The sequence below is a fragment of the Homo sapiens genome, chromosome 5 (genome assembly GCF_000001405.40).
Source record: "Homo sapiens chromosome 5, GRCh38.p14 Primary Assembly".
Classification (NCBI taxonomy): Eukaryota; Metazoa; Chordata; class Mammalia; order Primates; family Hominidae; genus Homo; species Homo sapiens.
Window position 1 is genome coordinate 93035765 of NC_000005.10, and position 60948 is coordinate 93096712.

Below are 60948 nucleotides of genomic sequence, written 5' to 3' on the forward strand. Positions count from 1 at the left end.
TCCTTAAATGCAGAAATTTTTATTAACCTTCTTGTCACTAACAAATGATACCAAGAGATGGACTGAAAATTGTTAAAAACATATAAAAGAAAAATGTAGGGCAGCTTTTAAAAAGGAACCACAATTGATTTAACATCATTACTGTGCTTGTTAATAATAAGGATGGTTAAAATTGTGAGCAGATTTCATTTTCTATAAGATGGTAGTTATAAATGCTCTGAAACAACATGCTCATTTTGAAAGATCTCCCAAAGAACTGCCCAGAAACACTAGGAATTATACTCTTGAAATTGAAATCTGTGAATAGTTTACAAATAGGCAATGAGTGAAAGTAACTGGGTTAGCTATTGTATACTGGGTGTGTTTCTATTTTAAAGTACTTCTGAGAAAAAATTATTTGGTGGCTTAGCTAGCACTCTAATTAGATCCAAAAGAGACAAGTAAAATGAAAAAAAGAATAATTTGGGGGGGTTCTTCTATTTTACTCTTGATGTTTTCATTTGACCTTTGGTATTTTTTCTGCACGGTATATTTTCTGCATGCTTATGTATTATGTAAACGAGGCCTAAATCTGAAATGTGACCAGCATAGTTGGGAGAGATGATGTATTCAACCACATCAGAAAAAAATGGCAGACTCTCCAGATCACCAGGTTTACAACAAATTCTTCCATACTAACACTTCCTTGATGTTGATGTTCAGTTAACATGATCTGATGGTTTATTATCATGCAGCAGAAGAAAATTGCAATAAATAAGAAATTTATTTTTAGTGATGTTAAGTTTTTCAGATAATAGCATCTATTATGATGACAGAAACCCTTATTGGGTTCATGAGCCAGACAGTAACAATGCTGTCACATTTTCCATTTTGTCTATGAAGACTGAGCTTGATGTCTTCAGGAACTGGAGTTTGAAGTTCTCCACCATTTTGCCAATGTTAAGATAGGTCAGTTTCAAAGTCCACAGTCTAATGTCTCTCATTGTTCCTGATGATTGCAATAGAGATGTCAGTACAATAGGGTCTGTACTAACATCACAACAGAATTTATGACCAAGTGGAAAGATACAGTTCTTACCTCTGGTGACTTTGTTTTCCAGGTCAGCATACCCATCCCATTCAGAATCAAAAACCCTATGTGAAGGTGTCTATGAAATTCACACTTTCCTCTGCCCAGGCCCTGATCCAATCTATTTACCTATGTGCTGCTATATCCAACACACATACAGTAAGTCTTGAGCATGAAGCTTTACTGATAAGGATAGAGTAATATCAGTCAAGTTTGGTTAGTTAGAACTTCCATTCTAAAATATCATATAGTACTCAATAAAATAATCTGTCAGAACAGGCCTCATCCAACCCTGTTAACTTTGATACCAGCTCAGTTTTTTAAATGTCACTAAACCAATCTCTCTCAGTTCCCCATGTAAGACTTCATATCTTTGCCCTTGGGATTCTCAGACTTCTGACACCGGTGGCATTTCTCCAGGCTCAGTAAGCTACCCCTTATTGCAAAAAAGTGAGTACAGTCCCCATGGAAACTTCACTGAGATCTGCAGGATTTACATAGGTAGTCTCAATCTCATCTTAAGACCTAAAGTAACTGCCAGCAGGAAAATGATGTGAGTTTATGAAATCCCTGATCCAACAGCATCTTAAGAAGGATTTTAAAAGATTGAGTGTGATTTACTTATTTTTTATCTCCTTTTACATCATAAGAGATTTTATTATTGCTATTATAGTAATAAACTGCTATTTTCCTCCTTTTCTTCTTTATGATGAAGACTTGACAAAGTTGTAAGGCTTACCTAGCACAGTGCTTGCATCAAGTAGGTATTTAATACATTTTAATTGACTTACCTTTGATTGCCCTTCTTTGAAGCTGAGTCAGCCATCAACCCCTTGGAGTACAGACTTTCAGGGGATCCTTGACAAAATACATGGCTCAGTGTTTTGACTGCAGTTTGGGTGTTTAATAAAGAAGGCCCAGGTAACAACCCTCGCTTTCTCCAGAATGTCTAAAAAACTCTCTTCAATAATCTTCTCAGATCCCAATACCTGTCCATTTTCATTTAGACACACAAGTATCATCACAGACCTTGTCAAAGGGTGGTTAGAAATCATGGTTACATGTTCCAGATCTGTCACTATTCATAAGGTCATTCCAAGGGATTGACTGGGTATCCACCAATGACATTCCAAGAGGCTCAGTGTCATCTGGCTGGGAGAAGGTTTGAGGTCCTAGATGCCTATGGTAACTCTAGCTCTTCAAGGGTTCACTCTGGATCCCCTATCTGCCTGGACTTATCTGAGCTTCTCTTCCCATCAAATTGACAACATGGATTTCCCATTAGCATCAGGCAGCTAATGGGAGCTTCTTCAAACTGCTCAGGATTGGAGTCTAGATTGCTCTCTTCTGAATGTCAGACACACACCTTCTCTGGGACTCCTTGAGTGAAAGAGTCCCAAGAAGATATCATTCAGATTTACCTAAGAGACACTGAAGAATTCTTAGATGCTTAACTCATGGTCTGTAATATGTAATAAGATTTTCAGATCCGTGGAACTAAAATGACTGGGTCCTGCCAGCCAGATAAGCCTACAAGTTTGTCATATCAGGCTCTGGATTTAAACTGATGTCAGGTAGCTCTAGGGGCTGAACTTGACCTTTCCTGGGCTGAAAATAGATATGGAAGGAAAGTTCCTTCTTCTAGCCTGGTGGGGCCCTAGGATAACAAGCCAGGGTTTCTCCAGTTTGAGGCAAATTGTTGGTTCTGTCTCACATGATCTAGAAGAAACAGATTAGCAAACTCTCCTTGGTGTCTCTTAATGCAACATAAAAGTCTCCCAGAGTTTGGAATTCATATTGTTATTCTTAAAAATAATGAATTTTACCAAAGAATAAATATGCCTGGGATACATAACAAACAGGTTTAAAACAACTTTACAGATAAACACGAAATGTTTGCCAACTCTTAAATTGTTTTTACTAGTAGTTCTCTCTCTAGGAAGGAGATAGTAAAATAAATTAAATTAATTTCCCTTTGTCTTTTGTTGATGGTTAATGTTATTTTTCAGTTTAAGAACTCAAATACAATGACGATAATGTGTAAAACCTAAAAAAGAAAAGAAAGAAAGAAAAAAAAAGGTAGCAAGAACTAGAGAACCAAAAAATACTTGTAGTTTAGTGGAGTTGCAACTAAGTGAATTCTCTTGAATTCATTATTCAGTGTAGATACCTCAATTGAAAGATTGAGTTGTACAGTTAATACAGTCATGTGTCACACAACAACATTTTGATCAATGACAGGCCACATATACTATGCTGGTCCCATAAGATTATAATGGAGGTGAACATTTTATATTTCCTAATGCCATTGTCGCCATCATAATGATGTAGCACAATGCATTACTCACATGTTTGTGGTGATAATGGTGGAAACAAACCTGCTGCACTGCTAGTCATATAAAAGTATAACATATACAATTATATATAGTGCATAATCCTTGATAATGATAATAAAGGCCTGTATTGCTGTTTTATATATTTACCATGCTATACTTTTTAATCATTATTTTAGAGTATACTCCTTCTATTTATTTTTTTTAAATAAGTTAACTGTAAAAAAGCCTCAGGCAGGTCTTTCAGGCGGTATTGCAGAAGAAGGCATCATTATCATAGGAGATGACAGCTCCATGCGTGTTATTGCCCCTGAAGACCTTCCAGTGAAACAAGATGCAGAGGTAGAAGACAGTGACATTGATGATTCTGACCCTGTGTAGGTCTAGGCTAATACATGTGTTTGTGTCTTAGTTTTTAACAAAAATGTTTAAAAAGTTAAAATTTATTAATTTCTAAAAATAGAAAAAGCTTATAGAATAAGAATATAAAGAAAAAATATTTTTGTATAGCTGTACAATGTGTTCATATTTTAAGGTGGTATTTAAAAAGAATCAAAAAGAAAACAATTAAAAACTTTATAAAGTAAAAAGAAATTAAAGCGAGGTTAATTTATTATTAAAGAAAGAAAAAATTTCTTTATAAATTTAGTGTAGCCTAAGTGTACAGTATTTGTAAAGTCTACAGTTGTGTACAGTAAAGTCCTAGGCCTTCACATTCACTCACCACTCACTCACTGACTCACCCAGAGCAACTTCCAGTCCTGCAAGCTCCATTCACAGTAAGTACCCTATACAGGTGCACTATTTTTTATCTTTTATGCTGTGTTTTTACCATACATTTTCTATGTTTACACACACAAATACTCACCATTGTGTTACAATGACCTACAGTATTCAATACAGTAACCTGTTGTACTGGTTTGTAGCCTAGAAGCAATAGGCTATGCAGTATAGCCTAGGTGTGTAGTAGGCTATAACATCTAGCTTTGTGTAAGTACACTCTATGATGTTTGCACAATGATAAGTCACCTAATAATGCATTTCTCAGAATATATCCCCAACATAAGCAATGCATGAATGTATCTCAACCTAAATCTCCATTTTACATATAAACATATAGTCACATGCTTCATATTTTCCTTTCTTTAGATCATAAAATGACTAAATGCTAATAACAACACAATTTGAGATATTCTAGCTTGGTGTCTCCCCATAAGATTAAAGTGTTTCAGGAATATTAATGATTTATTATATAAACTTCACTCTCCAAAAGGTCTTCCTGAATTAAAACAGCAAAAGAATTAATAATCTGTCGAACCATGCTTTATTCAGAAAATACGGTTTTGTCCGTTTTTAGCCATTGACAAATAGAGTATTATCAGGATAGATCAGCAGAGATGTTGAATGTTTTTGAAACTTTCTGTTTTAAATATTTGTTTACATTTTACCAAGAAAATTTACACTTTTCAATTTCTAGTGATTATGCATTCCTGCCATATAAGAACACTTCACAGGGACTGCGGAAATAGTCGTTAACAGCAACGGACTATTTTTGTGCTCCCACAGCAAGAAAGTCTTTTGCCACAATGATCAAAATCTTTTATTTCCACTCAAAACATGTCTCAATAAAACAAGCATTTGCTTTTGAAATTCCTTCTTAACCTATTTGAATTCTACCAGGTAAAATATTTATTTGAGAAAAATACTATTTCATAAGAAAAATATGTTCCAAACTAGATGCAATTGAAGATATTATGTCCACTTTTTTTTTTTTTTTTTTTTTTTTTTGAGATGGAATCCCGCTCTGTCGCCCAGGCTGGAGTGCAGTGGCACCATCTGGGCTCACTGCAAGCTCCGCCTCCTGGGTTCACGCCATTCTCCTGTCTCAGCCTCCCGAGTAGCTGGGACTACAGGCGCCCGCCACTACGCCCGGCTAAGTTTTTGTATTTTTAGTAGAGACGGTGTTTCACCATGTTAGCCAGGATGGTCTCGATCTCCTCACCTCGTGATCCGCCCGCCTCGGCCTCCCAAAGTGCTGGGATTACAGGCGTGAGCCACCGTGCTGGCCTATCTCTACTTTTTAAATGAAAATAGAATTTGTTACTTTAAAATATAAACTATTATTACTTATTGTTACTATTATTACTACTCTAGAAAGGAGAAAGACGAGGAAGAAGAAGAAGAAAGAAAAGAGAAAGTGAAAACTAAAAATAGAACTACAAGTCAATCCAGCAATCCCCACTACTGGGCATATATCCAAAGAAAAAGAAATCATTATATTAAAAAGGCATCTTCACCCATATATTTATCACAGTGCTGTTCACAGTAGCAAACTCACTGAATCAACCTAAGCATTCATCAATGAATGACTGGATAAAGAAAATGAGGTTTATATATAACGTGGGATACTACTCAGTCATAAAAAAGAATGAAATCATGTCTTTTGCAGCAACATGGATGGAACCAGAAACCATTATTCTAACTGAAAAATCTCAAAAAAGAAAGTCAAGTAACACATGTTCTCACAAGTAAAAGCTAAACAATGTGTACACATGGACATACAGAGTAGCATAATAGACATTGGAAACTCCAAAAAGTGGGACAGCGGGTGAGGGTTGAACACTATTCAGTGAAAAGATGACACTCATGTGGTTAATTTAATTAAATGACTACCTATACTGACCCAGTAAAGAGATGTATATATTATTAATAGAACAATGGAGTGCCCCGCTCTGTTCACATAATCTGTGCTACTATCTTCATAATTCATGTGGACTATCCTAGCTAAATTTAATGTTCAGCCATTCACAATCATTAAGACCTCTAGTGGTTATAACAGCCTTCTCTGCCATGCTGGCATCCAATTTGTATTTTCCCCCCAGACATAGTCAACATTCAAAGACACAGAAATTTCTTGTTTTAAAAAAATTACTTTATTCTACTTATTCTATTCTGCGGTAATAAAAAAAATTCTATGTTGCAAAATGTGGGTAATATTTTGCATTGTCTATTCCCAGGATAACTCTTTAAACTATGTTGTGGCTCCCGATTGTGCTGATACTCATTCCACAAACAAAACTTACACCTCAATAAACAGCAAGTCTGCATATTAGATGAGAAAAAGGATATGCGATAAAAAAAAAAACACAGTTTCTAAAAAAATTTTTAAAGCCCGCAGTGCAAATTGGAGAATGGAATTTTGCCCCCTATTCCAGAGGGTTACTCGTGTCACCAAGTTGTTTCTTATTTCCATGAATTGTTTTTTCAATTAAAATGGGGAAATAAAAGCAAAGAGTAAAGCAGAACTTGCTGCAGAAGATAGATGGCTCTTCTTTAATGACTTATAAAAGAAAAGCGGCACCCCAAGTTTTACTTTATGTAACATGGGGGAAAAAAAGCTAAGCAATACTATAGATTTTATTTGATATGCTCACTGTGCTAATTTTTGAAGTAGTATCATTTTACTATTACAATTATTGACACATTTCTAAGGAGCATGTCTATTAATTTTGAAAAGACTAAGTAAATGCAAATCCAGGTTCTTTTCTACTTTTTAAGTTGTTATTAAGAACAAATGTTCTTCAAGTGAACCCTCTGGTCAGTAAAAGGGGACATTTGCAACTAAAAGGACTAGTGTACAGTAAATAATGGCATTTTCTTCAGCCAAAGACATTTTCCATTCAAGATAACCTGAAATCTGCTACTTTATAGCAGGTATTCTATGAAATATTTCTCCCGAAAATTTAACTAAGTATATGTATCTTGGTGAAATTACAGGTGAATAACACCTGTTATGCTGTCATCAAAAAAAAAAAAAAAAACCCTGAAAGTCTAAGATTAACCATAATCAATATTCTGGTGAAGATTCTTTCAGATATCGATACATAGATAGATACAGATACACATACTAATATATTTTGTATGTTATATATACATTTATATTTGAAAAAATACAGATGTTCATATAATTATTTTTAATAAATAGGTTCATATTCTGTAGCTATTTTTAAACTCAATAATATGTCAAGGACATAATTTCATGCCAATAAATATAGATCTGTGTCTTCATTTTGAATAACTGTGTAGTAGTCCACTGAGTATATACCAATAACTTTACTTCATCATCTTCTCATTAATGAATTTTTAAGTTGTTTCAAATTTTTTGGTATTATTAACAATGTTGTGAAGAATATCCTTTATTTTACATCCTTTCATACCACTTTTTAGTGTATTTTCCTAAAACAAGAGAAATATATGGATTTTAAACATTTTGTCACACATTATCAAACTTACCTGCACAGAGGAAAACCTATTTACATTTCTTCCAATTTTCACTAGTTTTCTCATGCCTTAAAATATAGCAGATTGTGTCGATTTTCCCAATCAAATAAGTTAAAGGAAAAAAAAAAGATATCCTGTTGCTGTTTTTATTTCTACATCTTTGAGGCCATAGAGTCATTTCCATCGCTTCTTTTGCAAACTCTTCTATTGTGACATCATTTATTCCTGAATTGCAAATGTCTTTTTTTAATATGAAAGCTTTAACCTTTCATTTGTCACAGGTATGATGATTATTTTTCCCAAGTGGTAATGTACATTTTCAATTTTATTTGTAATGCATTTTGGTGATTAGATATTTTTGATTGTCAGATGGTCTTTTAGGGTTTCTGAACTACATGACATGTTACAAAATATTGACACATGCATTTCTCTAAAATCCTGTAACTTTCTATTTAACATTATATATAGTCCATCTGCTTTTAATGGGCTGCATCTATAAGACACTTCATTTCCATGGCAGTCACACATATGATGAACATTTTACTAATTTCAAAAGCAGATGGCACTATTCCAATTATTATTATCCCATTTGTTTGAATGTATTTTAAACAGATTGTTTATTTAAAATGTTATTTTGTGACTCTGAAGGCTTACTCATATATTGCTTTTCTTGTGATGTCCTGTGTATTTAATTTTACGCCCTTGAAAACATACATTTCAAATAGCAAGGTGGCCAAATTTTGCTAAGAAAGAACCCTCAGACTCTACTTCTTGTTGTACTATTATATACAATTTGTCTTCCTCAAATAATTAAAAAAAATATTGTCTTTCATGTATATCATCCCATTATCCTTCTTGTACTGAATATAGAATTTAAGATCCTTTGGGACGGGTGCAGTGGCTCACCCCTGTAATCCCAGCACTTAGGGAGGCTGAGGCGGGTGGATCACTTGAGGTCAGGAGATAGAGACCAGCCTGGCCACCAAGATGGCAAAACTCCGTCTCTACTAAAAAATACAAAAATTAGCCAGGTGTGGTGGCGCACGCCTTTAGTCCCAGCTACTTAGGAGGCTGAGGCACAAGAATCGCTTGAACCTGGGAGGCGGAGGTTGCAGTGAGCTGAGATGGCGCCACTGCACTCCAGCCTCCAGCCTGGGTGGCAGGGTGAGACCCTATCTCAAAAAAAAAAAAAAAAACCTACAATCTTAAAACAATGTGAAATTCACAATTATTATTTTATTACTAGGCTTCAGCGAAATCGTAAGATCATGGAGTCAGTCAAAAAATAAACATTTTAAGAAGCTTCTGGATCAGATTTTTGGTTACAAGAACTAAACAGTTCCAATTATATTTTCTCATGCTATGGAAAGGTAAACTTTTTTACATTATTTGAAAAGCTTGAAGTCCTAAATATTTAAAAAATTGATCTAATTCTGTGCGGTCTGTTTTGGGTGAAACAAAGACCAGGAGACTCTCTTTTCCTGTATCTTTAAACTAGTACATAACTTCTGTTTAAGGGTCTGGTGACAACAGTAATGGATAATTTACAACCTACAGGGCTTCTGGATTAAATAACAGAGGTTCTGTAAACCAACAGGCTTCAGACTTCAGTGAAAGCACCATAATTTGTTTATTGCCCTTTCTCAGTTCCTCAATTACAATTGATCTCTGCTAAACAGACTAGTGTTGCTAATTGTTGGGAAAGGGGGAATATAACTTAATCTTTATAGACATCTTCTAGCCAAGGATTTCTCCTTATAATTCAGTGCCATAATCTCACCTAAGCACAGATAAATGGAATCCATACACCTAACCATAACAAGTACTTTCAAAATTAATGTATAAACAATCAAAGTTGAAGTAGCTGTGCTTGGAACAGAAAAAAGAAATGGTGACTGATTGTATCTGATATAGAGCCAATGACAGACAAACAAGAGTACTTGATTAGAGCTCTTGTCTTGCCAGATCACTTATTTGAATTCTACTGATAGGAGTTTAATCAGCACTTAATCTCCTTATCATGTCTAGGGTGTTGATCAACTTTAAGTACTTAACATTATACAGAACCCCTACAGGCAGTTCCACTTCAAAGCCTGAAGTGCAATGGATAGGTGTCTCCTAATCTTATTTTTCTCCATTAAGGGTGTTGAAAAGAAATGCTGTCATCATCAACTAACCATGTTCTAATTTAGTCTGTTTAAGCTTCTGAATTGTTTGTTTTAGAAAAGTTTGACTTATTTATAGTAAATCTTCATTTTCTGAACCCACCATTTTAGAAATTGAAAATATACTATATATATATATATACGTATGTGGGTTTGTATAAAATATGTTCCAGTTTACAGTTTAACTTCTGAATTATTTTAGAAAGTCTTGCCTTATTTATGCTCAATTTTCTTGACCCAGTATATTGGAAATTAAAGAAATACATACACATATACATATATGTGTGTTTGTAGTTACTCTAATTTCTCACTTCAATATAACATCAGTAGAAGGTCCAAATGGACAAGTAGTACATTAAACACAAATTAAAAATATCCTTCAAATATTTTCAACATTATGTTACGGGTAAATTTCAATGACATTTTTTGTAGATCACTCCCTGACTTAGTGAGGATTCCACATTTCCACATTCAAGTTCCTCTTTTATTCCTTATAGTAGCCTAATGAGAGAGAACAGGTATATTGACTACATATTTGCTATACATTAAAACCATGTACTTCGGTATAAGGTGTCCTCCTGAGTATTATCTATCCATAAGGATTTTTTGCCAAAATTTAAGTATTTGTCATGTGAATTGTTTTCAGGTCTCCAGAACAGACTAAAGTTATTTATTTAAAAGAAAATTGAAGTAAAATTATTGAAATTGATAAACTAAGTAAAGCTACATAAACCAAATATTATGTATCTAGAAATGATAATTTTTACATTTGATGTTTAATATACTTTTATTAGTATTTCAGTTGCTTTAAGTGTTCAATTGTCTACTTAATTTTTTATGGCAGCATATATCCAAAACAATGCATAATATCTCTATTTGGTCTAATGCACTTCAGTTGGAAGACATTAAGAGAGGAAAGATATTTTACTATTTGGAAAGAGCAGGAAATTCAAAATTTCAACTCAATTCATGTTAATTATTTAGAAAAAAAATTTAGAACCAAATAAAATATCAATTATTTTGTTTTCTCAAATTATTTCATTATTTACATTTTTTTCAATCCAAAATACCATACATACTTTAGGATCTTTTTTTAAATTTTATCTTATCTGAAATAAGTTTACTCATTCCTAATTTTAAATACAAACATAGGCTAAGTTGAATGCTAACTATCCGGCCATCCAAAAGTGATTGATTGATTGATTGATTTTATTAGGATATTCTCATTTGAAATAGAGGCTTGAGACTAGCTGTACAAACAAAAGATAAAGAAGGCAAAGCAGTTTGAATGTTTCAATTTTCATAGAAGGATTTGCAGCAATTTTATTGGTTTGAAAATTTCCACAAACATTTATAAAAGTTACTTTATAGTATTTCACTTCAGAAAGAAGGGAACTGTGACAACTTCCCCATGCTGTCAAATACATGACATTTAAAAGATAAATTAATATTTGTAAATAAAATTAACCCTTTATAAAAGATATTTTAGAAGTCTGTTTCAATAATGTAATTAAAACAAATACATGATAGAAAACTTGATTTATGTGAATGATGTTCTACTAATCTTTGAATTACTAATAGCATTCATTAAGTTTAAATTTGGAAAGATCAGGCATCTCAAAAAATGGGTAACATTAAACTAAATAACAATGTTGGCTAAGTAGCACTGAGGCACAAACAGGGAAAAATAAAATAAAAGTCTATTATTTCTTAACTACGAATGCTTTCTAAAGTAACTCAGATGCTTCCATTTTATTTGAGTATTGCTTTTTGTTTCCTCTATTAAGTAGTGCTTAAAAACCACAACTTCACTCAATCAGTAAACAGGATCATTACTTCTAAGTGTTTCAGATTCTAAATCAAGGGTTTCATTTAATTTTCCTTGCAGAATAATGCATATAGATGAGGATGTCAAATTGCAAATAACCTGTATTAGAATAGCGTTTACAGTGCTTATGGTAAGTAATCAACATTATTGACTTAGCTTAGGGATTTTAAAATGCTGAAAAACACTAACAGAATAAATTGATTGGAAGAATAGAAAAGTACATCACTGTGTTAAAGATTTGAAATGAAAGTGAAACGCATTATATGATTTTCGTAGTTTAAGAGTACATGTGCATATATAGATATGCACGTAGATGGATAATGTGGGCATTATTGATTTAAATTCCCCATTGGGATTAAAGAGAGAATGCCTAGTTTTGTTTCAATGGTAATGTTGATATTCATTATCAATATGATAAAATACAAACTGGTGGCTCTGTAATACAGATTTAATGCCCCTGCTGAACTTTTTTCCATTAGTAGCTAATGGCTATTCCTGTTTACCTTCTATGACTCCAAATGCTCATTCCATCTTTTTTCTGTGATCATCACAGTTATACAGGAAATGATTTTGCTAAAAACAAAAATATTCTACTTTATTTTAAAAATGATAGAGCTTGCATCTGTAAACATGACTTTAATTTATGCCTTCTATGATGTGTCAGCATTCTGAAAAAGAATCTTGTTCTGCATTTATAAAATAGAAGTGAAAAATTTCATAACTTGGAATAGTTAGTAAGAAAAAGGCTTGTTGCACTTATTAAAGTAAAATATTTTTCCCTCAGAAGAGTTTATATTTTTTAACATATATGCATAAAGTGAGCATTTCATTTCCATTACTAAAAATCTTTTTATCATGATAAACAAATCTATTCATTAAATTGCCTTTCTCTTCTATATAGCAACAGCTTATTTTTAGAATGACTTTCAACTACTAAGTTGAATTTATTTTAAAGAAAGAAGAGTATAAAAACTTATTAATTTATTTTAATTAAACCCATTACAATAATCCCTGGAGAGAAAACAATTAAACATTGAATAAGAAACCATAAAAAATCAAGTTCATTTCCTCTTTGCATTTGAGTTCCCTTAGTCATCTCTTTTTCTCCAAATGAAGCCTTTAAGTATTGTAGGTTTTTTTTAACTGAAATAGCATAATTTTAAATGAGGTTATGATACTAATACTTAATATTATTGCACATCTACTATATACCAACACTATTCTAAGCACTTAATGTGCGCACTTAATTCTCCTAAACAAACTTATGAGATAGAAATTCATTATTTTTCTCATTTTACATTAAGGGAGATTCAAAGCATACTCTCAATAAGGTGAAAAGACAAACCACAGAATGGGAGAAAATATTTGCAAATCATATGTCACATATGCAAATTAAAACCACAATGAGATACCACTTCACAACTATGATAATGGCTATAATCAAAAAGACAGAAAATAGTAAGTGTTGGCCAGGATGTGGAGAAATTGAGACCCACATACACTGCTGGTAGAAGAAAATAGTGTAGTTTCTTTGGAAAAGAGTTCAAGACATCCTTAAAAGGTCAAACTGAGTTACCATGTGACTCAGCAATTCTACTCCGAGGTATACACACAAGAGAAGTGGAAACACATCTCCACACAAAAACTTATACAAATGTTCATATCAGCATTATTCATAATAATCCAAAAGTGGATAAAGCCCGTATGTCCATCAACTGATAAATGGATAAATAAATATAATGTATTCAACATGCAATAGAATATTATCTGACAATAAAAAGGGAAAAAGTGCTGATACATGCTACAACATGGATGAGCCTTGTAAATATTATGCCAAGTGAAAGAAGATAGACAGAAAAGACTACATATTATATAATTCCATTTATGTGAAATGTCCAAAATAGGCAAATCCTTACAGGCAGCAAGTCAAGCAATGGCTGCCTATGATTAAGGGGGTTGGAAGAAATAGAGGGTGACTGCTAATAGTCATGTTTTCTTCTTGAGGTGATTAAAATATTCTAAAAATGATTGTGGTTGTGCACAACTCTGTGAATATAGTGAAAACCATTGACTTATATACTTTAAATGGGCAAATTGTATGGTACATAAAAAATATCTCAATAAAGCTGATACATATATACACGTATATACGCACACATATATATGTGTGTTTCTTTTGAAAGATATTAAGGATGGTACTTGCCCTGAATGACTGTAAAGGGTAAACCTGGAATAAACATGCAGAGTCTGGCTCCAGGGCCTGTGCATGCAACTACTAAGCTTACTGATTCTGCTCAAGGTAGTTTTGCTCTTCAATGTGATAACTGATTTCACTGAATCAAATATCTTCTTTAAAAACCCACCATACAGCCTGGCTCCAAATAAAAGTTTTCTGAGTGAACGTAGATGGATACTTCTTTCCAATAAAACAATATGATGTATGGTGAGTAACGATGTTGAATAAGTCATTTCAAGATGCTAAGAAGGTTAATTTTGAATGTCCAGATTCTTGATAAATCAGCAAAACCTGCAAATGTGTTGTTAGGACATTTAGTTGCTAACAACAATGAAAAATTCTTCATAGCTACTTAGCGTTTACATTTTTTATTACCTTACTCCCCAAAGAGTTGCAGTTATCATCCAATCATGTTTTTTAATTTAGGGGATAAAAAGGACAAATGTCAAAATATATTTATTATGTTATTATACATTATTATCTCCATTTCCTTTAGGATTCTGTTGAAGACTTTTGGAAAATTCAGAATGGATTTATAGAACTTTAGAGCAAAGGAACCTAAGAGAACATCTAGTAAAATTGTTCAACTGAAGAAAATTTAACTTAAAGAGGTCAAATAATTTATAAAGGCACTAGATTCAACAGAGAATAAAACTAAAGTCATCATCAACATCTTCACAACAATAACAAAAGAAATAATCAGTGCTTATTAAAAAATATTATGGTCAAGGCAACACACTATACACTCCTTATCTCATTTGACTTTCCTTGCAACTCTCTGTAAGATAGGTACTATTATTGTTTCCATTGTATAGACAAGAAAACTAAAGACAAGGCAAGTAATTTGCCCAAATCATAGCCAGCAAATAATGAATTTGGGATTTAAACCCAAGCCTTTCTGATGTATTCTTAGACATCTTACTATACCTTAATCACAATCAATTCAGCAATCTGATCTTTTTTTATTAATTTAAAAAAAATTAAGGGAGCTTTTATCGGGAACACCATGACTAATTTGAATCATATAACAAAATTGAGTCATAAATAAATATTTGCTCATAAGATATTTATTATATTCATTTATTACATTAATATTTTATAAAATAAAATATAATTGAAGCATAAAATAAAATTTATCATAAAAAGAATTAATTAGCCAGAATTTGGATTTGAAGAGATATTGTGACAGATTGTAACCTTCAGCCCTAAACAATATATAATGGCAATAAACTGTTTTCTCATCCTAATGCATAAATAAGACAGATTTATACCAGAGAAATGCACTTGCAGTAAATAATGCACAGTTAATTTAATCCTTTTTTGAAGTTATTCGTGTAGCTTATAATAAAGCCTTGCCTCCAAAAATGATAGAATTAAATCAGTCACTTCGGAGACCCAAAGATATATTAGTCATCATTCACAGCATCAAGACCTCTGCAGCAGGAGACACAAGAGTGTTGATGTCTTTGTAACTGCATGTGCTGCTCACTTAGAATGAGCCCAGTCTAGTTACCCAAAATTCCCCTCTGCCTGTCATTCCTCTGCCTGGAATGACTTCTCTCTTCTCTATTCCACAGGACTACCAATGTGCAATCCTCTCTCCTTGAGATTTTCAACTTGGAGTTCTTGGAGTTACTTATGAACTCTAGCTCATAATTGGTTTTGCCCTGCCTCAATTTCAAAGGTAATTAGCTAGAATCAACATTACCCATGCTATAACTTATATACTCATCATATGTTACTGATCATACATTTTATTGACTTGAGGTTGTTTTCACATGTTTATTTTTCCTCCTGCCAAAGTAATCATACAGTTCCTATGAAGAAAGATTCTAAATTTCTATTGATTTTTCATCCAGGTTTTACTGTGAAAGTTACACATATACACTGGAAGAGGCCTACATGCTTTAATGTACATGACAGTGAACAAAAACAACAAAAAAAATTATTCTTTTTTTTTTTTTTATTGATTTCACATCCGCCACCCACACACCTCATAGAAGCTGTCTGCTGGGGTTCCATCAATTCCTGATGTGTCATTAGGCTGCAGATTCCTCTGCTTTAGGAACTGATCACAGCCACATGGATGAAAAGTCCATTCTAAATATAATAGAACCATGTTATATTATAAGTATATATAAGCATTAATAGCAGAGTATATTATAAGATAATGACATTTGCATCATTTTTTTCTTTAAGAAATGCAATCTTTTCACTTACATTAGTATTGATAAGGTTTTTATGTTGATTAACTATGATTCATAAATCTTCATTTGGGAATAAACAAGTTCTCCCCTTAAAGAGATAAGATATCTGGGTGGTAATATCCTTTATTTTTTCTTAAGACTCTTTAAGCTTTTAGATGAGATTCTGAAGTTCGCACAAATTATTCTGAGACAGTGAGCAACTTCTAGATCCATGCCATCTCTATCACACAAAACAGTGATCTAATCCTCCCATTCAATATATTTATAAGAAAAAATTCGTGTTTGCCCATTTGATCTTCCCTCACTTTATCCCTAGGAATATTAGGATTTCCATTCATTTCTGCTGGGACTGAAAAGCTTAGTTCTTCTGCAGGCTAGACCTGGGATATGCTCCATGAAGCAGCAACACAGAGCCTATTTCTCATTGCATGTTATTGCTGCTGCTGCAGATGCTCCAAAGGGCTGCACCTTGGGTGTCTTGCATTATTTTTATAGGTATTTATTTGGGTTCATTACCCCAGCAGCTAGAGCATACCTCTATCCATATTCTGCAGGGCTTCCCAGTAGACACAGCTTTGTGTGTCCACTGGTTTGAGCCTCCTGTTAATGATGATAGCCCCGTCCACTGGGGTGGTGGATGGGGCTCTTCCTGTAAGTTCTGTTCATACCATGTCAGGTAGCTAGTACTGTATAACACTCATTTGGGTTTTCTATTCTCCTACCTGCTATTCATCTTTATATATTTTGGTTAGTATCCTTAAATACCATAATTCCTAATCTGAAAAGTGTATGTACTATACAGAATTCTATTATAATAGACTAGGGTTAAATACCAACAGCAACAACAAAAACTTGTTTGAGAAGCTCAGAAGCTCCTGTGATTTCAATTAGATATAGACCAGAAAAGATTTGGTGTTCTTTCCTACAAACAAGTTTAGAAAAAATAAAAGAGGTGTTATGTAGCTTTTTTCCTCCAAGAATTTTTAATATTGCCTTATTGAAATATGAAAGTGTAAAATGTAAATGCATTATAGTTTCATCACTTGACTCTATGTATCACTCTGCATTTGAAATGCATTTTAACAGTTCTACAGGTTCACAGTACTTTATCCACAATCCTAAAACCCTAAAAGATCTGAAAACCAAATATTTTCAAACGGTAACTCCAAAACACATTTTGTGGCAAAATCCGACTCAAATCGACTTTTATCCACTTAGTGTAAATGGTCATATATTTTATTTTAGAAATATTTATAAGTTTTATTTCAGGATATTGTCCCAGTCCTCACTGGCAATGTGATGTACATGCACTGTACTATCTTTCTCAATGCTAAAAATTCTAAATTCTGAAAACATGTTTGGCCCCAATAGCTTTATATACAGGGTCATGGATCAATGGCTATCTAGCTGAATGCTAGTACTAACATAGGAACTATGCCTAAAGTGTATGTACGTATGTATATATCTACATATATAAATATACATACGCCGAAATAAACTCACAAAATTGGAATAAGGCAAGAATCAGAAGAAAAATTAAGAATATGTTAAACTTCAGCCTATATTCAACATTGTACTGTACAGAATAAAATTTAAAACACCATAAATGACCACAAATAGGGTATTGGCTGAATGTATTCAGGCACATCTGTAAAAGGGGTACAAGTAGCCATAAAAACGACACCACTACAGAGTATTTGATGACATAAAAAATGTTTATAGTACATTATTAACAGAAAAGCAGGTCATCAACAATTCAAATAAAATAAAACTTTTATAAACCTGTATACATACATATAAATTAATGTGAGCAAATAGACTAATGGTTATTTCCGGATGATGGGCTTTTCAATGGTTTTTATTTTCTACTCTTTGGTTTTTCTTTAATTTCTTTTTATCATAAAATTGTATTGCTTCTTTTTTAAAAGCTTTTGTTTTGTTTGATAAGAAAGCCTAAGAGAACATGAAAGAAATAATCTGGACAAATAGTTGAAAGAAAAGCAGATGATGACTAAGCCTCAAATGCTAAATAATCACATGCCTTTCCCTTGCTGTATATATGAAGAGCTGGTTCAGTGTTTGTTTGCTCTGGTGGGTAAAAGTTCATTTCATGAAAAGAGAATTACACAAAATCACAGAGAAATTTTAGCATTTATGGGCTGTGCTTTGTATACAAAGATGATGTTATTGACTCCTTGACACTGAGGAAACTTCAGTATTTCTTCATGGCTGCAATTACCCAATTTGGGAAATGAACCAGACACCAGAGCTTCATCTAGATGACAGTTTAGACATAAAGTGCTGTGGCTGCCATTTTCTTTTTTTTTTTTTAGTTCCAATTGCATGCAGCAAAGCAATAATGTACAGCCCTAAACTCCCATTCTCTTCAAATAGTATATGCTCTTTAAATAATTTTAAATTAAGAATGTAAATATTACTCCCACTCAGCAAACTATAAGTGGCATCATCTTTGTTGTTATAATACAATATGTTAATAAGTATATAAAATCCTTTTTGATCGAAGTGCTGCATAACAGAAAAAATTTTTACAATGAGAATAAGCATTAATCTGGGCATTTTGGGGAGTTCATATCACAGAACCTTGAAAGCCAGTCTAAATATTGATCTAAACTGCCCATACTATTCTCCAGGTCTTCAAGCCATACAATTCCATATTCAAGATGATTCTTTCTAGATTGGGGGCTAACGGTAATGGTTATAAAGTATTTTGTTAATGACTCAGCAAATATCTATTACATCTCCTTCATTTACATGACCTCTTTATTTTTAAAATCCAAAGAATATGTCATTTCTTGTCCTTGGAGAACTTATATATTCTACTTTGAAAAAACAAAAATTCCTAGATGTAAGTTAAATCATAACTCAAAAATTCAAAATAGTCTATGTCAAGAGATGGTATAAGCCTGCACACAATTAAAGGCTAAATATCTGCAGGTATTTTTAAGTCAGAATATTGTTTCCTGGGGTTGGAAATACATAATGCAAATCCATGAAGAGGGGAGGGCTTCAAACATGTCTTGAGGAGTTGTGAAATATGAGCAGAGAAGAGGAAGCACATTCCAGATGGGGCAATAGTATGAGGCAAGATGCAGAGAAGTCAAAAACAAGGACTATATAATAGCTAAGATTCCCTTGAGGCGGGGGGTTACTATGTGCATTGCACTGTCACATCATTTAATTCTCACAAAAACTCTATGAGATTGATACAAATATGAACCTGTTCATGACCACCCTGCCTAATAAGGACTCTCCACCATTCCCATTCTCCATCTCTATCTATTAGTCTGATACATTTTCTTCATGACACTTTCATTATCAAAAAATATATAATTCATTAATTTATTTACTTCTTTAATGCAAGCTGCCAGAGTGCTGGGACTTGTTTGCTACAATATCCCTAGTACCTGAAACAATTCCTAGATCAGAGTCACACACAGTATGTACTTATTAACAGTGTCATCCCTTTTATGAATGAAGACCCTAATGGGCAGTGAGGGGTTACATAACTAGTCCAATACCACATGATCAGAATTTGAACTCAGGACTCTTCTTGCTCCAAAAGCACATGTGATACTATCCCCCAATGAATCATTAGAAAACAATAAGTTGGTCCCTTTTGAAGAATATATAAATTTCCTTGGGTTTTTGTTTTATTTATTTATTGTTTATTGGCATCCTAATAACAGGAAATAAAATTACACTAGAAGTCTAGTGTCAGACTATAAAGGCCTTGATTTTCAGGTTAAGATTTCTGAATTTTATTATGAGAAGACATTCTACAATGTAAACAGAGTTAGGGAGAATTGATGTATCTGTCATCATGTTGGAGATGGGAATGAGGAAGCCTAAACCTAAAACCAGAGCCTTAAGAGATTGCTGAGAAGAGCGGCAAGTGTGTTGACATCTGGACTAGGATTTAGCAGTGTACAGGAAAGAGAGAAAAAATACAAGAAGAATTACAGAAAAAATTTAACTTTTCTTCTGCAATTCTCTGCCTGCAAAGTCTTTTGCCAATTCTCCCCTATGGGAATCTTAGTCTTCAAGACTGGCATAAATCTAGATTCTTCTGGGATTTCTCCTCCAACAATTCTAGGCACAAGTCCTTTGGAGCACTTTGCTCACATTCACCTAGTGTCACACCAGAGTACAATATGGTTAACAACAGAGGGAAAGAAAAAAGCTGCATTGGTCTTCTGAGAGCCTTGAGATCTGCAAGTAAGTCTTAGTCATCTGTTTATCTCCAGCAGGTACTACAGTATTGGAGGCTGTGATGGTTCATTTTATGCCTCACCTGCACTGAGTCACAGGATACCCGGATATCTGGTTAAATGCTTGTACTAGTCCGTTTTTACGCTGCTGATAAAGACATACCCAAGACTAGGCTATTTACAAAAGAAAGAGGTTTAATGGGCTTACAGTTCCACATGGCTGGGGAGGCCTCACAATCATGGCAGAAGGTACAAGGTACATCTCACATGGTGGCAGACAAGAGAAGAGAGCTTGTGCAGGGAAACTCCCCTATAAACCCATCAGATCTCGTGAGACTTATTCACTATCCTGAGAACAACACAGGAAAGAACTTTCCCCATGATTCAATTACCTCCCACAGGGTCCCTCCCACAACATGTGGGAATTCAAGATGAGGTTTGGATGAGGACACAGCCACACCATATCAACGCTATTTCTGGGTGTGCCTGTGAGGGGTTTCCAGAAGAGATTCACATTTGAATCAGTGGACTGAGTAAAGTAGATTGCCCTCCCCAATGTTGGTGGGCATGATCCAATCTGTCAAGAGCCTGAATAGAACAAAAAGGCAGATGAAGGAAGAATTCTCTGCTCTCTGCCTGATTGCTTGACCTGCAACATCATCTTCTTCTGCCCTCTGACTGGGACTTAGACCATTGGTACTTCTGGTTCTTGGGCCTTAGGAATTGGAATAGAACTCCCATCATCAGTTCTCTGAGTTTGAACTTGGACAAAAAGTACAAGAATGGCTTTCCTAGAGCTCCAGCTTTTAAATAACCATGGGACTTCCAAGCATTCATAATTGTATGAGCCAGTTTCTCGTAACAAATTACATATATATACACATAAACCTATATATATGTGTGTGTACATATATATGTATAAAACAATGTATAAAAATATTTACATTGGTTCTGTATCTTTGGAGAACCCTGACTAATATGTGTACTTTTGACACTAACATTTATTGCATAAGCAAAGCAGACACCCTGAGATTTTCAGGCCAGGTATTGGAAAGAGGTGGCCGTTCTGACAGAAATGGGCACTCCAAAACTGCACTGAAACAAAGGCTTGGGACTTATTGACAAATAGGAGTATCCAGAAGAGGAGCCAGGGAGGATGGAAAGTGTAACTGTACACACTAAATAAGGTGAAGTGACAGCCAGAGAGCCAAGTTGAAATGTTCAGCTAGAAGCAAGAGACAAGATCCTGAAGTTCTGAAGGTCAAGATCAAAGAGGTGAGATTTGAGTATTATTGACATAAAGACGAAAGTTGAAGACGTGAGAGTAGATAACAGCACCTAAATTCACAGCAGCTGTAACAAGACCAAAGACCTAAGAGCTAAATCATGGAATAGGTCCACACAGAGGAAGCAAGGGGAGATGGAATTACCCTGTGGAGAACCACAGAAGGAATAATAAAGCATAAACTTGTCATTTAATTTTATGCAAATTTATTTTACAAAGCTTCCCTTTTAATGCAATGTTGTATGTACTTCTTTTTATATTTAAAATTTAGCTTCTCTGGAGGTAAATGTCAGTAAGCATCCAGCTTCTCCTGCCCTCTCTGTCATGTTATCATCAAATTGTGACTATTTTGGCAAATAATTGTGTGTTGATTTATATTAGGATACAGTTTAAAGTTTTCCATCTGGTCAAACAAATATCATATAGTCACCAAAATGAGCCCAGAATACACTGATTTAAAAGATTGGGCAAGCTTCAATAATTTCTCTTGATTATCATTAACCATATGTATTTCATTTTTAAATTATTCTAACAGATACTCAGTATCAACAGACTGTAATTCCCCAGCAAGGTATAAAATAGGCATTAAAACTATTTCTAAACTATCATCTAGGATGATGTATAAAGCATTCCACATAATAGCAGACTAAGTATCATAAAATATTAGTCAAGTACTAACACAGTCATTAATACTCCTCTTTAACAAAAGGCAATTTCACAGCCTCATTTACCAACTGGAATATCCCACGTCTACTTCATAATTATGCTTTTTATTAATCTCTGTAAGTTTTAGTTAGTGTTTTTTGGCAATTTCTTAACACTAGTGCCCTGGATGTTGTTAAAATGGATTAATAGCTTTGTAAGTAATATATATTACATGTATATATTTAACTGTAGGTGATTTGACTTGTATTGTGGCAATCAGCTTTTTTAATACCCTATTATATGTTTAGGATTTATTTTAGTGCAACTAATTTTTAACCTCAATATTTTGCAACATCTCTTTATGATGTTAGTTTTATAAATAGAAGGATATAGTGAACTGGGGGTTGTGGTCAGCCCTAGCTCTTCTCACATTGTTTTGGCCTGAGGCAGGCCTGAGGATGGAATCATTTCAGATGGATTAGAACCCAGATAAATAACCATAAAAGTCTTGCAACATTATCTCCTCTTTAAAAATATACAGTTCCAACTCTTTTCAATGTGGATGGAGTATAAGAGTAAACAACTTCATTAGGCATGTTAAAGCACATTTTAGAGAAAGTACATTTGGCTGAGAATTATAAGCATCTTTCTGCATCAGCCTTTTTTGAATTTAAGGACAATCTTTCAATTAACTGAGCCTGCTGCTACATACTAAAATGTAGTTTGAGTTAACAGCAGTTTGATTGGACATTCAGAATTACAGCTCCTGGAAGTTCTTAAAAGGTCACCTACTCCTTCTCCCTGCACTTATGCAATTAAAATTGCACTTGAATATGGAATGAAAGGACAGAATGGGGAAAAGCAGATTTATTGAAGACAAACAATAGGACAAGCACAATTGGAACAGAGATGAATAAATCAAGGCCCTCATCTCAATGAGTTCACAGACTAACTTGGTTTATAGCCATATAAACAAATAACTGAAATAATGCATGTATAGTTTTGCACAGTGCCTGGCACATAAGTGCTCAGTAAATAATAGTCCTTATTTTATATCCCAATAAAATGCTCACCAAGTACAAGAAGTCATCAAGCTAATGCACAATAGTCCAAAAAAATGCTCACATTTTAGTCTGCAAGATTGCAAATCAAAATTTCATGTGTTCATTCATTCACTCATTCCTAAAAGGCATTAATACAGTATAGAGACTAAGAGTGTGCATTATTTGATTTCTGACCTACACTCTACCACTTAACCAGTTGTCCCTCATTAGTAAAACAGAGATGTGGCTACTTCACAAGATTGTTTTGAGGACTGATGAATTTACATGAATTAATACAAGCAAAGTGTCTGACTCTGAGAAAGCATTTAATAAATCTCAAGATTATTATTTTCCTCATATATGTATCAAACAGTTACAAGGCAAATACTAGGTGTTCTTTGGGGACCAAAAAGATTATGCCCTTTGCCCCAACCACATCTGCACCATTCTTCTCTCACTCCCTCTGTGGGTCACAGAAACCCTCTTTGTCTTCCTCGACTGCATCACAATTTGCTCCTCCAGCCCCTGTACCTTTATTTATATAGCTCCTTCTTCCTGGAAAACTCTTCTTTCCTATCTTTTCCTATACAACTCTCATTAATTTCTCATATTCAGGTCTACTATCCCTTTCTCTGGGAAACTTTTCCTGATTGCTTAGTTTAAACTTTGTTTCTTTGCCACCTGTTATCATAAAACTGAATTTCTTCACTGTACCTATCTCAGTTTGCAATTGTTAATATGATATTTTGGCCAATGTCAGTCTTAAGGATAAGCTCAATGAAGGCAGGCATCTTGTCTATTTTTCTCAAAACTGTATCCCAGCTCCTAGCACAGTGCACGGTGGAGTGCATAGTAATCCTTCAATAAATACTTACTGAAGGAATGAATTAATGAATTCACCATATGACAATTTTAAAAATGTAGAATCTCCAAATTTAAGTCTTCTGTTATAAAGACCAAAGTTGGGATAATGAGGCCAAGAAAGTAGCCACATAGGTTCATTATCTTATTTAATTTTTAAAACAATTCTTGTAAAATTAGAATTATCATTTGCATTTTGCTAATGAAAAAGTTGAGCATAAGAGTGCTTAGAAAGCACAAGATTTCTAACTAGAAGAAACTAGAATCAAAACACAGATAGTTACCCTATTCTTTTCTATTATACTTCTCTTAAAAAGCTCTCCTAAGAGAGATAAGGCCTCATTTAATAATGCATTCCGATGTTGAAGATAAAACTTCAGAAATTAATAAGTAAGCTCAACTAAGTGTAGTATTTTATCTTTCCTCTCCATTTCTAAGCAGCATACTTTTGATACTGGGTACCACCCATATGAAGAAATTCAGAGACTCTCACTCACCTGCAATGGTGACTCTCACCATGGTTAAGTGAGTGAGAGTCTCTGAATTTCTTCTCTTAAATAGTTTCATAGCTGCATTTACAATCATCTAGGAAACGGCATACTTTATCTATAGAATGTTTTGATCCAGTCTCTCATTCCCTAGCCTTAGGCTATAAATATAATGTCTCATTCAGTGCAGTAATATGTGTCCTGAGCTGATAACATATAGATTCCACATTATAACAAATAATAATCTAGAGATCTCTAAGGAGAGGGCTCCAACCCTCTAGTGATTTTTGTGTTGGCTGCTATATATGCTAGAGGTATTTCGTCAGCTCTTAAAATACTATTTCTTAAATTATAAAATTGTTTTAAATTATAAAACCGTACATATATTTGGTAAAACAAAAATCGAAAATAGTACAGAAGAGTATAAAATGAAAAGTGAAATGTTCTATTCTCAAACCATCTCCTTTCCCATTACCAGAGGCAATTTCTTTTAATGATTTCTGTTTTTACCTCTTTTTATGGTGATTAGTACTGTATTTTAAATAAAATATTTATAACCTATATCTTTATCACTTTCAGATAGTTATCTACCCACTCCCTGCTATGAAAAATAAAGAACTTAAACCAATTACACTACCTCTCACCCCCTCCTCTTCCTAATTCTTGATTTTTGATCATATTTTATTACTTTAATGTCTCTAATAGCTATATTTTATCATGATATATTAACCTCAAGCCTGTATTGATTCTTTAAGAATGAATAGACAATATCTACTTATGATGTTACATTGTTAGACAATATATACTTATTGTGCTTTATATAAGATAAGGAAATTACACCTACATTTCTACATTGTACTTCCTACAAATTTCTATTGGCTAAACAATTATTCATATCATCAAGGTCAATAATACAGTCTATTCTATATCTATTTTTGCTTTCCACAGTGTGTCTATATATGGATTCAAAAATGTAAAAACAACATATAGCATTTATATAATTATTACTATTATTATTTAGATAATTTTTACTACGGAATCAGTACAGTAATTAGAGAGTTTCCAGGTTTCTATAGAATAGTGGTAGCCGCCTAAATGTAAACGACCATATATATTCCAAAAAAAAATCTAGGATGGAAAGAGGGCAAATAATATCATCTAGAACTTATACCAACAACAGAAACTGGGCGACAGAGAAGACTAAGATGTGAGTGGAAAAACTAACACCTGACACCAGCAGAGGTAGCTCCTGAGCATTCTCCAGGGTAGAGAGTGAGGGGACAACTCTCCACTGGGTGAATTTCTGCACAATTTGTGAGGAAAGCACTTTGTTCCGGACTATCTTTTCAAGGCTGTTTGGATGGCAAACAGCCATGGAAGTTAGAGATAGTGTGTCCATCTGGAACAAAGAGAGACGTGCTCACTTGCCCAATATAAAAATTTGTGTTCACAGTCCAGGTGTGGTGGCTCATGCCTGTAATCCCAGCACTTTGGGAGGCTGAGGCGAGCAGATCACGAGGTCAGGAGATCGAGACCATCCTGGCTAACACGGTGAAACCCCGTCTCTACTAAAAATACAAAAAATTGGCTGGACGTGGTGGCAGGCGACTGTAGTCCCAGCTACTCGGGAGGCTGAGGCAGGAGAATGGCGTGAACCCAGGAGGCAGAGCTTGCACTGAGCCGAGATCGCACCACTGCACTCCAGCCTGTGCACAGAGCGAGACTCTGTCTCAAAAAAAAACAAAAAATAAAAAAATAAAAAAATTGTGTTCGCAAAGCACAGGATGATCCTCCTGTAACTCAACCCAAGTTACCTGCAGATATCCTATGGCCCTTTTTGCATTGCTCTGTGGAAACTGAGTCCTGGAGAACCAGCACAAAAAAAAAATACCAAACTCTAATTATTGTTATTTTTGTACTAATGAACAGTCCTTCTTCTCTAATCCAAGAGTTTTGTACCTTCTACCAGCAACCACAAAACTGTGTCAGTTTCACTTACAAGTAGGGTAAAATCTCAGGCTCTTTGTCATTCTTGCCAGTAAGGGATGGGCTATGAGGCAGAAAGGAGGTAAGAGTGCTTATGGGGATCCCATTGGTGGCAAAACACAGATAAGATCAACTAGGATTCCACTACAGAAAGAGACGGATCTAGCCTGTGTAGGAAATATTGAGAGATCTGAGACCTGGTAGGTTCTACCAAATGGTTCCTGGAAAATCAGAATGGACCTTGAAAAGTATGCATGACTGGATGAGACACTAGCAGAAGGCCCCACTCTAAAAAGGAGGCACATAGCAATTAGAGTTCCACCTAGAGGCTGGCTGGTGAATGGAAACAAGGAAAAATGAAGATAAGGGCCCCATTGGTAAAAGACAGTACAGAAAGAAAAGAATCAGAAGACACATTAAAAAAAAAAAAAAAGCTCTTTACACTATAACAACATAAAAGGGAACAATAAAACAGAAATCTAGCAAGTCATCCCCATCCCTCCCTGACCCAATACTATCTTTTTCAGTATGTATGGAACATGACAACTATTAGGCCACAAAGCTTTAATAAATCCCATTAACTCGTTTTAACAGAAAGAGTATTTTCTGATCATAATGCAATAAAATTCAAATTAATAACAAAGCTATAAGAACAAAAACGTCCTTTTACTTAGAAAAGTTCATTAACTCTTGGACAAAAAGAAAAAAATATAAACACAAATCACAGAATTTCTAAAATAATATCGATATGAACTACAAAAATACCCAAATCTATGGGATATAACTAAAGCAGTGCTCATAAGAAAATACTTTGCTTTTGATATTTATGTTAATAAAATATAATAATACAAATTAATAAAATTAACCTGTATCTCAAAGGTAGAAACAAAGCAAGAATTTAACCAAAAAGAGAAGAAAATAGTAAAAAATAAGTAAAACTTACTGAATTAGAATAGGAAAAACAAGTCAACTAATAAATAAAGTTGATTCTTTGAAAAATTTAATAAAATACACTTAACCAGTAGACAACTTAAACTAGAAAAAAAAGTGAGAAAGTACTCACACTCAAGAAATGACGAGGAAGAAATAACAATTTAAACAGAGGAAATTGTAAGAATTTTAAGAGACTACTTTGCACAACTTTATACAGATAAACTTTAAAACAAAGGAAACTGATGTCAAAATAATAGATAGAGATGACTTTGAAGGAAGAAATAAAGTTATCTGAAAGCTATTCAAAAACACACCAGCACCAGTTTCTCTGGGGAAATCTATTTGACTTCAAAGATCAGATAATTCCAATTCCACATAAACTATTCCAGAGCATAGAAACATAAGAAAAACATGTAAATACTTTTTAAATGAAATGAGTATCCTATTTACACCTAACCTGACAAAAACTACACAAGAAAAAAGACAACTAAAGTCAAACTTCACTTATGAACATTGTGCTAATTTTCTAGAGTCGACATTATAAAATACTGCAGACTAGGTGGCTTAACAACAGAAATTTATTTTCTCACAGTTTTGGGGGCTGAATATCAAAATCTTGGGGTTTACAGGCTTGGTTTCTTTTGGGGCCTCTCTCCTTGGCTTGCACATGGCCATCTTCTCATTGTCTCCTCAGGTGGCCTTTTCTCTGTTCAGGTATCCCAGATGTCTCCTCGTCTTCTTATATGGACACCAGTCCTACTGGGTTAAGGCTCCACTCTTAAGACCTCATTTAACCTTAACTACCACTTTAAAGGCCCTTTCTCCTTCTAAAGACACATTGAGGGTTAGGGCTTCAACACATGCGTTTGGGGGGAACATAATTCAGTCCCTAACAAACATTATGCAAAACTCCTGAATAAAATGTTAGCAAACAATAGCACACAAAAAATAGTAATACATGGATTCGTTGCTAAATACAGTATATTCTGGAAATGCAAGAATTAACTCGCCACCCTAAAATGACATAAGCATTTTTCTTTGACTTAGTCAGTCTCATATCTAGGAGTCTACTCTGAAGATATTTCTCCATATGTGAAAAATGACATTTCACACCGGTATTGACTGTCATATTTTGTAATAACATAAGACTAAAAAGAACCCAAATGTCTACAAGTAGTAGACTATGTGAACAAACTCTGGTACATCCACCTAATGCAGCTGTGAAAAGGATGAGAAAGATCTCTACATACTGATATTGACTAATCTTAAGGATATTATTACATGAAAAGGCAAGGTGCAACATGGTGTGTACAGTATGTATGCTACATTTCATATAAGGGAAGAAGGGAGAAAACCATAGATATAGATAGATGGATGGATAGATAGATTGATTGATTGATACAAATGTGCATACTTATTTTTGGAAAAAGAAACATCTATGAGATGAAGGGGGGGAAGAGTAGAGGAAGTAGGAATGTAAGTGAGACTTCTCTGATTATGTCTTCAAATAAAACTTTGACTTTAAAACCATGTTAATATTTTATTGATTGGAAGAATAATTCAAAAAGGAAAAAAAAGCAAACTCTAAAGCTGAAAAAAAAAATGAGACAAATGAACCTAAGTGTGCATTAAATTGGTAATGCAATCATCTAGAGGGAAGGCTTATTTCAAATTTTTTCAATAAAGTACAAGTTGAGTAACCCTTATCTAAAATGCTTGGGACCAGCGTTTCAGATTTTGGATTTTTTCAGATTTTGGAATATTTGCCTAGACATCATGAGCTATCTTGAAAATGGGACCCACGTCTAAGCACAAAATTCATCTATGTTTCATACACCTTATACACATAGTCTGAAGATAATTTTATACAATATTTTAAATAATTTTTGCATGAAACTAAGTTTTGACTGTGACTCATCACATGAGATCAGGTGTAAAAATTTCTACTGTGGTGTCACATTGGTGCTCCAAAAGTTTCAGATTTCGGAGCATTTCAAATTTCAGATTTTTTTATTAGGGATATGCAACCTGTATTCTGCACATCCTTTGTGGTATATATTCCAAAGACAAAAACAACAGCAAAGAAATCTTAAACCTTACTCCCCAGTTTTGTCTTTAGCAGTAATAATGACACTGCGATTTTGGAGCTCACCAAAACTTAATTCTGCAGTGCTTAATAAGGTGTCGTATTTAAATTTCGATATTTCCTCACAAATGGCAAATTTATGAGGGGCATACAAAATAATGGGGAAAGGAGAGCAATAGGGGTAGAGGTGGAAGCCAAATCTTTAATCAGCATATGAAGAAAGAAGAAAAATCTAATATCCTTTCTCTTTTACCTTGAGTCAAAAAGACAAAAATTAGATGTAATTTTTAAATCTCTAGCCAACAAAACCTAGACCCAAACTAAGGCTGTAAGCTTCCCAAAACTTCTCAAGTTTTGGGAAGTCTGGGAACTTGAAGAAGTTTTGGGAAGTTTACCGCCTTAGTTCAGGTCATAAATGTTTTCATGCTGTATACTAATGAAGTTTGGGGAGTTTAGTGTATTACATTATCTGTTCTGCAGGGCAGGGATCCCCAGTCCCCAGGCCCTGGACCACTACCACTCTGTGGCCTGTTAGGAACCAGGCCACACAACAGGAGGTGAGCGTACAGGCTAGCAAGAGAAGCTTTATCTGCATTTACAGCCCCTCCCCATCACCCCCATTATGGCCTGAGCTCCACCTCCTATCAGATCAGCTGCAGCATTAGATTCTCATAGGAGTATGAATCCTATTGTGAACTTTGCATGCAAGACAGCTGGGTTGTGCACTCCTTATGATAATCTAATACCTGATGATCTGTCACTATCTCCCATTACCCCCACATGGGACCATCCAGTTGCGGGAAAACAAGCTCAGGGCTCCCACTGATTCTACATCATGGTGAGTTATATAATCATTTTATTACATATTACAATGTAATAATAATAGAAATAAAGTGCACAATAAATATAATGCATGTGAATCATCCCAAAATCATCCCCCCAACCCCCATCTGTGGAAAAATTGTCTTCCACGAAACCGGTCTCTGGTGTCAAAAAGCTTGGAAACCACTGCTGTAGGGCACTCATTGTGCCATTTCCTGGCTACAAGAAATTAGTCTGAACCAGATGACATCTCTTATTTTCCTAAATAAGAATGAATAATAAGGCCAGGCACAGTGGCTTAGACCTATAATCCCAGCACTTTGGGAGGCCAAGGTGGAAGGATGGCTTCAGGCAAGGAGTTCAAGAAGAGCCTGGCAACATAGCAAGACCCCATCTTTAAAAAAGGCACAGCCAGTCATGGTGGCACACACCTGCAGTCCTAGCTACTCAGGAGGCTGAGGCAGGAAGATCACTTGAGCCCAAGAGTTTGAGGTTGCAGTGAGCTATGACAGCATCATATTTGGATATGTCATCCAGAAAAATAATCCACACGTTTGGCTTTCTAAAGAATCATCTCTGTTTTGGAGATCATGCATGTTACACAAGGCAGGTAGACAAAGTGAGTATTTTGGGTGATAGAACTTAGATGACAGAATAAGAATGATGAAATTATATAAAAGTGAATAAGGAATATTGTAATTTAAAATTCTTAATTCTACAAGTTCAAAATGGGAGAAACCAGTTTAACTGTTGCTAATTTTATTTTGTTATACTTTTTTTATTTCACTTTATTACTTTTTGGAAAGTTGGCAACAATTGGGAATAAGCCAAAAACATTTTTATGTAGGTGTGGAAAGCTGAACACAGCCACAGACTTGAAGAAGAGAGGTATCTAGCCAGAACAAGAGAAGTAATAACTCCCTTACTTTATATACACTGCAGACCCAATCTAGGCATCCCATTTTAAAAATAACATCAATAAACAATAAACGACTCAACATTTTGATCTCTTAGTGCTTTTACCTTTTCATTTTCGACAACCTGTCCTCCAATTGTCCTTAGCCATCTACTCCCAGGGATGGTAGGAAGCAGAGTGAGATGGGATCTGTAGATGGTTGGCCTATGTTGATGCTCTTGCCTTACACTACTGGTTTTCAACCCTGGGGGCACATTAGCATTTACCTGAAAAGGCCCCACATTAAAATAATTAAAACAGGTTTGGAGGGAGACATGGGGAGAGAGCAGGGAAATTTTTAAATTTCAGATGTTTCCAATGTTCGAGAATCAGAATCACTGCCCTCAACAGATCCTATGCACTTTGTGAACAGGGATTGGTATTTCCCTGGCTTTACAGATTAGATCTGAAAGAGGTATGCTTTACTGAATTCATGTTACTTTCCAATTCTGATTTATTAAGACAAAGTGAAAAAATATACTAAGCTATTTAGGAATTATATTCTTGATCCTTTCCCAAAAACCTTTATTTACACCCCAAGAATTGTATACACATCATTTATCAGAGAAGAGGAGAATGTATTTGAAAGAATACTTAGGAAATATTTTTAAAGAAGCTTTCAAATCCAGTACTTTAAGTAAAAATCAATGACAGGTCTGATACTAAAAGTATTCAGTGATTTACATATAAACATTTTACAATAAAAATGTGACCTAGGACTACCTCAGTGTAACAATTTATTATTAAAAATGAATGTAAGAAAAATGTTTTAGCATGGTATTTTTGAATTACAAACATGTACTTCAGGGTTGAATGTCTTAGCGGAATGAGAGAAAAAGTTAGTCTCACATGCATAGGCTGATGATAGAAGAAGACAGAAAGGATGCAATTAAATGTAAAATAAATATATACTTTGTTTTCTTAAAGATGAAGCAAGTGTTTAAAACTGTGGTAGATCTTTTAATCTGTTGCTATGCCAACAGAAAAATTTTAAATGGATCCAAGAAATGGGACAATTTTCAGGAATATAAGCACAACCTATTTCAGATAAGTAAAACTGTATTCATATTATCCCCCCAAGGGGATAGAGTCTTGAGGGAATTAGTGCAGAATTAATTGCTCAGGTTTCTCCCCCAAACCACAGCAGTCATAAGGCATAGAATCTCACGCTATATTTTTCTGATATCTAGATCTGGATTTAGGTTAAACTTTTTCAGGATTGTGGGAAATGCTGTTCCCCAGTTTGTAGTTAGCAGGACAGCATGTTTCTACCATTTTAAGACTGATTAACACACACACAAGAGACAAAAGTCCATAAATCGTGAACTGTATTTCTTAGACAATACCGAGATGACATAGCTTTCAAATATAAAAACATCTTAATAAAATATATCTCATATGCAAATTACCAGCATGCTTTTTGAGTCAGACAAAGACAGGCATTGTTTTTCCTGAAAAGAAAAACAAAGATTAAAATGAAGGATGACCTGAAATCTATAACTTATAGAAAACAGAAATTATAAATTTGCTCAAATTTTATTCATGTAAGATAATATTTTAACTATACATTGATCAACTTCTTCACAGCTTTCTCACAAGTAAATATAAGCAAGCATTTCTTTTTTTAAGAGAAAGTTGTTTTGTTTCAATTGTAAAAATACATTTCTGAAAATATTTTAATACATCCAGAGAGTCTTTCCTTAGCTTTACAGCAAGGCAGGAATAGATTGCCTCAGCAAAATAAAGATGAAAATTTAGTTCAACTGCCTTTCCTGAAGGTATTTCTGTAAAGAAAGAAATAGATAATTCACAGTAATTAAAAAGTATTTTCAATTAAATGCTTGTCTGTATGGGTGAGTCTGCCTTATTGCCTATGAGAGATAAAGCCCCTACTTCAGCTTCTTTTCAAATGTTTATTTTTAAATGGCTTAATTATCAAATGGAGCCACTATGAACAACAATTTCTTATCATATTTTTTATTTTATACTGAAGATGAGAAAACATCTGAAACTGGGTAGCATAAGGGGAGCAGTGGCATTCCTTTTTTCCACTAGGTTTCTATCATCTATCTTTAGGTTTTGCTTTATTTTTTAAATATGTGGAGCTGAGCTGATCCACAAATACACTGTTTGAGCTCATCTTTAAATCCTGAGCATATTCACAGAAAGGAAGATTGCCTGTTGGCTACTGCGTATCACCCAGTTTCACTTTGTCTTTGTTTTCTGAAGAGTGTGCCTCTACTATCACTCACATTAATATTACGTAATAAATGACAGCCTTATCATTACATTAACACTCTTTAGCAGTCAGCTAAGGTGACTGCATTTATCTAATAAATAGGAGCTCCAATTACACTTATTTCTGCATTTAATGTATACCATTTCTTGGACTATCCAGATATCACATGGTACAATTGTAGCCTAGACTAGTTACCAAAAAAAAAAATAGGGGATTTGGTGAATATACACAATCATCGTATCCTTAGACGTGCCTGATTGTCTAGTTCTATGTCACAAACTGTGTACCCATACAAAACAAGACAACAGATGCATTTTGGAAGATGTTCATGAGTGTGGTTGAATACACACAGAAAAATCTGATCTACACTAATGGCATTCAAACTTTTTAACAGAGAATTTCCTCAAATGGAAACTTTCTGGGCAGAGCCCAACATATAACTTAGATAATCAGGCAACAATGACTCTTGGGGGCTCTTCTGGCCCCCAAGATACCTCCAAGAATCCTAGCACAGTGCTGAGGATAGCTTGGAAGACCACCGGCTTTAATTTTCATCATATTCTTTTATATTCTTTCATCATATTTTTTCAAAGTTTGCCCTTTCAATAGGGAGTACTACATATTTCAGTCTGTAAAGATTTGGACACTCCTTCACCATCTCAGTTATAGTAGCCATGATTTATCTGGATCTTCTATCTCAAGTTTTTCTCAACTTCTCTATACCTCCATTTTCTCATCTGTAAAATGGAGATTATAGTAGTACCTAACATACAAATATTATTTTGATGCATTTGTAACATAATTTATATAATTAATATTTTAATATAATATAAAGATATTAAATAGTTGTATAATAAAATATATTTTAATTTACATTAAAAGTTCTTTGGACAATAAGCAGTAAAGCATTTATCAAATTAAAAAATTGCTTACATGAAGATGATGTGGTTTTATCAGTGTGTAAGCAATGTTTGTGTGTGTGTGTGCGGGGGCGGGGGGCGGGGGAGGGGAGAGAGAGAGAGAGTCTCTCTCTGTCACCCAGGCTGCAGTGCAGTGGTACAATTACAGCTCACTTCTGCTCTCTGCATCTCTCCAGGCTCAGGTGATCCTCCCACTTCAGCTTCCTGAGTAGCTAGGACCACAGGCACATACAACCACACCCAGATAACTTCTGTATTTTTTTGTAGAGACAGGATTTCATTATGCTGCCCAGGCGGGTCTTGAACTCCTGAGCTCGAGCAATCCTCCTGCCTCGGCCTCTCAAAGTGCTGGGAGTACAGATATGACCCACTGCACCCAGCTGCAACATTTTTTTATAAAAGGCCAAAATGCTGTTTTCTATTCTGTTTCCAATTTTATTTGTGTAGGCCAGTTCATATTCTGTTGATTTCCAAGATGGAATTATATCAATGCTAAGTGAAAGTATTCAGGAAAAAATAGTTCACAGAGCTTTCGTTTTCCAAAAATGGACTTAGGGGCTCAGCTACACATACGAAGATCTTTGGGGTTCTTTTGTTCCTCACTCTTGCCCCAGTCAATCTCATTTGCCACTCAGTTGCGTACACTACACTGTAGCTTGTTCTCTCATCAGTTGGGTCTGTTAGAACCCTGAGGAGTTTAATATCATCTCTAAACCTGGTGATTTCATTGTTTACTTTCAGAACATTTATAGCATGTTAAATATGGCAGCAGCCCCAGGCCTTCAGAGACGCCTCTGTTTTAACTTCCGTCTCCGACATTTTGTTTACTTTGTGTCCTTTAATGAGGACTGGAATCGTGATTGGCTTAACTCTTAAGGATGCTCCCAAGGATCTTTTTCTTGGGAATGAGGAGGAAGGAAGAAAATAATTTGTGTAAAAATTCCTTAGAGGTTTAGATATCTAGAGAAACATGAAAGAAAAAAAATTAAATACATGAAAGCAAAGGGCCCCAATCCAGAATTAAGGCAAGTGCTCAGCTGCCAGAGATATCAGATTGTCTTACTTCCTGGGTTTTTTGTCATAAAACACATTTTTTTTTCTGTTTTTACTAGACCTAAATGCTGTTTAAGGTATCCCTCATTTAATGGCAAAAGCAATTCAGACCACGGAACAGAGACCTTGAGGAATTCATGATTAAAACCTAAGTTTTATGTAAGAACATACAATACACTATCCGAATTTTGAGGCTTTCACACCAAAATCATATTCCCACAAATTTCCTAACTGGATCATTGATTTGGTATCTTGAGTATTTCAAACAGAAACTCTTCATATTTTTTCTATTCACTTTAGGGGTAAAAAAATTAAAAACACAACAAACTTTTCAAAGCAATAAATCCTGCCACTTCAATGTGCTTTAAAAAATTATTTTCTTTAAATACTGTTGTTTAAAAAAGACTTACTCTAGAGAGACATCCGTTATTGAATAGTCAGAATGGGAATTGATAGAAAACATTCTAAATTGGGTGGGTTAAATTTTGCTTAAGGAGAAGTGAGAGTAAAGCCTGAAAAGGTTGCTTTTCTCACTACATTCTGGCTATCTGAAGTCATTGTGTGGAAGCACAAGAATCTTAGGTAATAATTTGAAGTATACAATTTAATTCTTTAATTCAACAGATGTTTATTAAGCACATAATATGTGAAAGTTGCTGTGCTAGATGTTATACTAGACTCTTTGGGAGGTGCACCAATGTAAAAATCATTATTGATAGGATTCCCTCAAGGAACATACAATCTAGTGAAGAAAATGTCACATGTTCATAAATAACTATAGTAATAATGTCTACTGCTTATTGAGGGCTATATCCTAAGTGCCTTACCTATATCAATGCACTGAATCTCCACTACAACCTTAAGGTTTATACTGAGGAAGGAAACCAAGGCACAAAGAAGTTAAGTGACTTGTCCAAAAACCAGTCTTATTAGTAATAGAGGCTGTAGCTCTGGAGGGTTATTGGTGCTGGCAATGAAGACTAAATGTCATCATGTAGAAGTGATCATTGGAACTGTGGGAATACACTGAATTACTACCGGAGGGAAAGATCTAGGGTTACATGGGGAGGTAAGGGGACACGACATCTGCAAGACAGGAGAAGGAAGAAAACTGACTGAAATAGAGAAGACATAGTCATAAAGCCAGAAAATAGAATCCAATAGCATTATCCAAGAAGGCAAGGAAAGATCTTAATGACTGGATAGCCAAAATGTCAAATGCTACATTTTTTAGCATACAAAAAAGAAACATCATGTGCTTTTAAAGACATACAAAAAAGCAAAAATTCTATCCACATTGATTCTTTGAATGTCAGTTACTTAGTCATACAACCTATCCTGGGAAATAACACCATAAAACATTATAACAAAGTGTATATGGACTTGGAGTGGTCCCTAGTGAGGAAAAAAATTAAAACAGATTTGTATTTATTGAAAAATGTTATTAAAATTTTATAGAATGCTAAGCATGTTAATACTTTGTTTTTTCCAATACACATCTGAGAATTTAAAGAGAAAACAAATATTTCCTTTACAAATACAACATAAGTCTTTACAGTAGTATGTCATGTGACATGGCTTCAGTTAATCAAATGTAGGTCCCGGTGCATGTGCAGATAGATGCACATACTAAAGTTCCATATCCAGATAATTTTCTGGAGTGAGTAAAAATCACCGTAGTGACAGACCATTAGCCCAGGCCTCTCAATGCATCTTTTCAACAAAATGTGCACTTTGCCAAATAAAAAATAAAAAAATTAAAAATTAAATTAAAAAAGCTGTGGGCCAATTGTCTTCAGAGTTTCTGGTTTCTCTCCAACTCAGACACACTCATCCTATCACCCTAATGACTCACCCACTCCTTCGCAATTTTAACACACATACCATATCCCAGATATTAAAATTATACTTCCTGAGTTCAATAAAATGTACTGAAAGCAGAATTAAAGTACACTAATTGTGTTTTTAAAATAAGTTACATCTGATTTTTAAAACAACAAACTTGCTCTTTCCTCATGCAAAACCAAAATGCTTCTCCCAAAAAGAGACCTCCTTTCTCTCTGTCCTGCTTAACACCCTTTCCCTCCTTTTTCCTGCCTCTGTTTTTCTGCCTTTGTTATTCTCTGTAAAACTGAATATACACATCGCATTGATATTTCTTGCTAATGATAGCAATATGTATCCTGGAGGGTTTTGTAGCTGGCCTGTCTCTCCTGTGGCAGTTGTAGGTAAATCTGATTGGAATTTCTATACCCATCTAAATAGATCCTTTCTCATCTTGCCCCTAGGCCTCTGAGGTGTGGAATCCAATCTGTGGTGTGTTCCGATGCTGCTCAGTGATAAGGCAGGAGCAAGATTAGATGTGTTCTGAACTGTATTCATGTTCTCTCTTTTTAGTTGCCTAGGAGAAGGAAGAAATCTTCAGAAAAAATATTTTAGAAAATCTTTTCTGAATTGATATGTAGTGCATTTCTCCTTTTTTATACAAGGTGACAGCGTGCGTGAGATGTAAAGATGAGTTTGCTCAGGCAATTACCCCTTGTTGATAGCAGATTATTTCCTCTGGCAACTCGAAAATAACTTGTTGGTATATAAGTTACTGCTGTTCTGGGGATGTAGTAATTTACTCTCCTGCCTTTTTTATGAGCACATTTATTTTAATCAGTAGAGTTCAGAATAGCTCTTTTTCATCTAACTCCATCTCTTTTGGAGTTATGCACCTTCTAACACATAATGAAGGAAGGTCCTTTTGCGCACACAGGAGAAAAGAGGTATGATATATTGCTGGAAAAATGGTCTTTGCACGGGAAATCATATCCCATGATCTTTTTTGTCCATGTTAAAAACACAACACTTGTTCTCCACAGCTCCAGCCCAAATTATTTTTCTGATGAAAACAATGAAAACCTCACCAAGTAACTCACCATTATCTTTCATCGTGGGGACCGATAACATGGAATAGTTACACATGTAGGATGAAGAAGAACATGAAAGAATTCAGGTCAGCAAAACCTATACAACTTTTAAGAAATATTGCAGGTTATATACCTCACTGAATGCCTGTAAGATAAAAGCAAGCCAGAGAGTTTAACTGCCTCACCATTTTGCAGATGAAGTAAAGGGTCCAGAAAAGAAAAACACTTTTCCATGGCACCCAGGAACTTTGATGGGGACCAAACAAATACTGTGATAAAGGTCCTTCACCTCTCCCATTGGCCCCTAGCCATCCCCTTACAGAACTTTTGCTATTTCTAAACAAGTATAGAGAAAGCAAAATTCATTTTCTAACATTAATCCCTAGTTGGCTAAGCCTTGGTTACTCCACATGTGTTACTTATCATGAAAGTTCAGTATATGATAAAGAGGTGGATCATTTAATTTTTCTCCAGTACATAATAACAATGACAAAATTAGTGACTTCACCACTTGGGTCTTTTCTAGAAAAGGGCAAAGTTTGGCTGATGGAGCACAGACACCAAAACCTGAGAGCCTGTATTCTTGACAATCTCTACTTCTGACCACTTAGATTCTTGTTACTCCATTCTCCCAGTCATAAAACACTAGGCAGTAACTTTCCTCTCATCATGAGGATTATTAACAGGACAAAGGAAGACTATGGATGTGGAAGAATCTGGCTTTCTTGAAAATTCAGGGACTGTCATTTCAAAGCATTACTTCTTTGTACTTCTTCCATGGAATGTTTTCATTTAAGTGAAAATAGAACATCAGAAATAATTTTTTGTTGAGAAAAAAATAAGAAAAAGAGCAAAAACAAGAACTGCAAGATTATTTTACAAAAATTTCTGTGATTTTTTATAGAGATCATATCTGGGCAAATCAGGAGGATAAGTAAAATCAACTGTCCTAATTTATAAAGCCAATGCAACACAAGTTCACATCAGTCCACATTGTGAACTGCGTCTGTGCATTAAATATATTAATAATTGAACAGTACAGCAGGAAAAGTTTTAAGGGCTTTTTTCAAGTAGAAATTCTCATCTATGCCTAGCACTAAATTCAGTAAATTTTCTTTCCATACATAAGGTGGTTGTCCAAATCTGTGCTGAAGTAGAAATTCATGGCATGTATTTTTAATATTTCAAAAGTAGTGAGTTTGCAAATCTACTTTTCTTAACAAATTGTAACCAAACCTAGAAACATATACTAAATAGGTGCTCAGTCCTCTATGAACTCTCTTCCAATAAAAAGGGGAGAGTGGCGGCACACACCTGTAGTCCCAGCTATTTGGGAGGCTGAGGCAGGAGGATTGGTTGAGCCCAGGAGTTCTCGAGCCAGCCTTGGCAACATAGTGAGATCCATCCCTGAAAAAAAGAAAAGAAATTGTATATATATTTGCTTGTGCAATAAACTAATATTGAATATTATACAATTTGACTCATGTGGCCTTCTCTGTCTAGGTTTTCATGGGTATAAACAATTTAAATTTTAATATATTATAAATATTATTTTATTATTTGACCAATATTTAAAAGTAATGAAATTAGTGAGAAATATTTTATTTTGATGATATAATTGTCAAGCACTTTGTCAATAAGAAGCTCTGTACAAGCTTCAAATAATTTAAAGAAGCAAAATTATTTAATGTGTAAATTCAGACATTAAAATTTGGGGGGTTCATATTATAATTTCCTGACTAAATTAAGTCATGAACAGCAAAAAGAATAATGCGCACACAAAAATTGAGCTTCCTTATAGAGATTCCAGGAAAAAAATAAATGAAATAGATAAAATAACATACAAAGCCACAAAGAGTGATGATTTTGCAAGGGAGAACACTATCTCATCTTATTCATTAAAAAATGTGAAGAACACTTACTCATCTCTGAAAAAATAGTTTATTTTCTTCTATCTGGAATTTCCTCTCGTATCACTGCTATAAGCAGGTTTTTCACCAAAGGGCTGGTTTCTTAAGTGACTCAACCTAATCATTTTAAGCCCAATTCAACTATATAGAATATAATGATTGTCAATAGGAAGAGTTAAATATTGGTCTTAATAAAACTTTAAATGATATAATTAGCCTGACAACTTATTACATTTAAGCATATCAACCTGCCGATATTTATTTACAAGAATTAAAATTACAAAAATTATAAAGATGCTTCTACATTACCACCATTACTTTGGAATACTTGATATTGGTTCCAAAATAGTGACAGGTTTAAATATCGTCAGCTACATTAAGGTCTGTTCAAAAAGTACATGAGTTTTGAACAGTGTATAGGCAAAAAACAAATTACTAATATATAACACATCTTGCATCAAAACATAGCTTCTAGCCGCAGCAGTTAGGGCAGCACAGGCCAGGAATCTTCTAAGAAAGAACATTATGCAACAAAGCGCCACCACTCGGACTGGGTGATAGAGAGCTAGCTGCAACTGTTAGTGTTTTCTCTTTCTTCTTCCTTTTTTTTTTAATATACAGAAGGATTGTACATATATTTGGGGAACATGTGATGGTCTAACACATGCACACAATGTGTAATGATGAACCAGGGTATTTAGGATATCTTTCTTGTTGTTTGTGAGTGATGGTGCTGAGGAGGACTGGAATCAAGCTCAGGAGAAACTCCATGTACTAGAGGAAAAAAGAAATTCCATCTACTTAGTAATGAAAAGAATAGTCTCTGAAGCCAAGAAGCTTGGTTAGAATGTCAGGGCTACCCCTTACCAGCTGGTGACCTTGGGCAGTTTTTGGAATGTCTTAGCCTTGGTAATCCCTTCTATGAAAAAAAAAAAAAAAAGGAGGAGAAAGAGAACATATAGAGGTAAATGAAAAAAATAGTCTCCCATCTATAAAGGGATAATAGCCTTGTGTGAAGATTAAATAAATTAGTACCTATAAAATGCTTAGAAGAATGCCTGGTAGATAGTAATTTCTCAGTAAATGTTAGCTAATATAGCAAAGGCAAAACATAAAGCAAGAGAAGTAGCATGGCAACAGCAATAATCTTCCATTTCCAGAGAACATGAAATGTTTTAGTGTAAGGAAAGGCTGATCTATTTTTGAAGGAGGCAGCACAGTTTAGTGGAAAGCATCAGGAAAAATCTTGAGTTTTCATCTATCCTGTTTCTACCAGTACCTTGCTGCGTGGCCTTGTCCCACTTAACATCTGTGCACCTCATTGTTCTTATCAAGAAACTAAGAAATTTCAATTTGATGATTTCTAGGGCTTCTTTCAACTCTAAACATCTTCTAGTCATAATACCTAGAGGATAATCTGGCAGCCATTGCATGGTTTATGCTCATAGGAGGAGTATTTCAGGTGTCTCTTTCTACTTCTCAAAGGGCCAGATGAGCAACCAGAAGTACATGAAGACTGGTATATTGCAGTGAAATAGAATTAAGCCCTCAAATGGAATGTCATTTAATTCCTACACTGTAAAAACTGCATGTATGTGTTCTTACGCATCTATACCTTCAAATTACATGTACCAAAGAGTGGTGTACCTTATATTGGTTCTCTGATAGAATAAATTCCCACCACATAGTGAATTTTTAAACTGAGATGCTTATTCTATTTCATTATAATGTGTAAACTGTTACTTTATACTCAACTACCCTGAGGTAAATTGAAGATGGGTATACAAAATGAAACTATTCCTCTAATAAAATCACTGACATGTTAAGAGGGTTCCCATTTTAGTTATTTATGCTGTTTTCTTTCATTTTTAAAGATGACACTACCCTTTATTACACATTCTGAATGTGTGTGTTATACTTGTACGACACATTTTCTTTCCATGACCCATTAAAGTAGCATAATGCTTTCTATATTCATGCATCTCTTAGCACACAACCTATGGTTTTAAATATTTTTGCATTCTTTCTCAGAAGGGAAAAAAATGGGTTTCATAGTGAAAGAAAAAACTTGGCCAATTATGTCATTTTTATCTCATTTTCAGTTTCGACCTAGCATTATCTTAGGCTTAGTAGTAACAAATGATAAAATGACAAATAAATTCTGACATTCTCTGCATAATCTACATTCTTGGCCATCGAATCTTCATTTTACCAGCCTCTTAAGAAATGTTTAAGAAAAAGAAAAAAGAAAACCTCAAACATGACTGCCAATCTAACCCATTCCATTCTGTGTGTCATGCTGCCGAAGCAGCACTTGGAATCTAGAAGTACCAAGTGCCACAATTCGTCTCCTTGTGACTCATGGCACCAGATGACAAGCAATCCTCTGTCCTTCAGCAGCACCAGAAACAGTGGAGGATCCGTGTGGGTGTTCACAGCGTTGTGAATAGATCTAGTGGGAGGCAAGAGTCCAAGGCTCAGGCTTCCTGCACGTACCACCATCCTGACAGATGGCATATTCTTGGCCAGAATCCAAGGACCTTGGTCACCGAGTGAACTTTCCCTGACTCTGTGCTATGTCGATATCCCAGACACACAGGGACACAGGCCTTGCTTATGAATCATTCTGCTAGAAGCTGCCTCTATGTGTGTTTTCTGAATGAATGTTCATAAAGGTATTTTGCCTAAACCAAGTAAGACTGTTCAGCACTTTGTCACACAATTACCGTGGGTTGTATCAACACAGAAAGTGTGTTTTATAATTTAGTCATAATGAATTTTTTGACCCATAAATCAATAAACCTGTTACAGACTGAATAATAATATTTGCTTCCTGAAAGCATGTATGATATCAACAAGGTCGCAGTTTACTGTCATTTTTAATAGGGAGAAAAAATCTGTACTCAAGGGGCATTTAACATATTTTGACAAGGTGACCCACAATTATCCATTAACACTGTATTTGTCTAAGCCCTACTGCATTGATATGCAGGGACCATGTAATAGTTCATTGATGTCCCACTTGGGGGTGGAGCATAAGGCAAGTGGGACCTTTCCAAGGTCTTTCACAGCCAGAATGCATCTTGCTATTGCTGTATTGATTAAACATTTGGATAGTTAATCAAAACAGCTCAGCCCTGTTAACCTGCCACGTGCAGTATACAAAAGAAAGAAAGAAAGGCCTCTAAGAGAAGCCATGAGGCTGTATTTTTCTTATTTTCAAATTTGATAAAATATATCTTTTCAGACAATAGGATTATAGTAAAATATTATAAAGCATTCAACTTCATCTTGAATTGAAAGACTTGTGGACTTTTCTGTTCATTTCTCAACATTTTTAAAGATTTACTTTGACAAAAATTGTGTATATTTATGGGGTACAATGTGAGGTTTTGATGTGAGGTTTTGATGTAGATATTACAGAAAGATTAAATCAAGCTAAATAACATATATATCACATCACCAACTTATTTTTTGTGATGAGAATGTTAAAAATCTATTCTTTCAGTGATTTTGAAATATACGATACATTATTATTAACCATAGTCAGAAACTAGTGAAATAGATGGCTAGAATTTGTTCCTCCAATCTAACTGAAACTTTGTACACTTTGATCAATATTTTACCTTTCTCTCTGTCTCTCTTTTCCCCACACCCCAGCCCCAGCCTATGGTAATGAACTTTCTACTGTCTTTGTCTATGAGATCAACATTTTTAGATTCCACATACAAGTGAGATCAAACAGTATTTGTCTTTCTGTGCCTGCCTTATTTCACTTAGCATAATGTCCTCCAATTTTATCCATATTATTGCAAATGACAGAATGTCCTTTTGTAAGGCTGAATAGTATTTCATTGTGAATATATACCACATTTTCTTCATCCAGTCATCTATTAATGGGTGTTGCTTCCATATTTTGGAGATTGTGAATAATGCTGCATAAGCAAAGGAGTATAGATAACTCTTTGACATACTGATTTTAATTCCTTTGGATATATAACCAGAAGTGTCATTGCTGTATCATAGATTAATTCAATTTTCATTTTTTTCAGGAGCCTCCATACTGTTTTCCAAAGTGGCTATACTAATTAACATTCCCACCAACAGAGTACAACCGTACTCTTTTCTCCACGTTTGCCAACACTTGTTATCGTTTGTCTTTTTCAGAGCAGCCATTCTAACAAGTATGAGGTGATATTTCATGGTGATTTTAATTTGCTTTTTCCTTATGATTAGAGATGCTGACCATTTTTTAAATATTTGTGTTGGCCATTCATAACTCTTCTCTTGAGAAGGTCTGTTCAGACCATTTGGCCATTTTTTTTTAACTGGGTTTCTTGCTTTCTTGCTATTAAGTTGTTTGAGTTCCCTATATATTTTTGATATTAGCTCCTTATCAGATGTATGGTTTGCAAATACTTTCTCCCAATCCATGGGAGAGTATCTCTTCACCCTGTTGTTTCCTTTGTTGTCTAGAAGTTTTTTAGTTTGATGAAATCCCATTTCTATTTTCCCTTTTGTTGCCTGTGCTTTTGGAGTTCTGTCTAAAAACACCATTGCTCAGATCAATGTCAGGGAGCTTTCCCCTATGTTTCTGTTTTCTTTTTCCTTTTTTTTTTTTTTTTTTTTTTGAGATAGAGTCTCTCTCTGTCACCCAGGCTGGAGAGCAGTGGTGCAATCTTGGCTCACTGCAACCTCCACCTCCTGGGTTCAAGTGATTCCCCTGCCTCAGCCTCCTGAATAGAGCTGGAATTACAGGCATGTGCTAGCATACCTAGCCGAATTTTGTATTTTTAGTAAAGATGGTGTTTTGACATGTTGACCAGTCTGGTCTTGAACTCTTGGTCTCAAGTGATGTGCCTGCCTTGGCCTCTCAAAGTGCTGGGATTACAGACGTTGAGCCAACATGCCCAGCCTTCCCTATATTTTATTCTAGTAATTTTATAGTTTCAGGTCTTAATGTTTAAGTCTTTCATCCATTTTGAGTTTATTTTGGTATATCATATGAGATATGGGTCCAATTTTATTCTTCTGCAAGTAGATATCCTGCTTTCTCAGCATCATTTATTGACAAGTCTATCCTTTTCCCATTGTGTATTCATGGAAACTTTGTCAAAAATCAATTGATTGTAAGTACTTGAGTTTATTTCTGGGATTTCTAACCTGTTCCTTTGGTTGATGTGTCTGTTTTTATTCCATTAACGTGCCTGTCTCTGCTTGCTGATAACATAATCTTATATATAGGAAACCCTAAAAATTCCACCAAAAAATGTTCAACTGAAAAACAAATTCGGTAAAGTTACAGGTTAAAAAATCAACATATAAAAATCAGTAACATTACTATATACTAACAATGAACTATCCAAACAATAAAAATAAGAAAACAATCCTATTTACAATAACATCAAAAATAAAATACTTAGGATTAAAGTTAACCAAGGAAGTGAGAGATCTATCTATATACTAAAAACCATAAAACACTGTAAAGGAAATTGAAGAAGATACAAATAAATGAAAAGATATTTCATGTTCACGAATTGGAAGAATTAACATTGTTAAAATGTCCATACTACCCAAAGCAATCTACAAGTTGGATACAATTCCTATCAAAATTTCAATGTCATTTTTCACAGAAATAGAAAAAAATTCCTAAAATTTGTATGAAACCAGAGATGACCCTGACTATTCAAAGAAATCTTGAGCAAAAAGAACAAAATTATAGGCATCGTGCTCCCTATTTCAAAACATATTATAAAACTTTTGTAATAAAAACATTTCTTGACATTTTAAGTGGGTTAAAATCTCACATCTTTGCCAGAATTGAGTCATGTTCTTTACACCCATCTAAGTTCAGTGCACCCTCAGTTTCCTCTTTAGTTAGAATACTCTTGATATTCAAAATTGGAGGCCCCCATTTGGGACTCACTGGTTCATTTCTACCCCCTAGATTTTCCCTTCTTGTCACATGAGCCAATATTCTCAGACCCTCTTTCCTCATGTCTAATCTCAAACAATCTCAATGTTTCGTTTCCTTTGTTAAGAATATAAAGTTATCAGAATTTATTTTTATACATATAAAACCTTCAATTTTGCTTCCCTTTCTTTCTTCTGTTAAATCTTTTGTCCTCAACTGATTTTTCTTATAACTGAATCGTTCTAATTTTCATTTAGGAGACCACCAATCCCTGCCATTCTCCCCTTCAGCTTCTTATCAACCAATAAGTAGCACAGTTATACACCATTCACCTCACATTCTGCCATACATATCTGTTTAGGACTTCCAATTATATCCTCAATCCATCGTACATAATAATCATGTACAGTTGTGGTTATTTACACTCTAAGTATTTCACCTGTTCACTTTGTTTAACAATTTCTAACACAAATCAATTTTTCATAAAGTTGTTTGATCATAAGAATCATCAACTCCAATTAGACCTACTTATCATTATATCCAAGAGTAGGACCTAAAAATGTGTAGTTTAACAAGCACCTAGGGAAGTTCTTAGGGTCAGGAAAATCTGTAGTCCAGTGACTTAATCCATTCTTCATCCATTTGTTCTGTAAAGCCAAATATACACCAAGTGATAATTAAAAATGCATCTATAACAAGATTTTATTTCATTAAGTACAATTATTGAGCACTTTCTATGTGCAGTAATTTACATATGTTATCTCATTTACCTTGCTGCTAAGTTCATCCTGATTTTGCTTTTTATTGGGATGTACATGATTGTGTGTGTGTGCAAGTGTGTGTGTGCACAATTATATTACATAGATTGTAATGTCTATTTTGAGAAAAGATTTTCTCTCCCTTTTTGGCTTTGACAAAGCAAGTTGCCATGTTGGGAGTTGCCATATGGAGAGAGGTCACAGAGTGGCCCTCCGCCAACAAGCAACAAGAAACTGAGACCCTCAGTTTGGCAGCCTGCAAAGCATTGAATGCTGCCAACATTCATGTGAGCTTGAAAGCAGATCCTTCCCTGGGCGAGTCTCAGATGAAACTGCAGCCCCAGCCAACACCTTGATTGCAGCTTTGTGAAACCCTGAAGCACAGAACTCAGCTAAACTGTTCCCAGACTGCTAAAATCCATGGCAACTGTGAGATAATAAACATGTTAATTTTAGAATTTGTAGTAGTATTATTACACAGTAACAGATAACTAATACATAATACTTTTATTTCATAGCCATTGTTATTTCGAGTCCCATAACCTTTTAAATTTGGGGGTTCCTATTTAATTACATTACTAGAAACTGCTACCACCTCAATTTACCATCATCTGTGCATTTACATTATGATCTAATATGCACCCTAGGAAGTAGGTATTTTATCTACTCATGTTATAAAAAAAATCCCTATCTATTTTCCACCTACACTCACTCCTAAAAGAATAAGCTCATCATTCATAAGCTAGAACAGTAAAAATGAGTTTGCTTTCAGAGGTGTAAGTTAAATGCAATAAAACAGACTCTCTGCTTATTAAATTAAGGATAATAGGCTAATTTTTGTATACAAAAATGGCATTGCAGGTCTAGACATTTGGGCCATGTTACATTTAGGGTGCTTTTTCTATAATTCTTTCAAATTCATTATCAGCCTCTATGTGCACCCTAAACTCATTATGACCAATGGGTGTACTTTTGTAAAAGCACTGGTTGCAGATGAACCTTCCAGTAGAAATCCAGACATAAAGTAAAACTATTGACACAACCAGGAATAAAATTGTCATTACCTATGTGGTACCTAATCGGCCACAGCTGAGGAGGAAGTGTAAGGAGTGGGGAGAAATAAGACATAAAATGTATGCAATGCAGCAAGCTCAAGATCACAATGGACAGGTTCCTCTGTTTGCTAAAAATAGGGAACCCATTGTGTAGTAATTATCTCCCTAAAGGTTTGGAACAAGATGAGAAACTTGCTCAAAAATAGGTCACTATTAACTGGAAAATATGATTCTAGTCTTAAAAAAAAAGGACTAGAAAATTAGTGGCGGGCATTAATTTCTTGTTATTTATGAAAGCACTTTGGGAGCAAGATCCGTTGAGTCTTATTTCCTTTTTATGGAAACAGACACCATTATTCAATTTTGTCCTATCTTTTTATTAATAGGTGTAAAACATCCCCAGGGAGTTTCAAAGCTTCCGTGGAAACCAGAAGCAATATAATAATTCTACACCTAGGTGGCTGTCACTCAGCCTAGGTGTTCTCCAAACCAGAGGAAGCCTAAGCAAGTCTCTGCCGGGCTGGTTCTGCCTTCTCAAGGGGCAAAATGACAATATTATTTGAGCAGTGGTTCCTAGGCACAAGGACTTAACCCATTATCTCACATTCCTTCTATAAGAGTTTCCTTGTTTTGAGTTATGAAAGTCTTCTCTTAGGTACCTCCTTTAAGATGCACAGTACGCAGGACAATAATAAAGTTCCAAACTGAACTTCTTAATAAAAATAGATGCCTGTCTTCCCGGTTGAAAATGTGGGTCAACAGAGGATAGTGGTTTATTGAATGAAGAAAAGAAAAACTAAACCACAAAAAAGGGAGAGGTCACAGAAATATCAGAAAAGATCCTAAAAGAAATTTGCCTGCCTTCACTCTGGACTAACTAAATAGATAACATAAGATATTGTTCATATTTAAATGTCAGACTCTGTTGAGGTCAATCCTTTGAAGAAACCAAATTCTTTTCAGGTGTTGTTCACAGATAGTAACCCCAACACTGATGTTAACATCTATTGTAGCTATTACATATTCTTAGGAATTACTGAAATTTGTGAGTATAAACCCATATAGCATAGAAAGATTAAAATAGTTAATTAAAGTAAAATAACATCCACTCATCTGTATTAATAGTTGAAAGGGTTCCAGGTTTTGTGCTGGAGAAAATGACTGATCTTATCTACTACATAATACATCTTCTCTAATGATGAATTGGGGCAACATAAGCAGGCAGCCAGAAACTTAGAACACTGATCACAAGAAGATAATTTTGAGGAACTCAACAAAGTTTATTGAAGAAGATAAGAACCTGGACCTCTGTCTCAGGAGGTTACTATTTGAAATTTTAGGGACATCAGTCACCCTTCTCCCTTTGAAGCAGAAAGAATAAAAACAAATAAACAAATAGATGACAGTAGCATGGAAGGAGAAGAGATTGAAAAAGGATGAGAGAGGAGAATATAAATAATCTAGGAGAAACCCAAGAGTTAAGGCACTTTCAAACTATAAGATTTTATTGGACAGCTATTGTGCCCAGATTGAATGGAGCACTGTTAATGATATCAAAGTAGTTGCAGACTTGATATCTGAACCAAAGAAATTGTCATCTTAGTGGTGCGATGAACCTGTTATTAACTTTAATTTTTAAAATATTAAAAGAATTGCGATTATGCCATATGGTAGAACCAGACAGAACAGGCCTTGATGAGACACCATTTTGTATTGGATGCTTCATCTTGTTCTTCAACATTGTGATCCAAAATTTTGAAAGAAGTTATCATATGAGTCTACCTGGTCCATAATAATAATGAAATATGAAAATATATTTACCCTGGGACTTGATTTTTAAATAATTTCAAAATGTTGGCTATGAATAACCAAGAAAATATGACAAAATTAACACAAATACTTGGCTTTAGGGTTTATGTAATCATAGTTATATATGTTTAAAAAAACACAAATAGTATAAAGTATTGCTTTGGTATTAATTTAGGAAGCAAAAATCTCAGCCATGTACAATTAAGGGTTGCATCTTCATTGTTGTTTTACCCTGAGATTCTTCTCATTTCATGATCCTCTTCCATTTCACTCATTTTAAATATGACCACATAGATAACCTGAGTGGTTTCACATTTCAAGTTGTTCCATGCTGTCCTGTATTGGAATATTATTACCCACTGGGCTCAACCTCTGGGGCTAGCCAAGCAAGGGTGCAAGCCATGCAGGCCAATTTTACTATTTTAAAAGCCAAGTAAAATAAGAGGAAATGTGTAAGGTGAAAATCAGGGAAAGCAAAACCTACTGTTATACCTGGGTGAGACTGGGGCAGCAAATGCAGAAACAACTCTAAGAGTGTCAAACGTGAAGAGGAAGACAGCTAGAGAGTCAGGACAGGAGCACTGTGAGAAGTGTAAAAATGTTGCTGCCAGTAATTTGTTGTTACAGGTTGCGGCCACATGGCATAAGACATGGTATATATAGCTCAGTGGTTTATAACCTTGGCTATACAATAGAATCACCTGGGGAGCTTCTAAAATCCCAATTCCCAGGCACTACTTCAGACCCTTTATGTCAGAATCTCTGATTTCTAGGACACAGCAGCAATATTCTGAAAAGTAGCTGAGCCAATTCCAATGTGTAGCCAATGTTGAGAATCACTGGTATAAAAGTATATTCAAAATGAATTATTTTTGTTTATTGGTAATTAAAAGGCAGTAATTAAAATCCCAAGTCTTTTTGTGATTGTTGTAAATTCATACTTTGAAGAGTCTTCAACATTTGGTTTTTATGGCTCTTCTACTACTGTTCTTAACCCACTACTGGACTCTTGAAGAGATCTACCCGCTTCCAATGCACTCTTGGAGGCATACCTGTTGTCTGTTATCTAGGCACAGGCTCTCACTATTTCTTTCTTTACATACTTTTCTCCAGTATCAGTAAGAATAATCTGTGCAAACCAATCTTTTGGTAAAAACAGAATATTTAAGTTAAATGTCCCCCCCACCAAAAATCTCACAATGAGCCTCAATCATGGCTGCAATGTTACTTTCTGCATTGACCCAGCAGACATCCTCCCTGACAGCAGCCAACAATTACATTATTAAATCATTTGAACAACTACAGGTGGGGGTTCAATACTAAAGTCACATGTAAATCAGTGAGCTATAAGTGGTATGAACTATATGCATACTTTTTGAACAAAAGGAAACTAGAAGAATGATAAAATAAATAAAAGCAATTGGAAAGGAAGAATCATGAACTATACCTGAAAAAAAAGATAAGTCTGGGTCCTTTGGACACAGCAAGTGTTATTGGCAATGCATTGTAAACAGATTTTTAAATTATAGTTAGTTTTATTAAAGATAGTAGAAAAGCTAATATCATGTTCCTTAAATGACAGTGAGACTTACACCTTCCATTAGGCCAAAAGCACCTCCACCAAAGATCAGTTGAGCAACGCCTCCACTCCCAGCCACTCCCAGGCTCTGATCTGACACTAGGTAGGAAAGTCCTTGGAACCCTTTACCCATGACTAGCTCATGACAGAATGAGCCCTTGGACAGAGCCTTCATTCACTCCAAAGAGGCTGGGAATGGTAGGCGGGGAGGAATTTTCATGCCTAGGTCAGCTCTGGACCAGCCCAGGCCTGTGGTACAAAGAAAAACAATAGCAGCTGAATAGCGTGGAAGAGTCCCATGCAAGCCCTGTTTAACATCAGTAACAATTTTACCCCCACCCCAAGGGCTGATACACATTCATTCCATCTCATTTTTCCCCACCTAAGTGACTTTGGCCTCACTTCCCTGTACCCATCCACCGTAAGTCATTTCACTTTTCCTCTTATTGTTCTTTCATTTTTGCCTTTATTGAGTAGTTCCCAGTCTGTTATATCGTTCTTAATTTAAATCATAGAGCATCAAACTATGCCATAATCCTGTATATTATGCTATTCGCACCCTCCAGTATCATGCATGCTTCTTTCCGGTACAACTTGTATTTACCAGGTTACTCGTATTTAGTGCATTTCATATTTGTCTACCCATGTCCCTCTTTTTATCATTTTGCCAATTGTTCAAACCTCACTCATTAAGCTACACAGTGGATGTAAACCTGATCATGAATGACTCCTCTGCTGACTTCTCAAGGTCATCTTGAATTATAAGTCAATCTTCCAAGGTTGTTGTTACGTCTCCCAACTTAGAGTCCTCTGTGAAACTTTATGAGCATGTTCCATATTTTATCATCCAAGTCACTGATAAAATGTTAAATATTACCATCCTAGACAGACCCCTGCAGAACATCATTTTATGTGTCCTTTTAGTTGCCTCTGAAACATTAATAACTTCTCATTGAATATGATCCTTGAACCAATCTGTACCCAACCAAGAGCCAGAAGTGTACTTCCCTAGATTGATAGTGCTATTTTAAATCTATATGCTACAACCCTGAGAAAGGAATTTTGTACTCTTCTAGCCTCTTCAGAGATAGAAAAGATTTTAATTTTATCAGCTTAAAACTGACCAGTCAACACATGCCAAACAATAACCCCGGATAATTTAGCACTCTTCATAAATGTGATATTTTCAAAAGCTATAAAAAAGAACTCCCTATTAATAACTCTGACTATAAAGGTTCATCACAGGCTACTATTCTTCCCTCTTTGAACTTAACGACAACTCAAGTCAATGCCCTCCTTTTTTCTTTTGTTGCAGCTGCTATTGGGTTGGAAAAGACTGTTGTTGGAAAGGACTGTTGTCCAGGCTCCAAAAAGTCCAGACAAGGTCTCCAGAGACTCTCTATTTTTCCTCCAGATCCTTTTACTGACATTAATGATGAAGCAGCTTTGTCTGTGTCTCTGCCTTGGTTAGCAATGCCTTAGTGACAGGGCAGCTCCAGATGCATTAGATCAGCAGCTGATGCCATCATGCGAATGTCTAACACTTACTTTAGGTAGGTGACACTTCTTAATATTCAATCCTGTCTTCACAATGTCGACTTGTCCCACCATAGATGGGTGTTCTTTTTATCATTATTTTTGAGACTGTTAATGTTTTTGCTTGTAATTCCTCTAAAGAGCGTTTAAGAAAAAATAATTATTTATAACCTTTAATGCTAGGAGGGTAGTGTAGTTTGCCTGGAAGAATATGCATCACAGAGTTCTTGTTTAGAAATGGTAATTAATTTTACAGTCAACAGTAGTGTGACACACTGTCTCTGACTAGACGTCCACCATGGCTTCCTGCCAGTCCTTTGGAAGAATATTAATTGACGTCCAGTGCTAAGCAGTCTCTTTGCTGTGTATTTAAATGAAACAAAGTGCTTTAAATTAAACAAATACATTCTAAACTTGCATATTCAATACAAGTTCTGTATCTTGATAGCGCCAAAATACACATTTGGTTTATATCTTTATTTTTCCTCTTTTTTTTTTTTTGTTCTCGTTCTTATACTCCTGACTCTTATAGAGCCCTATTATTTGCCTTTCTTAATTTTAACTCACTGCTTTTCTTCTAACTTCTTACAATATCTGCTTGGGGTGAATTTCTACAACAAATACTCTATTTCTCCAACAATCCTGAACAATTTACTCCTAGGTTACTGATCTTTCTCTTTGCAAGGTTTTTCAAGTGACAATCTTCAACAATTTTAGTAACAATGTGTATAGAGTGCTTATTAATTTGCTAAGGATGCCAGATTAAGTTACATGGTGAACATATTTAAAAATAATAATAACAAAATTTTAAATGACCTTGACAATTAGAGAATTGGGCACATAAACTAGATTTAGTTTCATGGGAAAATTACATGATCATTCATGCTGAGGGGAGAAAAACAGTCCACGAATTGAGGGTGGGAAGTAACAGTTAGATAAAATGGGGTTGGGGTAGGGAGGAAGAGGCCTGCTTCTATATAGCCAATGGCCAGGATGATGAATTGGGTATGATGAAACCAAGATACTCAGATGTGGAAATTGGAACATCACACAGCATGTAAAAAATACATTCTCTATTTTATTAATCTGTTAGGTTTAAAAAAAAAACTAGAATTTTTTAAAACAAAACTAACAGATTAATAAATTAGAGATTTATTAATCTCTAATATCATATAAGCTACTGCAATCCCCAGCTTATAGGATAAGAATGCTGGAAAAATTCAGGTAGAAAAAGTAGCATTTAAAATGAAGGTTCATTGGTACAGGTATGTATATTCTCTATGTTCACACAAAAATCAGGTGATGGAGTTTTTCATAATATTCATCACCTGTTTTAAAGCAAACACAAGAGTCATCTGTAATCTACATGATTTTGTTTGGAAAAACATTTTGTGAATTAAGTTAGATCATCTAACTACATTATTCACATAATAATATAATTTTAGATCTGGCAGTAAATACCTTTCTTCTTCTTTTTTTTTTCTTTATACAGCAGTAGAAGACTTTCTTCATTTAAAATCTTACAGGAAATCCCTGTGTTCAAAAGGAAAAAAAAAATCAGTAGGGGATCTGGAGCCCAGCCAGCACTGTCCTCTTTCTCCCAAGAGGGGAAAACTGATCCAAACCGAGGTCCGAACTGGATGGACTCCTCGAGAATCAGAACTTCAATACCAGTGACGTAATTGGAACCCAGGTCCCTGGCCCCCCAGTTCTGGGCTCTTTCTACTATTCGACGCTGCCTCCTGCAAAACGTGTCCTATTTTGAGGCACCCTTGTTTATCACAGATTTGTTGTACTCCCCTTTTTTTGCAGTCTTTGAAATTTCTTTTCTCGTGTTCTCTCACTTATTTCCCAAAAGCCATTTGTTATGTAACAGATGAATATGTGTTCCTGTTTATAAATATTCTACAGTAAGTCAAGAAAATGTGGGGAAATAGGGGGAAAAGGCTAATAGGACCTTCAAACCCTCTATCTGGAAATGTCGGGAATCTAGACTGTGTCTAAGGGGCAAAGGTCACAAAAGAAGAACAAAGCCAGGAAGCTGAACCTGGTCTTGTATGTTTGGATCCCATCTCATTCGTTTTTCCCTTCATTTTCAGTCTGTCCAAAATTAGGATGTTTGGTGTTATGGAGGTTCACCTGGGAAAAATCAGGAGGCCGCCGAGTGTAACTGTGGGATGGCATCACAGTAAGCAAGAAGCTTAAAATCTAATCCATTACCAGGGAATTGAATCCAGGGAACATGGCTTCATTAAAGACTACGACTTTATAAATAACTACACATAAATAGACCGCTTTGCCTTAGAGAATAATATATTTCAAAATTATTATCTACTTAAAATATTTTACCTAAAAGAATTCACAATTAGCTTTCAATATTTAAACAGTACATTAGAAATGGAATGATTATAAATATCAGAAACAAAAGCCACTTCATTACAGTATGAACATATGCTAACATACCACATACTGCTTTTGAATTTAATAATAATATAGTTTATCTTTTTTTAACTGACATAAGGGTTTTGATAATAGCTAATATAAATATATGAAATGTCAAATTTAGAAGATAGTGCTTAAACATTTGTCTCTTAGAGAGTATTGTTAAACTTAACTTTTATTAACTCTGAGAATCAAAGAGAAATATGGTGATGCTAGTGAACGTTTGAAAATCTTTTATTTTATCACTTTTAATGCATGTTTAATATTTAACATTCATCTTATTACAGTCAGGAATTGTGAAATGCTTGTGCTGTTTCTAAACAGTTTTAAAGTTCAATGCACAGTCACAATTCAGAGGGGAGATTTCACACATTTATGGAAAATAAGCCATTTTTGCAGTAAAGTTGCAAAGTGTGAAAGAATTCTTGTTTTATCTGCCTTACTTATCATGTTTATGAATTATTTTGCCTGGAAGTAAATTGACAAGTTGTCAATGAACAATAGAAAGTGCCCCAGCTAGGCTTTTCACAGGTTCAGATGCCTTTGGGCAAAAGGGCTAAATCTGTAGTTGCAATCTAGCATATGGAGCACTGAAAAAAGTGGCAACAGGGTGAGAGACATTCCCTGCAAAATGCATGCGGTTGTTGCTCTCTAACCAATCTGCTTGGACCACTGTACATTATGAATTCAGGTACCATCGTCTTGCCATACAGGAATAGGATTCCTTGCCTCCATATAATAATTTGTTTCTGTTTTATCCTAGTTTACTTTGGTCTACTTTGTCATTTTGAACTATTTTAATTCTCCAAATGATTATTATTAAATATTCATCTTTAGTAATAAAAAGCCATTTCCCTATTCTAGGTGACTGTCTATTGGAAACTTCCCACAGAATCCCATAGGAAGGAAAACAATCTCAGAGACCCTTTTTTCAGTGGGTAAGGGTAGACCTTGACTTCCGCCTTTAACCACCACATTTTAGGATTACCTGGCTATAACATTTCATGTCCTTTTCTCCCATCTCATGTTTTTCACAATGCTATTTTGAGACTATTTTATGATAACTCATACAGCTGAATAAATTACTAAACAGCTAAGTGGGCTTTCAGTAGATGGCACTCTTTGTTCTGAATCAGCCCAATATTGTTTTGCCACTTCACTGAAAGGCCAGCTGTTCTTTGAAGCTCCTGCCTTCCAGATATGCCACTCTCTAAGACACAGGGATGTGGTTTAGGGTAAAAGTTATGGCTGGGATTTCTAACCCAAGAAACAAGAAGGACACAAAAGACAGCCTCATGAATAAGAGTTCATTAGGAAAAAAAAAAAAGCTGAAGTTTGAATATGAGAAAAGCCAAGTCCGGTGTCAGTTATGGATGTGGTTAGACTCATAGAGCCAAGAGTTTTAATGTAGACTTGAAATAAGCTCAGAGAAAGTGCATGTTAGAAAGAAGTGACGTGGAAGGTGACTGGGATTTTATAGGAAAATCTAAAAGTGATGATTACTGACCTTGATGGGCCAGCCAGCTCATGGTGTATGGGAGGGTCAGGCCAGACAAAGCAGGAGTATATTTCTGCTCTCTAGTGGTTTCTTGTTTATCACACACCCCTTTTCTATCTGTCTCCACAGTCATTGATGATTCTTGCCCCTGGTTTGCACTCTTTTCCTAATCTCCAGGCATCATCTTGTGTCACTTCCACACTAAGTAGATGATCTCTTTAGTACTTGTAAGTCTCCTCCATTGGGAGCTTCTCTAGCCTTTCATCTTCATTTCATTGTAACAATGTCGTGGCCACATCCTGGACCTTGTCTCCACTTACAAAATAATTCACTCAGAGAGTGGGATCTCCTGCTCTATTCACAGTGTTATAATGTATGGATAGTGTTATAATGGGTTCCTGCTACTGTGTTGCCTCAAAACCTACTCTTCACGTTTAATATATTCCCCAACACGTCAACCCCCGCCTACTTAGGTTCCAACTCCAACTACCTGCATTAATCTCACTGTTAACGTAATAATTTTAATGACAATATTACCAAAACCTCCAATTCACTCACTCCCATAAGGCAATGTACAGTGGAAAAGAACATTCCTGGAATCAGAGAGTACTACAGGCTTTTGCCACTTTTGAAAACCTGCTATTTCAAACTTTGTTCATCTGTAAATTAGACTCAATGTCTAACAAATACCTTTTTTATTGAGAAATTGCTGCTGCTTTAATGAAATAACACAGATAATATCTCTTCAGACCAGTTTCTTCTCCATCGTCTTCCCTTACTCTTCTGCTGTAACCATCCTGAAAATTCCACATCAGGAATGAGCCCTTCTATTCATTTTTATCTACTCCTGTTCCTAGGCTTCTGAAGGCACCCAGGAAAATCTCTTAACTGTGCTAATAATTTTTGCAAATTTAGGAATTTCTACTAATTCTTTTTTTTGTGTTCATGAAGTAATTTACTTATTTATTTATTATACTTTAAGTTCTAGGGTACATGTGCACAGCCTGCAGGTTTGTTACATATGTATACATGTGCCATGTTGGTGTGCTGCACCCATTAACTCGTCATTTACATTAGGTGTATCTCCTAATGCTATCCCTCCCCTCTCCCCCACCCCACGAAAGGCACCAGTATGTGATGTTACCCTTCCTGTGTCCAAGTGTGCTCATTGTTCAATTCCCACCTATGAGTGAGAACATGCAGTGTTTGGTTTTTTGTCCTTGCAATAGTTTGCTGAGAATGATGGTTTCCAGTTTCATCCATGTCCCTACAAAGGACATTAACTCATCCTTTTTTATGGCTGCATAGTATTCCATGGTGTGTATATGCCACATTTTCTTAATCCAGTCTATCATTGACGGACATTTGGGTTGGTTCCAAGTCTTTGCTATTGTGAATAATGCCGCAATAAACATACGTGTGCATGTGTCTTTATAGCAGCATGATTTATAATCCTTTGGGTATATACCCAGTAATGGGATGGCTGAGTCAAATGGTATTTCTAGTTCTAGATCCCTGAGGAATTGCCACACTGACTTCCACAATGGTTGAACTAGTTTACAGTCCCACCAACAGTGTAAAACTGTTCCTATTTCTCCACGTCCTCTCCATACCTGTTGTTTCCTGACTTTTTAATGAACACCATTCTAACTGGTGTGAGATGGTATTTCATTGTGGTTTTGATTTGCATTTCTCTGATGGCCAGTGATGATGAGCATTTTTTCATGTGTCTGTTGGCTGCATAAATATCTTCTTTTGAGAAGTGTCTGTTCATATCCTTTGCCCACTTTTTGATGGTGTTGTTTTTTTCTTGTAAATTTGTTTGAGTTCTTTGTAGATACTGGATATTAGCCCTTTGACAGATGAGTAGATTGCAAAAATTTTCTCCCATTCTGTAGGTTGCCTGTTCACTCTGATGGTAGTTTCTTTTGCTGTGAAGAAGCTCTTTAGTTTAATTAGATCCCACTCGTCAATTTTGGCTTTTGTTGCCATTGCTTTTGGTGTTTTAGACATGAAGTCCTTGCCCATGCCTATGTCCTGAATGGTATTGCCTAGGTTTTCTTCTAGGATTTTTACGGTTTTAGGTCTAACATTTAAGTCTTTAATCCATCTTGAATTAATTTTTGTATAAGGTGTAAGGAAGGGATCCAGTTTCAGCTTTCTACATATGGCTAGCCAGTTTTCCCAGCACCATTTATTAAATAGGGAATCCTTTCCCTATTTCTTGTTTTTGTCAGGTGTGTCAAAGATCAGATGGTTGTAGATTTGCAGCATTATTTCTGAGGGCTCTGTTCTGTTCCATTGGTCTATATCTCTGTTTTGGTACCAGTACCATGCTGTTTTGGTTACTGTAGCCTTGTAGTATAGTTTGAAGTCAGGTAGCGTGATGCCTCCAGCTTTGTTCTTTTGGCTTAGGATTGACTTGGCAATGTGGGCTCTCTTTTGGTTCCATATGAACTTTAAAGTAGTTTTTTCCAATTCTGTGAAGAAAGTCATTGGTAGCTTGATGGGGATAGCATTGAATCTATAAATAACCTTGGGAAGTATGGCCATTTTCATGATATTAATTCTTCCTATCCATGAGCATGGAATGTTCTTCCATTTGTTTGTGTCCTCTTTTATTTCGTTGAGCAGTGATTTGTAGTTCTCCTTGAAGAGGTCCTTCACATCCCTTGTAAGTTGGATTCCTAGGTATTTTATTCTCTTTGAAGCAATTGTGAATGGGAGTTCATTCATGATTTGGCTCTCTGTTTGTCTGTTATTGGTGTATAAGAATGCTTGTGATTTTTGCACATTGATTTTGCATCCTGAGACTGCTGAGGTTGCTTATCAGCTTAAGGAGATTTTGGGCTGAGACGATGGGGTTTTCTAAATATACAATCATGTCATCTGCAAATAAGGACAATTTGACTTCCTCTTTCCCTAATTGAATACCCTTTATTTCCTTCTCCTGCCTGATTGCCCTGGCCAGAACTTCCAACACTATCTTGAATAGGAGTGGTGAGAGAGGGCATCCCTGTCTTGTGCCAGTTTTCAAAGGGAATGCTTCCAGTTTTTGCCCATTCAGTATGATATTGGCTGTGGGTTTGTCATAGATAGCTCTTATTATTTTGAGATACGTCCCATCAATACCTAATTTATTGAGAGTTTTTAGCCTGAAGCATTGTTGAATTTTGTCAAAGGCCTTTTCTGCATCTATTGAGATAATCATGTGGTTTTTGTCTTTGGTTCTGTTTATATGCTGGATTATGTTTATTGATTTGCATATGTTGAACCAGCCTTGCATCCCAGGGATGAAGCCCACTTGATCATGGTGGATAAGCTTTTACTAATTCTTGAACACTACCTAACAATTATTTTATCTTTACTTGACTCCTTTTCCTACTCTTCATACCAGCTGATCCAAACCCGTCTCATTCTCTACAAGCCTCCTCCTGCCCCACTGTCCCTAGGAAGATGGCTATGTCTCTTCCTTTTCAGAAGGAAGAAAATAGAGTCCATCAAGCATCAAGTACCTCAACGTTGTCCCCACCCTCTCTTGATAGGTATCTATCATTATCCACCCTTACTGTTCACTTTTTTTTTAGATGTGGTGCTCTATTCCTTTCCAAGGCCAACTTCTTCAACTATGTCCTTTACCCCTTTATCTATCTATTTAGAGTTGCTATGTGGAGCTCATCAATATTTTAAGATGCCCTCATGCCTATGTGGGACCAATTTTAATGTGCAAAGTAGGAAAAGCCTTATCTCTTCTCGTCTGTAACTTAAACTTTACTTGGCCTTTGCTTTCAACCTCTACCCTTTGCCAGTTTTTGCAATAGTTTATAGGAATTAAGTGATTTATATTTTATTTATTCCCTTATCTTCC

The 60948-nt window shown here is 35.1% G+C and overlaps 1 long non-coding RNA gene across 1 annotated transcript, besides 2 other annotated features; it reads right to left on the bottom strand.

Annotated features, from left to right (window-relative positions):
- Positions 1-32763: 32763 nt before the first annotated feature.
- LOC124901025 (uncharacterized) lies at positions 32764-39929 on the bottom strand. Its single transcript, XR_007058868.1, has 2 exons — positions 38589-39929; positions 32764-32903 (listed from the first exon to the last, which is right to left on the bottom strand). It is a non-coding gene; the product is annotated as an uncharacterized LOC124901025 (long non-coding RNA).
- Positions 42419-43618: an enhancer, noted in NCBI's record as "P300/CBP strongly-dependent group 1 enhancer chr5:92413889-92415088 (GRCh37/hg19 assembly coordinates)". NCBI's record gives its function as "activates an origin of replication core promoter dependent on BRD2, BRD4, P300/CBP, MED14 and CDK7 cofactors, with strong dependence on P300/CBP, by STARR-seq in HCT116 cells {active_cell/tissue: HCT116}" and the evidence as "EXISTENCE:reporter gene assay evidence [ECO:0000049][PMID:35650434]".
- Positions 43133-43182: a silencer, noted in NCBI's record as "silent region_16174". NCBI's record gives its function as "represses an Ori minimal core promoter by ATAC-STARR-seq in GM12878 lymphoblastoid cells {active_cell/tissue: GM12878}" and the evidence as "EXISTENCE:reporter gene assay evidence [ECO:0000049][PMID:35858748]".